The 72,089-nt window shown below is 41.2% G+C and overlaps 1 protein-coding gene across 1 annotated transcript; it reads left to right on the top strand.

Annotated features, from left to right (window-relative positions):
• Positions 1-26,175: 26,175 nt before the first annotated feature.
• On the top strand, positions 26,176-67,825 carry NPTX2 (neuronal pentraxin 2). The gene is made up of 5 exons (XM_077449045.1): positions 26,176-26,873; positions 31,009-31,225; positions 42,231-42,475; positions 57,018-57,197; positions 59,331-67,825. The coding sequence occupies exons 1-5, from the start codon at positions 26,427-26,429 to the stop codon at positions 59,556-59,558; spliced, it is 1,317 nt and encodes a 438-aa protein (XP_077305171.1). The 5' UTR covers positions 26,176-26,426; the 3' UTR covers positions 59,559-67,825.
• The last annotated feature ends 4,264 nt before the right edge of the window (positions 67,826-72,089 follow it).

Genomic DNA, 72,089 nt, shown 5'->3' with positions numbered 1-72,089 from the left:
GCCCTTCTGCTGCAGTCTGCTAATCATTCACAACTCACTTGTTCCACAAAGCTCTTTATCAGGACTGGTAACTTGGTCTGTCTAGGGTGCTACGGTACATAGGCTTGGGTGCGGTACAGTCTGCTGTTCTGTAAGGACCGCTATCGGTCCACAATAGATAGGGTTGCCGTGCACTACTGCTGACCGCTGCCCTATACTGCAGCAGTCCTTCAGCGGTATAGGGACTGACGCACAGTCTGCTAAACACTAATACACAACCTGCTTGGTCCACAAAAGTTCTTATAAGGACTGGTAACTTGGTATAGGGTGCTACGGTACATAGGCCTGAGTGCGTTACAGTCTGCTGTTCTGTAAGGACCGCTATCGGTCCACAATACATAGGGTTGACGTGCACTACTGCTGACCGCTGCCCTATACTGCAGCAGTCCTTCAGCGGTATAGGGACTGACGCACAGTCTGCTAAACACTAACACACAACCTGCTTGGTCCACAAAAGTTCTTATAAGGACTGGTAACTTGGTATAGGGTGCTACGGTACATAGGCCTGAGTGCAGTACAGTCTGCTGTTCTGTAAGGACTGCTATCGGTCCACAATACATAGGGTTGCCGTGCACTACTGCTGACCGCTGCCCTATACTGCAGCAGTCCTTCAGCGGTATAGGGACTGATGCACAGTCTGCTAAACACTAATACACAACCTGCTTGGTCCACAAAAGTTCTTATAAGGACTGGTAACTTGGTATAGGGTGCTACGGTACATAGGCCTGAGTGCGTTACAGTCTGCTGTTCTGTAAGGACCGCTATCGGTCCACAATACATAGGGTTGCCGTGCACTACTGCTGACCGCTGCCCTATACTGCAGCAGTCCTTCATTGGTATAGGGACTGACGTACAGTCTGCTAATCACTAACACACAACCTGCTTGGTCCACAAAAGTTCTTATAAGGACTGGTAACTTGGTATAGGGTGCTACGGTACATAGGCCTGAGTGCGTTACAGTCTGCTGTTCTGTAAGGACCGCTATCGGTCCACAATACATAGGGTTGCCGTGCACTACTGCTGACCGCTGCCCTATACTGCAGCAGTCCTTCATTGGTATAGGGACTGACGTACAGTCTGCTAATCACTAACACACAACCTGCTTGGTCCACAAAAGTTCTTATAAGGACTGGTAACTTGGTATAGGGTGCTACGGTACATAGGCCTGAGTGCGTTACAGTCTGCTGTTCTGTAAGGACCGCTATCGGTCCACAATACATAGGGTTGCCGTGCACTACTGCTGACCGCTGCCCTATACTGCAGCAGTCCTTCAGCGGTATAGGGACTGACGCACAGTCTGCTAAACACTAACACACAACCTGCTTGGTCCACAAAAGTTCTTATAAGGACTGGTAACTTGGTATAGGGTGCTACGGTACATAGGCCTGAGTGCAGTACAGTCTGCTGTTCTGTAAGGACCGCTATCGGTCCACAATACATAGGGTTGCCGTGCACTACTGCTGACCGCTGCCCTATACTGCAGCAGTCCTTCATTGGTATAGGGACTGACGTACAGTCTGCTAATCACTAACACACAACCTGCTTGGTCCACAAAAGTTCTTATAAGGACTGGTAACTTGGTATAGGGTGCTACGGTACATAGGCCTGAGTGCGTTACAGTCTGCTGTTCTGTAAGGACCGCTATCGGTCCACAATACATAGGGTTGCCGTGCACTACTGCTGACCGCTGCCCTATACTGCAGCAGTCCTTCATTGGTATAGGGACTGACGTACAGTCTGCTAATCACTAACACACAACCTGCTTGGTCCACAAAAGTTCTTATAAGGACTGGTAACTTGGTATAGGGTGCTACGGTACATAGGCCTGAGTGCGTTACAGTCTGCTGTTCTGTAAGGACCGCTATCGGTCCACAATACATAGGGTTGCCGTGCACTACTGCTGACCGCTGCCCTATACTGCAGCAGTCCTTCAGCGGTATAGGGACTGACGCACAGTCTGCTAAACACTAACACACAACCTGCTTGGTCCACAAAAGTTCTTATAAGGACTGGTAACTTGGTATAGGGTGCTACGGTACATAGGCCTGAGTGCAGTACAGTCTGCTGTTCTGTAAGGACCGCTATCGGTCCACAATACATAGGGTTGCCGTGCACTACTGCTGACCGCTGCCCTATACTGCAGCAGTCCTTCATTGGTATAGGGACTGACGTACAGTCTGCTAATCACTAACACACAACCTGCTTGGTCCACAAAAGTTCTTATAAGGACTGGTAACTTGGTATAGGGTGCTACGGTACATAGGCCTGAGTGCGTTACAGTCTGCTGTTCTGTAAGGACCGCTATCGGTCCACAATACATAGGGTTGCCGTGCACTACTGCTGACCGCTGCCCTATACTGCAGCAGTCCTTCATTGGTATAGGGACTGACGTACAGTCTGCTAATCACTAACACACAACCTGCTTGGTCCACAAAAGTTCTTATAAGGACTGGTAACTTGGTATAGGGTGCTACGGTACATAGGCCTGAGTGCGTTACAGTCTGCTGTTCTGTAAGGACCGCTATCGGTCCACAATACATAGGGTTGCCGTGCACTACTGCTGACCGCTGCCCTATACTGCAGCAGTCCTTCATTGGTATAGGGACTGACGTACAGTCTGCTAATCACTAACACACAACCTGCTTGGTCCACAAAAGTTCTTATAAGGACTGGTAACTTGGTATAGGGTGCTACGGTACATAGGCCTGAGTGCGTTACAGTCTGCTGTTCTGTAAGGACCGCTATCGGTCCACAATACATAGGGTTGCCGTGCACTACTGCTGACCGCTGCCCTATACTGCAGCAGTCCTTCATTGGTATAGGGACTGACGTACAGTCTGCTAATCACTAACACACAACCTGCTTGGTCCACAAAAGTTTTTATAAGGACTGGTAACTTGGTATAGGGTGCTACGGTACATAGGCCTGAGTGCAGTACAGTCTGCTGTTCTGTAAGGACCGCTATCGGTCCACAATACATAGGGTTGACGTGCACTACTGCTGACCGCTGCCCTATACTGCAGCAGTCCTTCAGCGGTATAGGGACTAAGAGTTTTGTCACAGGGTGATTTAAAAAATGACAGGCAGAGGAAGAGGCAGGCCCTTCCGCAGGGGTGGTAGGGGTAGGGCAGGAGCAACAGCCTTGAGCCAAAGTGGGAAGTTGCAGAAGGTGCGTTCAATTACTTTAAAGGACGCACCAGACTTGGTTGAGTGGCTCACTCAGCCTTATTCTTCTGCACCCTCCTCATCCTCTCGATCTGCACCCTCTTCTTCACTCTCTGCTATGTGCACCCCCAAAGACACTACCACCAACAACACCACCACCACCACATACCTTCCGCTTGAGTGCAAATGGGGGCCTTCATGCTCCAGTGTTTTAATAGGGACCCCCGTATAAAAAGCATGAGGGTCAAGGACCAGTACTGGGTGGCAACGTACTTAGATCCCCGGTACAAACACAAAATGGCGGAAATGTTACCGCCGTCGCAGAGGGCTGTCAGAATGCAGCACTTCCAGGCCTTGCTTCGAGAAATGCTGCATTCTGCTTTTGCGTGCGCTGGCAGAGGAGCAATTCCCACTCCCAGAGAAGGATTTGCGGGTACCAATCCAACAGCGCCTGCAAGAAGAGGCCGGTTTGAAGATGTGTTGGTGACTTCGGATATGAGGTCATTCTTTCAGCCGACCCATCGACAGGTGTCATCCGGATCCAGCATCAGGGAACGCCTAGACCGTCAGGTGTCCGACTACATTGGGTTAACGGCCGATGTGGACGCTCTGAGGAGTGATGAACCCCTAGACTACTGGGTGGGCAGGCTTGACCTCTGGCCAGAGCTTGCCCAATTTGCAATCGAACTGTTGGCTTGCCCCTCATCCAGTGTCCTGTCCGAAAGGACGTTCAGCGCAGCAGGGGGGATTGTGACCGATAAGCGTACTCGCCTAGCTCACGACAGTGTTAACTACCTCACATTTCTAAAAATGAATGAGGCATGGATCTCGGAGGAATTCAACACATGTGATCAGTAGACCATGTATATGTCTATAAACAATTTTTGGAATCAAGCACACAGACCTTCTTAATTCATTTGGCTCACTTCCCTGACCCAAAAAAGCACACCGTACTATATGCCCCTACCCTCCTCTTTGAAGAGGTTGAGCGGTGTCATATTTCTACTGGGGCTGCTTATTATGAGGGGTTCCCACCATCCCTGTGCTGTGCTGACTTCCTCCTGGGTGTTCTTATTATGAGGGGCTCCCACCATCCCTGTGCTGTGCTGACTTCCTCCTGGGGGTTCTTATTATGAGGGGCTCCCACCATCCCTGTGCTGTGCTGACTTCCTCCTGGGGGTTCTTATTATGAGGGGATCACACCATCCCTGTGCTGTGCTGACTTCCTCCTGGGGCTGCTTACGGTGCTGCTGTCAGCGCTGTATGTCACGGAGCTGCTGTCAGCGCTGTATGTCACGGAGCTGCTGTCAGCGCTGTATGTCACGGAGCTGCTGTCAGCGCTGTATGTCACGGAGCTGCTGTCAGCGCTGTATGTCACGGAGCTGCTGTCAGCGCTGTATGTCACGGAGCTGCTGTCAGCGCTGTATGTCACGGAGCTGCTGTCAGCGCTGTATGTCACGGAGCTGCTGTCAGCGCTGTATGTCACGGTGCTGCTGTCAGCGCTGTATGTCACGGAGCTGCTGTCAGCGCTGTATGTCACGGAGCTGCTGTCAGTGCTGTATGTCACGGAGCTGCTGTCAGCGCTGTATGTCACGGAGCTGCTGTCAGCGCTGTATGTCACGGAGCTGCTGTCAGCGCTGTATGTCACGGTGCTGCTGTCAGCGCTGTATGTCACGGAGCTGCTGTCAGCGCTGTATGTCACGGAGCTGCTGTCAGTGCTGTATGTCACGGAGCTGCTGTCAGCGCTGTATGTCACGGAGCTGCTGTCAGCGCTGTATGTCACGGAGCTGCTGTCAGCGCTGTATGTCACGGTGCTGCTGTCAGCGCTGTATGTCACGGAGCTGCTGTCAGCGCTGTATGTCACGGAGCTGCTGTCAGCGCTGTATGTCACGGAGCTGCTGTCAGCGCTGTATGTCACGGAGCTGCTGTCAGCGCTGTATGTCACGGAGCTGCTGTCAGCGCTGTATGTCACGGTGCTGATGTCAGTGCTCTGTATTACGGTGCTGCTGTCAGTGCTCTGTATCTCCTGCACCCTCTTGTTTGCCTACCCTGGTCCCTGACCTTCCCTCTCCTCCATTGCCTTCATTAGCTCCATAGTCCTGAATTGTCAGAACAATTTCCCAAATAAAAAAAAAATGCTTGTAGTTATCGATCCCAAATTCACCTCATACATGTATTATGCTATTGTCCAGGTGGTGGGACTACGTGCTACCCCCTAATAATTACCCCGTGGCCGCAAATTCGACCTAAAGGTTTGCGAAATTCGCCTCCCATTGAAGTCAATGGAGCCCGCGGCGAACGGTCGTTTTCGCGAACGTTTGTGTCCGTTCGCGTTTCGCGTTCGCGAAACGTCCCGTCGGAAGTTCGTCCATCACTAATTAGCACACAGAGGGCAGAAATAGGAATATGAAACATTGCTTGGAAGTGTTGTACAATTGTGTTTTTGGGCCGAGTTACAAGGTGAGAACATTATTGGGGACACTTTGTTAAGCTGGAATACTTCCCTGCAGAACGATGCTTCATACGAAAGAACGAAACCATGACCTTGAAAGTGGCCATTTTAAAATGCACAACATGAAATCAAAGCACATGGAGCATGTATGCAAGCAAGAACAATCATATGAACACACGACAACTACTTACTTTTTTTAAGAACACGCTTGATCCTTAGGTACTGTTGTGCTCCCTCAGTTTCAGGTCTGACCAGCGTTTTCTCAGTTGATCCTTGGATCGGCGTACCCCAAATTTCTTCAGAAGACTCTTCACAACTTTATTCATGATCTTGGCCTTTCTGATATTTGGGTTTGGGTAAGGTCCATACTTCCCATCATAGTCGGTCCTGTTCAATATGTCGACCATCTCCAACATCTCTCCAAAAGACATATTTGAGGCCTTAAATCTTGTCTTTCTGGATCGGGACGTTTCAGGCTCCGGGCTTTCCTCACCCTCCTCCTCGTTAGTGGAACTATTAATGCGCACTTTCGTTCTCTCCGCCATGTGCTCTCCCCACTGCGCGGGAAGCGAAGGGGCGGGGAATAGTTTGGAAAGAACGCCAGGGGTGGGCGGAGTTTCACGCATGTGCACTATATATAAAACGCAACACGTGTGTATCGTCCGTACGATCTGGGAGGAGAGTGTGAGGCACGGACGCAACGAACGTGGAAACGAAGGTAACATTTTTAACTTGGTGCTTCACTAGACTAGACTGCTTCTATCTAGGCCGATGTTGGGACAAGATTAGGAGGGATTTTAATTGCATTATTAGTATTTGAGGGTTTGTCTTGTGTTGTGTCTTGCAGACAATATGAATCCATTCACCAATGCCAACTTTATGGGGCTATTCATAGAACTGTACATGGAGATACCCTGCATGACATATATCAGGGAGAGAAAGAAGCACCTGCAGTCCTTGAGAGCAGGAGATACAGATGCTGTTTATTACCCCAGGATGGTGCACTTTGACAGGCTGCATTTTCTGGTAGACCAAGGGGTACCCAGGCCACCACTCAGGCCACCACTCTCCAGGCTTCCTCCAAGGCATCCTTCACCCCCAGCTGAGGCTTCTGATGTCCAACCTGGGCCTTCTAGGCAGCACCATGTGGTGAGGCCCAGCTTGAGACAGGTATTGCATTGTTGAACATATTTATTGTGTTACATTTAATGATGTTAAATGTGTCGAAGCAGAACAAAACTCTGGATAGCCGGTCAGTGGTTTGACCTGGAGCGGTGAAATTTCTGTTCATTTAATGATGTTAACTAGATGTTCTTATTGATCAGTAAGTTGAGATTTCTCCAAGTGGTTTACATCTCAAGAGACAGTAGTGACCAAAAATGTTTGGGACGGGAAAGAAAAATGCTGGTGTCAGAATGATAGTCTGTTCTATTTGGTAACATTCAATTAGCAAAAGCCAGGAGCACAAAATGGTGTGATTGACGATCAAAAAACTAAAACTATGTCCCCTTTTCATACACAGGATGACCTCAGTTGGGGGGAGGCTGTGTCAAGTGGCAGCCAGGAGGTTGACCAACGCCCTCCTTCTCCTGCCCCAGCTACAGGAGCCCAGCCACAGCCTGGAAGGATGCCTGGTGGGAAGTCTCAAAGGAAGACCAGAGAGTGATGGCCTGGGTTGAGTCTGGTGTGCCAAAAGATGCAGCCTCTTGAAGATCACCATCCTGTGGACAGAAATGGCATCTGAATTTCCTGCTCTCTAGGACTTCGGGACCAGACTTCTCTCCCTGAGATATCTACTCCTCAGGCCACCAATTTTTTAATATCTCATTTAGTCATGTCTGCCCTGGGGGCCAAAGGCTGCACCAAAGTTAAGAAGTTTCTCCAGTGCTGCGTTCCTATTTTTAGTTTCTAGCGAACAAAATACATTTTTTTTTTGTTTGATGAAATACTTGTGTAATGTGTTTTCCTTCAAAAAATACAGTTTATTTGTGAGCAGGCAGGTACATTTCAAAAATACAAAGTGAACTAAATAACAAGGGGTAACAACACTAAACAACCTCCTGTAGATTAAAAAAGAAAATATAAAAAATAGAATAATGTTGTTGTTGTAAGTTTACACACAAAAAATAAATAAATAAATAAGGAGAAATTAGCAAAGTGTCTTTAAAGGAGATTTTTAGGGAATCCCCCCCCCCCCCCAAAAAACATCCAAAAAATAAAAAACCAAATCAAAAATTGTGTAGATGTGACGCAAACTAAAATTGTATTGCTGAAATGGTTAAAAAAGAGTAATGAAATCCGTTCGGGAGAAGTGTGTGTGACTATGAGCATCAAAAGAAGTTCGTTCTTGCAGCATTGTAAAGAACAAGAGAATGCGCTTGATGAAAGAATTTTTAACATTGCAGCGTGACGAATGTGCTATATCGCTTACGAGCAGTAGTTTTACCTGAACGAGCACTTCCGTGTCGGAATTTGAATGTGAGCATGCGTAGCACTTGGTCCGATCAAAATGCTCTACACATGATCGGATTAGGTCCGACCGGCCCAGTTGGTCGGGAAATATTTCCAACATGTTGGAAAACTGGGTCCGATGGAAATTCGGACAGAATCAGTCCGATGCATACCACACACAGTCGGATTATCCGACGACACGGTCCGATAGGACACATTCCGACGGATTCTCCGACCGTGTGTACAAGGCTTTATTTGGTTCAGATGGTGTCAAGTGTGTGTGGCAGCAACCAGGTGAGGAATACAAAGACAAGTGTGTCTTGCCTACAGTCAAACATGATGGTGGGAGTGTCATGGTCTGGGGCTGCATGAGTGCTGCCGGCACTGGGGAGCTACAGTTCATTGAGGGAACCATGAATGCCAACATGCACTGTGACATACTGAAGCAGAGCATAATCCCCTCCCTTCAGGAGACTGAGCCGCAGGGCAATATTCCAACATTATAACCGCCTAAAAACACACCTCTAAGACGACCACTGTTTTGCTAAAGAAGCTGAGGGTTAAGGCGAGGGACTGGCCAACCATGTCTCCAGACCTATATCCTATTGAGCATCTGTGGGACATCCTCAAATGGAGGGTGTTGGAGCACAAGGTCTCCGCCAGTCCTGTGATGTCGTCGTGGAGGAGTGGAAGAGGACTCCAGTGGCAACCTATGAAGCTCTGGTGAACTCCATGCCCAAGAGGGTTAAGGCAGTGCTGGAAAATAATGGTGGTCGCACAAAATATTGACACTTTGGGCCCAATTTGGACTTTTTCACTTAGGGGTGTACTTGCTTTTGTTGCCAGTGGTTTAGATATTAATGGCTGTGTGTTGAGTTATTTTGAGGGGGCAGCAAATTCACACTGATATACAAGCTGTACACTCAGTACTTTACATTGTAGCAAACTGTAATTTCTTCAGTATTGTCACATGAAAAGATATAATAAAATATTTGCAAAAATGAAAGGGGTGTACTCACTTTTGTGACATACTGTAACTTTCAAAAACAGCATTGTAATTTTTATTTTGTTGTAAACATGAGTCTTATTAACCACTTCAATAGAGGGCACTTTTACTCTCTTCCTGCCCAGGCCAATTTTCAGCTTTCAGCACTGTCGCATTTTGAATGACAATTACTCAGTCATTCAACACTGTACCCAAACAAAACTTTTATCATTTTGTTCACGCTAATAGTGCTTTATTTTGGTGGTATGTAATCAACACTGGGGTTTTTTTTTGCTAAATAAATGAGAACATTTTAAAGAAAAACATGTTTTTATGTTACAAAATTTTGCAAATAAATAATCTTTCTTCATGAGTTGATAGCAAAATGTATTCTGCTACACTTCTTTGGTGAAAATAACCCAAATCAGTGTATATTATTTAGTCTGTAGGAAAGTTATGCAGTCCACAAACTATGGAATATATCTAAAAATTGATCAATCCTGATGTACTGACGGCCTATCTCATTTCTTGTGGCCGAAAAATGTCAGGACAGTACAAATACCCCAAATGACCCCTTTTTTGGAATGTAGGCAAACAAGGTTTTTTGAAGTTGTCATTTTTTTGTCATACTTTTTTTGGAAAATTAAGAATTTTTTACACTGTCACCAGTGCAGTACAAGTGGTGATCAGGGACACTGACTGGTGAAAGTTATTTTTTTTAATTATATTTTTTTCACGGTTGTTTTTAACACACTTTCACCAGAGCAATATAATGCTACCATAGTAACATTGTACTACTCTGGGGAAGTGATCAGTATTTTTTATTTTTACACAGTATGTTTGCATATAGCAATGAATTTCATTGCTATATGAAAGCATTTTACCAAATGAAGTTGATTCATCCAGTTTGTTTTGTTGTCATTAGCTGTGATTGGCCACAGCTGATCACATGGCACAGCTTTGATTGGCCCTGTCTGTAGCATGTGATCACTGTGACCAATCACAGCTAGCAACACAATTGTATACAATAGATGGCTTGAAAGGAAGCCGTCCATTGTTTACAACTATCATGTGACCTGCTGTGATGGGTTACAGTGGTCACATGATATCAGCAGTGGGGCGGTACAATGATTAGTCATTGGCTGCATCTGGTGGATGCAGCCGCTGACAGATTGTGCCACTGCGCACGGGGCGTGATCTGGGAGAACGTCATATGATGTCCACTCGGATTGCTGAGAGGTTTGTGCAGGTGTCATTCGCCCATAGGTCAGGCGGGAACAGGTTAAAAAAAGAGAATAATGAAATTACCTCACCTATAGCAACCAATCAGAATTTATTGATCAATTACTTGGCCTTGGTATACAAAAATCTAATAGGTGGCAAAGAGTTGGTAACTATTTCTGGATAGAGTAGAGATCCTGTAGAACTGTAGATGAAACAGAGTGCACTGGCATAGCATAAGATCCTCAAAAAATCTTTTAATTGGTTAAAATATATTGTATTTACAAAAGTAGCATAAAGACATGCTTCTCGCATAATTTCCATAAAAAACATCTCATCCATCCATTAGCGCTTAATTTGAAGATGGACCTCTAATATGCTGGCTAATGTGTATTGAGGAAGCACCTCTTCATCTTTAACCTCTAAGGTGGCTGGAACTACCCGAAATGTGTTAGCCAGTATATTAAAGATGGGTCTCGAATGAAACGAATGGATAGATGAGGTGTTCCTTTTGGAAATTATATGAAAAGTGTGTCTTTATACCACTTTTGTGAATGTAAAGACACACTTCAAGATATTTATTTTAACTAATTAAAATAATTTTTTTGTGGCTCTAAGCCCTTGTACACATGGTCAGACACTCCGACAACCAAATCCGATGGATTTTGTCCGAAACTGTTGCATACACACAGTCGGACAAAGTTGTCAGAAAATCCAATCGTACTTAACGTGATGACGTTATTTCATTAAGACGGGACTACGTTCAGGCTAGTAGCCAATAGCTTTGGTCTAGGAATTTGATCTGAGCATGCGTGGCACATTGTCAGATCGGAATTCTCTACCCATGATCGGACAAAGTCCGATCGGATCATGTTGTCGGAAAATTTGATAGCCCAGCTGGAAAACTTGGCCCAACGGATACTCCGACGGAAACAGCCCGATGGAGCCCACACACTGTCGGATTATCCGACAACGCGGTCCTATCGGACATTGTCCATCGGAATGTCCGACCGTGTGTACAAGGGCTTACACTTTGCCAGTTCTGTGTGTGACCGCGTATATGCAAGGCAAACTTGAGCGGAATCCCGTGGGAAAAGCCGTCATATCTTTTTCCGACGAGAAATCCGATGGTGTGTACGCGGCATAACATTAAGGCAGTTCCCTTCTTAGAGATGAGCCGTAACACTGCGTACAGGAGTAAAAGTACAGATTTATAGTGAAAGTGCTGTCCCCTGTCACTACACCATGACTTTATGTGTGTTGCATTAGGAGAGACTCTGCTGAGCACGCCCCCTCTCCACCAGTCCAGCGTACCTCTGTTGCCCCACTTCCAGTAATAGAACGGGGTCCCGCCATGTACAAAGTGAGGACCACATGTGTGCACTTGTTAACACTTTCCTTCCCCTACCAAGTAACCGGGTCATAGATCTCCGAAACGCTGGTTCGGTTGCCACTGTAAATTGAGCACTGAGCACGCATTCCATGGTTAGCCTTTGTCACGGGCAGGACATTTTCAGGTCCGGTTGTGGGGCAGGCGTCGTAGGGAGACATTGTTTTTTTTATTGTTTTTTTAATAAAGGAATTGCCAAAAACTGCCTCCCACCACATAGGGAGGGGGCCAGGATCTGGGGGTCCTCTTGTTAAAGGGGGGTTCCAGATTCTGATAAGACCCCTGCTCACAGACCACCACAACCACCACCCAGGGTTGTCGGGAAAAGGACCTTGTCCCCATCAACATTGGTACAAGGTGCTTTGGGATGGGCAAGTTGAGGGCATGTGGCCTAGTATGTGGCCCAACATTTCCTGTCCTGCCAGGCTGCATGCTCTGGTAAGGGTCTGGTATGGATTTTAGGGGGCCCCCACACATTTATTTATTTATTTTTTTGGCATGGGGTTCTCCTTAAAATCCATACCAGACCTTAAGGATATGGTATGGATAGGAGGGGACCCCCACACTGTTTTTTTTTCTACTTTTTCTATTGCCTGTAATGTTTTTTTTTTCAATTTAGTGGTCAGCGTGGAAGTCCGTTGACAGCTAATGACTCATCTCTTGTTAAGGATGCAGAGGTCAGCTTCCCGGCCCTCTCATTAACAACCAGCTATTCATTGTGCCCTGATTGTACAAAGCTTTTCCAAATTAGGGCTTAAAATGCACTGTGCAGCCCTGTAAATGCTCGTCGAATGGGTGAACAGGCGATGTTCGGGCCAAAATTTTGCTCGGCTTGAACTGTTTGCCCAACTCTATTGATAATGTCAAATACAGCTGCAGATAGGATTTCTGTAAAAAGTGCAGGCATAAAATTGTTTTCTTAACTGGGGTACCTAAAAAGATAAGAAAAAAAAAGAGACAGAGGCTGTGGGAGAGTTCCTTATGGTCTAGTACAGTGATGGCGAACCTTGGCACCCCAGATGTTTTGGAACTACATTTCCCATGATGCTCATGCACTCTGCAGTGTAGTTGAGCATCATGGGAAATGTAGTTCCAAAACATCTGGGGTGCCAAGGTTCGCCATCACTGGTCTAGTAGATTAGCAGATAATTGGATAAAATATATGAATAAAAGGTAAATTGCAATGGTGTACTCAATCTGTGAGGTTTCTGAGCTCCCTAATGGGGAATCATAAAACCTGGAGTAAATGCCTGCATTGAATATGACTGTCCCTGAGCAAAGTAAGGTCACTCTCAATGCTTGGTGGGGTGATCCATGCAATCCTACACTCTGCAATCTCAGGATTCTGGGGTATTTACAGTAAGCGGTCTATGAGCCCCAAAAGATAGGAAAGTGGTGTCAGCAGAGGAGCTCAAATGTAAAGAAGATTTGATATTTATTGCTCACAGAATAGTATAAAATACCGTCAATGCGTTTCGTGGTACTACACTGGCCACTTACTCAGGATGGTGCATAAAACACTTTAAACAGCTGTGATCTGCCTCTGGTGCTGTTTGTGAGTGTGCTGGAAGGTGCACTCTGTCTGTGTGGTGTTTAAATAAACAGACGGTGTGCGTGTCAGCGAAGGAGAGAACTTACAGTGATTTGCCTTCTAGCTAACAGGGCACGCCTGAAGAAGCTTTTTTTTTTTTTTTCGAAATCACAGCTGTTTACAGTCTTTTATGCACCATCCTGAGAAAGTGGCCAGTGTAGTGCCACAAAACACATTGACAGTGTTTTATGCTATTCTGTGAGCAATAAATATGGAATCAATGAAGAATCCATTTCTCAGCTTCGTCTTTACAGCACACCCGTTGACACCGCTTTCCCATCTTTTGTAACTTATATAGTAGACCTCTTACTGAAAATTGTGTTCTATTACAAATTACCTTTTGACTCTCTGCCTGAAATTCCATTTGGCTTTGTGAAAAGCAATGTGCAGCTCTCCTGACCTATCAAACTATATGCAAAAAAAGGCCAAATATCTTAGGCTCAAATTACAAGCTGTTCACAGCGTAGTAGTAAATACATTTAGCAGAAAGGTTTAAGTACCACCTTTAGTGCACCACCTACTGGTTGCAATTCTAAAATACTATAACTAAAACTATAGATTTGCAATATTTTAGCTTTACCAAATATTTTCCAAATAACATTTCTTAGCAATTATTTTTCTCAGTCAGACACACAATCTCCCACATAAACTGTCAAGTCAAATTAAGAATATTTTTTCCAAATAACATTAACTTACTGTTGATGCTGACTAATACTGACCTTGTTGTGTGATCTTTCCCAAAGGCTTCAGAATTGTAGACATCTCAACACCCCTTGCTGATTTTCTACAGATTACGGCAAACCAGTTTGTAAACATTAGAAATGTGTTCTAGATTTCAGAAATAACTGAAGTGTGAAGTGCTTTTAGATGATAAGACACAGAATATCTCCAAACTACTATATGCATTAAGTAAATGTGGCGAAAAGTAAATACCATATCCCTGTTCATTAAACCTTGTTTATTACAGTAGCTAATGACACTTCATACTTTAACCCCATTTAGGCTTACCACTTCCCTAGAAGTCCATTAATACAGTTTCCTAATTAATAATGCATTTCCCCCTTGAACAGTGAATTTGCCTTTTTTATCTTGTTTTCTCAATGGTAAATCCCCACTCAAAGAAAAAAATTATGTAGTCTGTCTGTAGTGCCTGTAGAAAATAATACATTGCATCCTCATGCAGAGAGATAGGTTTTAGGAGGATTGATCTTTTCATGCACAACCTGTTTTAAAGTGGCCAAACATATTACAATCTAATTTAACAGTCTCCAATAAATTTACCAATACTGTACAGAGAGAGACCCTGACTAAGCAAACAAATCAAATTGTATCCAATTCAACAGGCCCTAGCACTACATAGTTGTAGATTTAAAGGAGGGTGCACACAATGCTACCTAACTCTACCTAAACTGGCTACTGGTAGCATAGGTTGGCTTTGAAATTCATTGGCTTGATCATTTTTGCTACATTCAATAGAACGACTACATATTCACCTCCATTATGCTTCTAATTGGATATTGGGCACTCCATTAACCTACCCCTAGAATTATATGTGGAAATGGCTTTGAGGCAATACCCAGAGGTAACAGCCGAAGCCCCTCAAACAGGCTCACTGTCACCCTTCGGAAGTGAACTCTTCCAATCCGCCCCCCACCATTACCCACTCACAGACCCTCAACTGAATGAGTCAGTCCAGTGCAATCTTAAACCTTTAAGAGCATACTTCTGTATGGGAAGACAGTTATTCAGCTGCAGGAAATGTAAATGGGCTACAAGGATGCTGATGAGCATGCTCTTAGTCCATTGATAATTACAAGACCATCTTCCACAGTAACGGATGGGACTTGTAGTTTATTCATTCACAGATTGCTGTGAATGAATGATGCAGCTGTCCAGAGCCCGACAATTTTAAATGTCTCAGCAGCTGTGGGGATAAAAAAACCCCACCTCCAGTTACAGGGGAAAGGGCTCTGGGGGTGAGGAATCTGGTGATTACAAACATGTTACATACTACGCTGTAAATACGTGTGTAACATGTTACATGTTGGTAAGGGTGAACCTATCCTCTAAAAAAAGAAATCTCACCAGAAAGTAATAAGGAGAAAGCAGAAAAACATAACAGCACTTTTAGTCCTTCCCAGTACTATAGAAAACTAGAATTGTTTTTTTATAAGATACTTTAAAAAATACAGAGCTGCGGTAAGTTGTGGCTTTTATATTGGCCTGGATTTCAGCTTTAAATGTTTGTCACATTCCACATGTAAAATATACATATTTGCATATTTAAAATGACTTATAGGACTTGTGACAGATCAAGATTTAACTCCTCATTCTGATTTGTGCACTTGGGAATTACCAGTGCATCTCTTATCTGCAAGCTTAATATAACTTTAAAAAATAAAATGCGAGTTTTTATTCTGTTGAAAACACAAGACTTATTCATTAACCACTTCAGCTCCGGACCAATAAATACCTTAAGGACCAGAGGTCTTTTTGCAATTTCGCACTGCGCTGCTTTAACTGGTAATTGCGCGGTCATGCAATATTGCACCCAAACGAAATTTGCGTCCTTTTCTTCCCACAAATAGAGCTTTCTTTTGATGGTATTTGATTGCCTCTGCGATTTTTTTTTTTTTGCGATATAAATGGAAAAAGAGCGAAAATTTTGAAAAAAAAAGATATTTTCTTCTTTTTGTTATAAGAAAAATCGAATAAACTAAATTTTAGTCATACATTGAGGGCAAAATTTATTCAGCCACATGTCTTTAGTAAAAAAAATGTCAATAAGCGTATATTTTTTGGTTTGCGCAAAAGTTATAGCGTCTACAAACTAGAGTACATTTTCTGGAATTTACACAGCTTTTAATTTATGACTGCCGATCTCATTTCTTGAGGTGCTAAAATGGCAGGGCAGTACAAATCCCCCCCAAATGACCCCATTTTGGAAAGTAGACACCCCAAGGAAATTGCTGATGGGTATGTTGAGCCCATTGAATATTTTTTTTTTTGTCCTAAGGGATTGAATAATGACAAAAAAAAAAAAAAAATTTTTTTTTACAAAAAGTTTTTACTAAATGATATATTGCTCACACATGCCATGGTTATATGTGGAATTGCACCCCAAAATATATTCCGCTACTTCTCCCGAGTATGGGGATACCACATGTGTGGGACTTTTTGGGAGTCTAGTCGCGCACGGCACCCCGAAAACCAATCACCACCTTCAGGATTTCTAAGGGTGCAAATTTTTGATTTAACTCCTCACTACCTATCACAGTTTCGAAGGCCATAAAATGCCAAAATAGCACAAAACCCCCCAAAATGACCCCATTTTGGAAAGTAGACACCCCAAGCTATTTACTGAGAGGCATATTGAGTCCATGGAATATTTTATATTTTGCCACAAGTTGCGGAATATTACAAACTTTTTTTTTTTTGCACCAAGTTGTCACTAAATGATATATTGCTCACACATGCTATGGGCATATGTGAAATGACACCCCAAAATACATTCTGCTGCTTCTCCTGAGTACGGGGATACCACATGTGTGGGACTTTTTGGGAGTCTAGTCGCGCACGGCACCCCGAAAACCAATCACCACCTTCAGGATTTCTAAGGGTGCAAATTTTTGATTTAACTCCTCACTACCTATCACAGTTTCGAAGTCCATAAAATGCCAAAATAGCACAAAACCCCCCCAAATGACCCCATTTTGGAAAGTAGACACCCCAAGCTATTTACTGAGAGGCATGTTGAGTCCATGGAATATTTTATATTTTGCCAAAAGTTGCGGGAATATTACAAACTTTTTTTTTTTTTGCACAAAGTTGTCACTAAATGATATATTGCTCACACATGCTATGGGCAGAAGTCAAATTACACCCCAAAATAAATTCTGCTGCTTCTCCCGAGTACGGGGATACCACATGTGGGGGACTTTTTGGGAGCCTAGCCACGTACGGGACCCCGAAAACCAAGCACTGCCTTCCGGATTTGAATATAAAATGCTACCAAAAAACCTGTTAGCGATGGCAGGGATCAGGCCTGACTCTGCGATCGCTGCAGTTATGTGTTTAGTGTTTTGTAAGTGACAGTGATCGATCGATACTGCACTTGGGTGGGCTGGGCAGAGGGGCAAAACGCAGGTGCCAGCAGGTATTTGGGCTGATCCCGCTAACAATGCGTTTTTTTGGAACCCTAAACTGCTGGGGACGCTAGTATAGATCTGATCATATCAGATATTGATCTGTTCAGATTCTATACCACTACGGGAGGTGTATGCTTTGTGTGTGGGTGTTAGCGGTACTGGCACTAACCTAGCGCTGCCTGGGGCGACGCAGACCCTGACCCTAAAATCGAATTGATATCACCCACCGGGTGATCAGGGGGTTAAACCTTTATTGGGTAATAAATGGTGGGTGCCCTGATGCTATAAAAAACAAACTAACCAGAGTCACCCGTAACACTTATACGGTGATCAGTGGTGAAAGGGTTAACTAGGAGCAATCAGGGGGTTCAAATTTTTATTAGGTAGTATATGGGGGTCCCTGGCGCTATATAAAAACCTGACGGGGAACCTAAATAACTAACTGGCTAACCAGCGTCACCAGTGACACTTATACTGTGATCACTGGTGAAAGGGGGTGAAAGGGTTAACTAGCAGCAATCAGGGGGTTAAAACCATTATTGGGTAGTATATCGGGGTACCTAGCGCTATAAAAACCTGGCGGTGAACCTAAAAAAATAACTAGCTACCTAGCGACACTAGCGACACTGATGCAGCGTTCAGAAAAATTATCGCTTAGTGACACTGGCAAAAGGGGGTGAAAGGGTTAACTAGCGGAAATCAGGGGGTTAAAACCATTATTGGGTAGTATATCGGGGTACCTAGCGCTATAAAAACCTGGCGGTGAACCTAAAAAAATAACTAGCTACCTAGCGACTGTAGCGACACTAATGCAGCGATCAGAAAAACGATCGCTTAGTGACACTGGCAAAAGGGGGTGAAAGGGTTAACTAGCGGCAATCAGGGGGTTAAAACCATTATTGGGTAGTATATCGGGGTACCTAGTGATATAAAAACCTGGCGGTGAACCTAAAAAAATAACTAGCTACCTAGCGACACATGCAGCGATCAGAAAAATGATCGCTTAGTGACACTGGCAAAAGGGGGTGAAAGGGTTAACTCTAGGGGCAATCAGGGGGTTAAATCTTTATTGGGGGGTGATAGGGGGCTACCCTGGACCTAACACTAACTGTCCTGACAGTTTTTACTGTCACAACTGACACTGAATGCATTGATCAGTAAAGAAATGATCAATGCAATCAGTGACACTGTGACTGGGGGGGGAGGGGGGGCGGGGGGGGATCGGGGGGCGATCGGGGGGGGGATCGGGGGGGGTTTGTGTGCCTGTGTGTACCTACATGTCAGTGTAGTGTTGGTGCACACTTACTTTCTGTCTTCTCCTCGTAGTCCGGTCAAAAAGACCGCCCCGAGGAGAATGACATCACTTCCTCCTTCCTGTGTAAACAATACACAGGGGAGGAAGCTTCTCATTGGCCAGGAGCGATCCAGAGGGGGTGGCCGAAAACCAAAGGCCATCCCCTCATCACGGAGCGCTCCTGGACCGAATCGGACCGCCGTAACCAGCGGGAGGGGGTACGATCGGACCCCCCACCCGCTGGAAGGCAATCACGTAGATGTACGTGATTGTGCCTGCCTGTGCCATTGTGCTGACGTACATTGGCAATACGGCGGTCCTGAAGTGGTTAAAGTGAATTATGGAATTGCTTTACCTATAGAATCAGAATTCATTGTTCTACAATCTGACCTTAGCAAACAGAAATCCGATTGGCTGTTAATGAAGGCTACTAAGTACCACTAATGCCGCGTACACACAACTGGACTTTGCGGCATATTAAGTCCGCTGGAATCAGTCTGTCAGACAATCCGATCGTATGTGGGCTAATCCGATTGTTTTTCACATAAAAAATCTGATAGACCTAGAAATAGAACATGTTTCAAATCTGTCCGACTGACTAAATTCACATCTGGAAATCTGTTCAGCTGTATGCTGGTCCGACGGACCAAATACGACGCAAGGGAAGCTATTGGCTACTGAACTTCCTTTTTTAGTCCCGTCTTACGTCATCACGTTCAAAATGAATGGAATTTCGAATGGACTTAGTCCGTTCGTGTGTGGACAAGTCCGTTCGTTCGGAAGGTCAGTCGGACCTAGTCTGCCGGAAAGTCCGGTCGTGTGTACACGGCATTACAGTACTTTGTCAGATTTTTATTGCACTATCCCAACTTTTTTTTTAAATGTGCTGCTGCCATCAATTTCCTTTTTTTTCTTAAAATGGCACATTTTCTTAGTTTAACCACTTCAATACCGGGCACTTATACACCTTCCTGCGCAGACCAATTTTAAGCTTTCAGCGCTGTCGCACTTTGAATGACAATTGCGCGGTCATGCTACACTGTACCCAAATTAAATTTTTATCATTTTTTTCCCACAAATAGAGTTTTCTTTTGGTGGTATTTGATCACCTCTGCGGTTTTTATTTTTTGCTAAACAAATAAAAAAATACCGAAATTAAAAAAAAAAAAAAAAATGTTTTTTTTTGTTTCAGTTTCAAAACTTTGTAAATAAGTACATTTTCTTCTTCACTGATGGGCACTGATAGGGATACACTGATGGGCAATGATAAGGCGGCACTGATGGGCACCAATGAGGTGGCACCAATGAAGTGGCACTGATGAGGTGGCATTGATGGACACTGATATGTGGCACTGATAGGCGGCACTGATGGGCACTGATAGGCGGCACTGATGGGTGGCACTGATGGGCGACACGGATGGGCACTGATAGGTGGCACAAATTGGCACTGATAGCTGGCATGGATGGGCCTGGATGGGCGGCATGGATGGGCATGGATAGGCAGCACAGGTGGGCATGGGTAGTCAGCACAGGTGGGCATGGGTAGGTGGCACAGGTGGGCATGGGTAGGCACTGATAGGCGGCATGGATGGGAACTGATAGGCGGCATTGTATTATAATATACTGTACTAATGGATGCCAATCAGTGCCAAACAATAATGCATGCCAATCAGTGATGCCCATTGTGGGCACTGATTGGCATCCATTATGGGCACTGATTGGCATCCATTGTGGCACTGACTGGAATCCCTGGTGGTCTAGGGTGGCATACCTTATCCTGGGCATCCCTGGTGGTCTGGTGGCGTCCCTGGTGGTCCAGTGTGGGCATCCTCGGGGGGGCTGTGCTGATAATCGATCAGCACAGGCCCCCCTTGTCAGAGGAGCAGCCGATCGGCTCTCCTCTACTCGCGTCTGACAGACGCGAGTGAGGAAAAGCCGATCACCGGCTCTTCCTATTTACACTGTGATCATCCGTGATTGGACACGGCTTATCACGTGGTAAAGAGTCTCCGTCGGAGACTCTTTACCGAGATCGTAGTTGCAGGGTGTCAGACTGACACCCCGCAACAACGATCGCCGCGATGCACTCCCCCGGGGGCGCGCAGCGGCTCATAATCCTGAGGACGTCATATGATGGCCGATCAGGATTATGAAACCACTTTGCCGCTGTCAATTTGTAATAGGGCGGGCGGCAAGTGGTTAAACATTAGATATGTTTTTGATTTTTTTTTTAATCGGGAATAAAATATGAGTTTATGAGATTTGCAAATCATTGCATTCTGTTTTAATGTAGATTTTACACAACACCCCAACTTCTTTGGAATTGGGGTTGTAAAAGTGTATTTAATTCCTGTAGCATGCCCAGAACAACAGGGACTTCTAAAAGGCAGAACCACAGGTCACCTCTACTCTAAACTGATCAAATATTTGATCAAACACTTAAATTCTCATCCCTGAGACCCCTACTACAAGGATGGATAACTTATTGGCAGCCTCCAAAGTTTATGAGGAAAGTACAAAGTCTGATACTGGTCATAATGTTGTTAATAAATGGCAGAGTCCATAGTAGTAACTTCAAATGCAGTATCTACACAGAATATTGGCGTGAACTAGACAAAGTACTTTTTGCAGCTTGTTCCCCTACCCTGCGATTCTTTAGTTTTGGAGGTGAACCTTTTTGAAGGTTTTGGGAACTTCCCATTTAATAACCGTCACCTCAGCTTGATGATGACCAGGACTCCTTCAGTACTTTGTAGTCTCCTCTAGCATTGCCCATTGCCACAGATTTCATAGACCTTTGGGCAGCTCTCATTCTAAAGCCTCTTGGAGGATGGTGATGAATTTCTCCACTTGGTCACCTAGAGCTATTTTTTTTGCTGGCCAGACTGAACTCTGGAAATAAATAGCAAATACAACCTGATCAGGAGTAGGCATGTTTGCATAACTGGGGCCATCTTTCATTTCTAAGCAGTTCCATAATTCTTGCATGGGCTTTTTTCTCAGAAAATAGGTGTAGGAATTCATACCCACCTTGCCAACCCTCCCCAGTACAGCTCTCACTCTTCAATACCCTCCTCCAAGTACAGTGCTCTCCACCCAACCTTCAAGTACAGAGCTGTCCCCCATACCATTAATGAACTCTCCCCCCAGTACAGAGCTCTTTCCCCAATACCTCCCAAGTACAGACACTCCATCCAACTCCCAGCACAGAGGTCTCCCGCCAGTACCCCCTTAGTACAGAGCTTAACTCCTCAGTTCGAAGTTCGAACCCCATTACAGAGCACACCCCCAATCCTTCTCAGTTCTTCCCCAAGTACAGAGGTCTCCCTCCAAAATCCTCTAAGTACAGAGCTCTCCCTCCAACCCCACAGTATAGAGCTCCCCTCCCACTAACTCCCCAGTTTAGAGCTCTTCGCCCAACCCCGCAGTACAGATCGCTTCCCCTAATAATCCACCAGTACACAGCACTCCTCCAACCCACCCAGTACCTAACTCTCTACCCACCCCCCTCCACATAGAGATCTCCTCCCCCAAGTACAGACCTTTCTTCCTGCGATCCTACCTGTAGGCCTGGGACCTGTATGGCAAGTGTTGCCAGGTAGAGGAAATTGAGACCAGTAAATGCCCATTTACTGATCTTCCCTAGCTTGTAAAAACCCAGAAGTGACAAGGTTTTCATCACTTCCACTTTCTGCTGTCACAATCTGCACTCCATTAGCTTCAACGTAGTGCAGCTGAGATATTAAAGAGAACCTCTCCCAGTAGATCTACTATTGTAAATTTGTGCTGGAGGGGCCTTAAATGTGTTACGTACAGGTACTGAAGCCTGTTGCCAGTTCACAGACAGGTGCTCCCCAAAATGGCCACTAGGAGCCCAAAACAGAGGACAAATCAGTCCCGTAAAGGTTCTCCGAGCATTAGAGGTAAGCAGCAATCTTATGATCGATGTGTTTACTCCTGGATCTAATCAGGAAATGATTTGTAATCTGTTAATCATCCCCTCTCTTTTCATACTGTCACCTGAGAAATATTACCTTGCTTTGGGTGCAGCAGCGGCATCTCTTACAAGCTCTTAAATCTAAAGTTTACATATAAATTTTATTGTATAGTTACATTGGTTCAGCTTGGATCAACGTAACCATGCATAACTCATACCTATTTAATTGCAGGGGAAGCTCATAATCGCCATTACTACAGCGATAACAGCAGTCATTTGGGTTCAGTGCTGAGCAGCTGTCCACCGGCATTGTAACCACAGGGGGCCACTCACTTGGTACTGTTCCAATTCACGGGATTCCATTCTATGATTGGAAGAGGTGGAAAAGTGGAGTAGTGATGTCATGATCTTCACCTTGTCCAACCAGAAAATGCCTTGTATTCATTGACAAAAACACAAGGCGTCCTATGAATGATGGCAGTGCAGAGAGAGCAACCCCCTGTGGTCACTATGCAGAAAGGCAGTCACTCAGAACTGGGCCTAGAAAACTGCCACTATCACTGTGGTATTTGTGACTACTATAGGGATTTTCAAAAAGATGAGATATGAATATATTCATTGGCCCAAGCCAGACCTATGTAACTATGCAATAAAGTCTAAACCTAATCTTCAGCTTTAGGGGCTGTGGTGGAAATTATAAGCTTCGCCTATAAGCAAATAATTTTGTTGTGCTTAAAAGCACAATCATAGCTCTCTTGTATAATGCCGGGAAAGTGTGCTTTTATATCTCCAAGTAACGCAGACACTGGTATCACATTGAGCTTAGCAAAATCCTGCTTGTGATGTTCTACTGCTTTTATTTATACTGTAAACATGAATAACAATGGAAGGTGTTGGCTTCAGAATCAGCCAATCAGACACCTGTATTCTTTCAAAAGAACCAATCACACACATGTATATATTCAAATAGAATTCCAGTAGTGACGTGTGCAGACACTCATGTGCAGAGCCATGCGGCCAGCCCCTTTTGAGCACTAACTACAAGGCTCTGACCACAATCATGTGCACATTCCCACCGCTACCAATGACACGAGCCATACTCTAACAGCTCAGTAGGCCATCATTTTTGCATGGTTATGCTATGGTTCCCATGTACGCAGATCTGTTTTCTAGGAGCGTTACTGCAATCGCCATGAGGTGGTCAGTCTCTTGGTGAGGCATAAACAAACATCCCTAAAAGAGCAAACAGATCTGCCGTGTCCATGGGAAGGTTTCCGCAGCCAGTGGTCTTCCACCACCGTCTGTATGTGCGAATAGGCTCACATGAGCGTATTATAGCAAAACTGACACTTGGGAACATCTGACAACATACATTAATAAAAACAGGGCTCATTTACACTCTAATTTTCCCCTCTGAAAATCGATCTGTGGTGGATTGCTTTTAAGTGAGTGGTTGACAGTATCTTGAAGATGGCACATCACCTCATAATCTGTTTTAACCCTGAAATACCTGCACCACCTCAAATCAACCACATGTATAGCATGCAATTGCAGAACGATTGCAGCACAGCCCTATTCACTTGAATGGGTACTGCATGCTGAATGTGGCAGACGGTATAACTTTTGCTTCAGCTAAAAAGCAGAGCATTGTGGCTGCTGCATGTATACAAACCTGTTTGATATCTGGGTTGGGTTTAGGGGAGTAATTACAATTTTTCCCATATAGTAAGGTAATATAAGGTAGTATAATAGGTAAAATAATAGCCCACAGTCAACCAGAATGAATCTTTCACTATTTCAAATACACTGACCCAAAACCATATCAGTGATTCTCAACCACTGAGCCATGCCCTTCTGCCAGATTGCGCCATCCCTCCTCTCAGGTCTCTATCTAGCTGTACATTCCCAAACCTATCATATTGCTTTCAAACTCCCATAATTGCCCCCAGTACCACTCAGCTCCCACAGTGCCACCCAGCTTGCCACAGTGACCCAGAGCTTGCTGTAGTGCCCTCAGCCCCCATAGCACCCCCAACCTCCAACAGTGTCACACAGTGCCCTCCAACCTCCTACGGTGCCTCTTAGCCCCCACAGTGCCTTCCTGTCTCACACAGTGCCCCTGCAAAGCCCCCAGCCTTCTGGAGAGACCCCAGACATCTCCTGAAACCCCAGTCCCACCAGGACCACCAAGTCTGTTGCAGAGTCCTCTATCTCCCTCCAGAACCGCCATCCCTCTTGGCATGCTGACGCCTTCAAGAGTTCCCTTCACTGGAACTAAGGGGCCAAGCCAAACCCCTGAAAGACAACCCCACATCATAATCCCCCCTCCACAAAATGATTTGGACCAGTGCACAAAGCAAGGTCCATAAAGACATGGATAAGCAAGTCTGGGGTAGAGGAACTTGACTGGCCTGTACAGAGTCCTGACCTCAACCTGATAGAACACCTTTGGGATAAATTAGAGTGGAGACTGCAAGCCAAGCCTTCTCGTCCAACATCAGTATCTGACCTCACAAATGTGCTTCTGGAAGAATGGCCAAACATTCCCATAGACACACCCCTAAACCTTGTGGACAGCCTTTCCAGAAGAGTTGAAACTGTTATAGCTGCAAAGGGTGTACCAACTCAATATTGAACCCAACAGACTAAGACTGGGATACCATTAAAGTTCATGTGCATGTAAAGGCAGGTGTCCCAATCAGTGGTGGTGGGTCCATAAGTGGTGCTGCCCCCCCCCCCCCCTAGATTGCATGCGCGTGGCGCCAGACTAATGCTTTTCTAATAGGTCATTTTTTTTTTCAAGCACATGATTAGAGCTTGAGGCTTCAAAATGGTTGGGCTTGGGGTGCCCCAATCCCTCCCACTTTTGATACCAGTGAATCAATATTCGCTATTATTTTCCGACTTCTCCTCACGGCCAATCAGGACAGAAGGTGGATCTAAAGAAGATTGGGTTGGCTGGAAGGAGAAGCTGGGGAAGCCATGGCGCCATGACCGCTAGAGAGGTAAGTGCGAACCTTGGGGGGTTTGTTTTCTCTCCCGCCCAACATTTTTTAGCACATTGGTGGGCAATATCAATAATATTACTTTTGGTAATATAATGTATTTTGCATACTCATACTTTTATTGTGTGAGTATAAACATTTTGCTATACTCTTAGTGCATGGAGGAAGAATTTTACTACTTTGCGTATCCCATCATTCCTCGCTTTCCCTAATAAAACTCACATACTCTATTGTGTTGTATTCATTTTACAATCACTTTGCATTTTCAACCGGAAGCTCATGATGAATATGTATTGTTGTAGTAAATGCAGTGGGCAGCATGACAGATGGAGGGGGCATTTAGTAACCTAACAGAAGAATGTAGTGAAGTGATTCCTGTCCAGCCAATAGCCGGGCTTTCTGCTCTCACACATCATTTTTCACCTTGAACATGCTGTACATTCACATGGGATGAGATGACGTCTGCATGGGGGGAGAAGCTGTCCATCAGTCCCGCCTGCTGGCGCTGTCCCTTTAAGACGAGGCAGTGAACTCGCTCGGGCACAGCTCCGCTGGAGAGAATCTCATAGAGAGCGGACAGAGGAGGCTCCGCACACAGCGCTCCGCACACACCGCACACCGCTACCTACCTGACGCTTCTTGGCTCAACGTCAACGCGGCACCGCTAGTCACATCGCGTCCCCTCTCCTTCACTATACCCCCCCGGACTCGCAGCCTCCTGTGTGGACTAGGAGTAGTAGTAGCAGGCATGCTTGCGGTAATAAGTGCGGGGATCTGCCTGCTAGCCCTGGCCGGGGGCAACACCATCAACAAGCAGCAACAGCTGCGGGACAGCGCTGGGGAGCGCTTTGTGTGTACGGCTCTGCCCCCCGATGCCACCCCAGGCTGCCCGATGCAAGGCTTCAGTGCCACTCCCGAGGAAGAGCTGCGATCTACAGTCATCCAGCTCCGGGAGACCATTCTGCAGCAGAAGGAGACCATCGGCAACCAGAAGGACACCATCCGGGAACTTACCGCCAAGCTGAACCGATGTGAGAGCCTCTCCGAGGATGGCAAGCATGGGTCCTGGAAGAAGGTGGCCGGAAAATCGGGGGGCAAGGACACCATGGGCGATCTACCCAGAGATCCCAGCCAGATCATCGACCAGCTCAGCCGCACCATGCAAACCCTGAAAGACAGGCTGGAGAATCTGGAGGTAAGTCGGAGCGTTTATCACTTACCGCTACCATTGAAAACTTTATAGCATGCACACACCTTACAATCTGATTGTACAATCTCATTTACATGTCAGATTGGATATATACTGATTGAATAGATTAGAATGGTCCTTACATTACATAGTTATGATCAATCTAAATTTCATCTCACATACAATCTGCTTGTACAATCTCCTTTACATCTACCCACTAATATGGCAGATTGCATATATATTGATTGGATTGGATAGATTAGGAAGATCCCTAAATCTAAAATTCATCACACATATTACAATCTGATTGTACAATCTCCTTTACATCTACCCACCAATATGGCAGATTGAATATATACCGATTGGATAGATTAGAAAGGTCCCCTACATTATAGATATGATAAATCTAAAATTCTTCACACATATTACAATCCGATTGTACAATCTCCTTTACATCTACCCACTAATATGTCAGATTGGATATATACTGATGGGATAGATTAAGAAAGTCCTTACCTTACATAGTTACAGTAAATCTACATTTCATCACACATAATACAATCTGATTGTACAATCTCCTTTAGTTCTACCAACAACTTACCTAATGAACTCTCTGATTGGATACAAATTGATTGGAAAAGATGAGGTAGGTCCTCATATTACATAGTATTGGTACAGCGAAAGTGAATTGCATAGTCACATTGTAAGGTTACCCTTAGGGCGGTCATACACATTTAAAAAAAAAATCTGATCATTGTGTGATTTGATCAAAACAATTGAATCCACAAACAATTGGACAGCCATAATTTCCCTTCCAATCAATTTCGAACAAACAGATGATTGGCCAGGGTTGAATATTATTGATTGGTTTGTATCAATTAACAGCACTGAGATAATTTGTTTATAAATTTGATGATATTTTGATCAATCTGATTATGAGATAAAATTATAGAAACAGATATATGATTATGATTGTAAATTACGATCTTATCTTAACTATCGATCAGAATCTACTTCCCTGTGTGTGTCATATGACTCAAATAGGGTGTTGACTATAGATCAATTATTTATATTAGAGGAGATCAATCTAAAAATAAATCAATAATTTATGGATGTGTGTGACCACCAGCAGTCTTCATTCCTTACGTCTAATATGGTGAGGTCTGTGCTTCTTCAATGGTCTGCATGCATAGGAGAGTAATCCCATTCATTCACATTTACTGGACACGCTGTGGGCTTCTTTCCATTCATACTTATGGCACGGAGATGCTGACAGAGAGAGGTTTTACAGCATGCTTGGCTCTCTACAGAGCTATGAAACAGAAAGAAACAAGAAAAATTCTAATTCAGCACCTGGGACAGCTCAGGCTCTGATCTTCTATTGAGAAGCTTCACAGACCACCCTGGAGCTATCAAGATTAGCACACAGGAGCTGTCCGAAGTCCTGAATTAGCACTCAGGCGCTGTACGAAGTCCTGAATTACCACCCAGGAACTGTCCGAAGTTCTGAATTACCACTCAGGAGGTGTCCGAAGTGCTGAATTACCACCCAGGAACTGTCCGAAGTGCTGAATTACCAGCGTCATTCACACATTGCCTGTGTGTGTAGTCCAATGTTTCTCAACTCCAATCCTCATGGTGCCCCAACAGGTCATGTTTTCAGGATTTCCCTCAGATGCAATGACTGTGGTAATTACTAAGGCAGTGAAACTGATCACATCACCTGTGTAAATTAATGGAAAGCCTGAAAACATGACCTGTTGGGGTGCCTTGAGGACTGGAGTAGAGAAACAGTGGTGTAGTCAATGCGTTCAATACCCTATAATAAAACCACATACAGACTAGGAACCTTGCCATTTTAAATAGTTGTATAAACTGATGGCATTATCATTTCTCATACTGTAGAGGTCATTAGTGCTTAGCAAATAAAGTCTTCACAAACTGCTGATATTACGTTTAGCGCTTTAGTACATCAAGTATAATAGATAGTGTGTTGATTTAACTATGAAATTATACAGTGGTTCTACAGAGAATGTATTTAGTGGGCAGGTAAGAATGCTATAGTTTGTAGATAGATAGATAGATAGATAGATAGATAGATAGATAGATAGATAGATAGATAAATATTTCCAAGGGTAACCACCTCATTTTAAGTATGAGCAAATATAGATAGTTAGATAGATTAATATATAGATAGAATGATAGACAAATAGATAGATAGATATTTCCAAGGGTAACCACAACATTTTAAGTATGAGCAAATACAGATAGATAGATAGATAGATAGATAGATTAATAGATAGAAGGATAGATATATAGATAGATCGAAGGATAGATCAATAGATAGATAGATAGATAGATAGATAGATAGATAGATAGATAGATAGATAAATAGATATAAGGATGGATAGATACAGTAGATAGATAGATTGATAGTAGATAGATAGATACAGTAGATAGATAGATAGATAGATAGATAGATAGATAGATAGGTAACCACCACATTCTAAGTATGAGCAAATATAGACAAATAGATTAATAGATATATAGAAGAATAGATCAATAGATAGATAGATAGACAGATAGATATTTCCATGGGTAACCACCACATTCTAAGTGTGAGCAAATATAGATAAATAGATTAATAGATAGATAGATACAGTAGATAGATAGATTGATAGATAGATAGATAGATAGATAGATAGATAGATAGATAGATAGATAGATAGATATTTATAAGGGTAACCACCACATTCTAAGTATGAGCAAATATAGACAAATAGATTAATAGATATATAGAAGGATAGATCAATAGATAGATAGATATTTATAAGGGTAACCACCACATTCTAAGTGTGAGCAAATATAGATAAATAGATTAATAGATAGATAGAAGGATAGATCAATGGATAGATAGATAGATAGATAGATATTTCCAAGGGTAACCACCGCATTGTAAGTATGAGCAAAGTACCCACCCCACAGAGATAGATAGATAGATAGATAGATAGATAGATAAATTAATAAATAGATATAAGGATAGAGAGATAGAGAGATAGATAGATAGATAGATAGATAGATAGATAGATAGATAGATAGATAGATAGATAGATAGGATGTATACACAGTACTGAGAATGCCCAATGGTCAAGATGCAGGAATTAGCAAAATTTAAAGGACTACTTATTGTTAACATCTTTTACATTTGTTAGCATCTGTTGACACATTTACTAGCTATGTATTAAGATGCTTCGAGATATTATAGATGTTCTAATGTACAGTAATGATATATATTTTTTTCTGGTAATATTTCTAGAAAGGGAGATGTACAAATATTGAGATGTTTGCCACTGATTGTGTAAAATGTGTTGCACTGTAAGGTTTGTAACTGTTAAGTATTCAGGTTAACGTTTGCTGATGTTTACAGTTGCTGCATGATTTTAGTCATTGATAAAATCTAAAATAATCTGTGTGTGTAAATGTGTGTGTTCATATATTTATACACACACACACACATACAGATTTGACACTGTTGTTATACTGATCTGTTGTGTTGGGATATACTGCAATATTTTAATTTCCTAGAGCCATGTGTTTAGAGCAGGTCTATGGCAAAATGGCTACATATAATGCTTGATGCAGTTACTTAAATAGGGCAACCTAGGATAATGTCTTGCTGTGTTGTGTACTCATTATTTTCATAAACCATGTAGCTCTCCTGGGTTTGCGTTAATTCCCTGTGAGTGGCATAGTTATTTCAAATGCCTGCTAAAATTGTAAGTACATCATAATCCTTGGCATAATCACACATGTAGGAATGCGAGCCAATATGGGCACAAGCCCATGGATAGCACACTTTTATTCATTGATATTCCTCATAAATCATTCATAACTATATTGCAGTATTGGCAACTGTGCACAAACTAGACTACCATAGGAGGCAAATCATCAGTCAGATACTGAAAATGTATTGAAGGTGATTTTTCCATTGCTGCACATGACTTGTTCCCTGGTGCCTGAAGCGGTTAATTCATTTGATGAGCAGTATACTAAGAACGCATTGCAGGAAGTATTATGAATTTGAATATCTAACCTCCATATCAGATGCTTAATTGATTTGACTTTTCTTTTTTTTTTGAAGCATCAACTGAGATCCAATGTGTCCTATTCAGCTCTGCCTAATGATCTTCGAGAGATGCTCCAGAGGAGGCTGGGGGACCTGGAGCACCAGCTTTTAAACAAAGTGGCTGAACTAGAAGATGAGAAATCCATTCTTCATAACGAGAGTGCAGCACATAGGCACAAAACAGAGTCTGCCCTCACTGCGCTCCTAGAAAGAGTTAATGAGCTTGAGAAAGGTAATTTGGCGGAAGAATGATCAATAACAGCACATTCAGCTGTATTTAACATCATAGAGACTTCATTAGTAATACAAAGAGCAGAAATGATGTACAAAGGGTAGTAACCCATGGAGAACAACCCATTTTATCATTCACTAGATCTGACCAAAGTAAGCTGAAGTCTGTTCAGTTGCAATGATTTATTCCCCTTTGCTCATGGTCAATGTTCTTTGAACTGTCTTAATGAATATACATAAAAGAGCAACACTGAGCTTTAATCTAATGCAACTAGTAAGATATAAACTGGCACTGTGGTCGGGATGAAATTTGGCTTCTGATTGGCTGCCAAGGCTGCTTACCCATAGCTTCATTTTTATTGTGGATTTGAACTGAAAGTATTATCCTTCTTTAGGCTGAGTTCATATCTAAGTGATGTGCCAGCACATGTACGTTGCTGCAAGGGCTGCCCACCACATCTAAGTCCACCATAGAAGCGCATGACCTTTTTTACTTCTCAAATCAAACTGTACCACAAAGCATGGAAATATGTTACAATGCATTGTGATGCAATGCAACATGTATGATGGTTAGGAACATTGGGGTGCCATTGAGGCTCTATTCATACCCTGCAGGTGCAACATAGCATGCACTCTTTTTTTGCACATTTCCATGCATTTTTTCACGTTAAGTCTAGAGCAGCCCGTACATTTTTTAATGGGCTGTTCTACACGTGGGAAACATGCAATAAAAGTGCCTTACCCAATTTTAAAACACAAAAAAAAACATGGTACTGCATACATTCCCACAACACAGAAGTGTGGACAAGCCCTAAGAAATAACGGCGGGCAACTTTAGATAATCCTTACAAAGACTTTATTAAAACATGATAGTGAGTAAAATAGATAATGAGTAATCACAGTGGTGATGTGATCAAGGCGTCAAGTGAAATGTGTGAGCCTTTGTGTATTTTATTTACTATCATGTTATAATAATAGTCTTCGTAAGGATTATCTGGAGTTGCCGGCTATACTTTACGTTCCATTATTTGTCTTTTGATGTTTGGGGGGACATCTGAGCTTGAGCACCCATCAGCGGATTCCATTACAAGCCTGCATTGGGGGTCCATTGCTTGCTTTGATCGCTTCACTTGTTTTCTCTTAAGAAACAATGGCATTGCAGTTCCTATTACAGTGTAACACATGTTCTTGGGCAATACAGTCCATAAATAAAAAGTCCACTGCACTCCATACAGCAATGAAACCCAGTCATAGGAGGACAATGTGATGAAATAGTGGATGGAGCCACCAAGAATAAGTCCAACCCAAGATATTAGCACACCATGATTAGAAAAACAGACAAGACATGCCAGTGTCACCAACAGAAAGCAGCAGGGTTTCTGGCCACTAAAGAGGCCACTAGGGTCCACTTTCTCAGGCAGCAGCCTAATGGCCTTGAACATTGCTGCTTTCTGTTGGTGATATTAACCACTTCCCACCCGCCAATATATATAAATGGCCGGGTGGGCGCTCTCTCCTTTTGAATGGACGTTCAGGAACGTCCCTCAGAAGGAGGGGGATTGAGCATGTGCATGCCCACACAGCGGCACGCCCAATGCGTTGTGTCCCCCTGGACACGGCGCATCTCCGATCACACAACGGCTCGGCAGGAGGGCTCTGTGATTGGCCCACCTGATCATATGACGGCCGTGTCCAATCACAGCTGTCATGTGATGTAAACACAGAGCCAGTTACTAAGTAATTGGCTCTCCTCTCCTCACACGGAAGTTGTAGGTGAGGAGAAGAGAGCAGATTGCTGCAGCCGGCTGGTGATCAGTGAGTATGAGCTGTTTTTTACATCTTTTTATTCACTGATCACCAACCTGGTGTAAACACACATGTAAACACACGTCACCACACAGTGTAAACACACATGTCCCCACACAATGTCCCCAAAACACATGTCCCCAAATAATAAAAACACGTCCCCCACATATGTCCCACTAAAATCACATGTCCCAATGATTATCTGCACACATATGTCTGTGATTACCTGTGCACATCTGTACATGATCATTTGCGTACATTCATCCGTGAGCACACAAACCAGTTATTATACACTTAATGGAATTTTTTTTTACCAAAAATATGTAGCAGAATACATTTTGGCTTAAATTTATGACAAAATTCTATGTTATTGGATTTCTTTTAACATAGAAAGAAGAAAATATTGTTTTATTTTTTTCCAAATTTTCGCTTATATCGCAAAAAAATTAAAAATGGAGTCGTGAATAAGTGCCACCAAAAGAAAGCTCTACTTGTGCGAACAAAATGATAAAACCACGCAATTGTCATTGAAAGTGCAAGAGTGCTGAAAGCTGAAAAATGGTCTGGGAAGGAAGGAGGCGAAGGTGCCCAGTATTGAAGTGATTCCCTGCAAAGGTAAAACATAATGGACTACTATGCATCGCATAGTAATCCATTATGTGTCACTTACCTGACACAGGAGCCAGCAAAGTCACCACTGTCCCCTTGTGTACGAAGCCTCCATCTTCTTGGTGAGTCTCGCTGCTCCGGCGCTGCCATTCGACGGAGCTGCGATGACGTCACTCCCACGCATGCGCATGGGAGCCGCCACTCGCGGCATATCACCGTTAACAGCAGCATGCTCAGTGCGCCTGCGCGCCGCTGTTTACGGTGCATGCACCGTAGACAGCGGTGCCTGTCTTTTGCCAAATATTTCCTAAACCGTGTAGGTTTAGGAGATATTTCTTGGATCTACAGGTAAGCCTTAATCTAGGCTTACCTGTGGGTCAAAGTGGTTTGTAAGGGTTTACAACCACTTTAAAGTGCCCTGTCTGTCTTTGACCATTGTATGCTGCTGATATCTTGAATTGGATTTGTGTGATGCAGGAACATGCTTGGGAACACCCAGAAATCTGAAGAGAGCATTATAGAAAAACGTAATAATATATTCAAATATATAAGCTGTCATTGCTGGCCTCCTACTGAAAGTGCTAGTTGCCTGATTGTATTTTGTACTTTCTGGATCATTGAGTTTGACCAAGAAAACAGCCATTAAAATCACAGGTCAAAGTTCCCACTTGCACAATTTTGGGGAGATTTCCTAAAACTGGAGCACACAGAATATGGTATAGCTGTACATGGTAGCAAATCAACTTCTAACTGCAGCTTGTTCAATTAGGCTTTGACAACAAAACCTAGAGGCTGATTGGTTGCTATGTAGAGCTACACCAGATTTTGCACTCTGCAGCTTTATTAATTCAATCCCATTTTTGTGGAGCAGTGCTCCAAAAAGCTGGTGTATCAGCATAACAGCATGACATCCATTTTTAGCAAACATCCTTCAAAACAGTCTCATAGCCAGTATCTTTCAGTAAGCCTGCATTCACATAATCGTTCCATGGACATGTGCAAAATCGCATCATGCATATGTGTGTTGTTTGTGCATTTTTGCACCACGTGCATAGAGCAGCTCCATGCGCCACATGGTTTGGGTGCCATTAACAATGAATAGCAATGTCAGATCAATGCGCGTTTTTTGCACATTTCATAAATGTGCACAAACACTAAGTTCAAATGCAGAATGACTGTAAAGTACGAGCTTGTCTTTGCAACCCAGCACAATACTCTAAGGCTGTTACATATTTAGTGCTTTAGTACCAACAAACAATATGCTTTTAGAGTTTATACTCTGCCCTTCAAGTATTATTTGTCATCAGCATTTCAGTCTGTTCTAAGAAAGGGGGATGTTTTACTAAGCAGCCTGGGGATTACTGAACAAAGGTAGGTCACATAGCCTTTAGCATTTTAGGAATAGAGCCCCAGGTCCTGAATTCAAATGTTTGTTTAGCATACCTAATTCTCAACTGTGAGTACATCAAATATTGTCCATGACTGTTTGGTTAAAGAATAATCAATAAGAAGAAGCTGTGCATGAAAATGGTGCTTTTGTTGAATATGAGCATGTATTTATTGTTCCTTCAACCCAATATTGTAGTAGGATGTAGAAATATGTATGCATATACTGTATATTATGGTATTATGGCATAGACATTTTAAAGTACTTGTTTGCTTTGTAGTAAAGCCTTAAATATGGTATTTTGTGCAAATCTCACCTCAAAAAAAAAAAAAAAGTTGCTAACAACAAACTTTAACATTAAAGCAGTATTAAACCCATAGACAAACATTTATTATATCGCAGCTTACCAATTCTTGCCGCGTACACACGATCAGAATTTCGGGCAACAAAAGACCGATGAGAGCTTTTCATTGGAAAATGCGACCATGTGTATGCTCCATCGGAATTTAGCTTGCCAAGTTCCCGCCAGCAAAAATTTCATAGCATGTTCTCAATTTTCCTGATGGAAAAACTTTCTCGGAAATTCCAATCGTGTGTATGCAATTCCGACGGGCAAAAACTCACACATGCTCAGATTCTACTATGAGGTGGAAGCTATTGGCTACTAGGTATTAAACTTCCTTTTTCTAGTCCCTTCGTGTTGTACGTCACCGCGTTCTTGGTCTTCGGAATTTGGTGTGACCATGTGTAGGCAAGACAGTTTGAGCGGAATTCCGTTGGAATTCCAACGGGAAAACCATCAGAGCTTTTTCTGACGAGAATTCCGAGTGTGTGTATGCAGCATTAGATGTTATGCCTGTGTAAGGTTTTATCTTTAATGCTGTGTACACACGACCGGACTTTCCAGCAGACTAGGTCCGACAGTCTTCCCAGTTGACCATTCTGACGGACTTTCCAAATGAACGGACTTGGCCACACGCTATCACACCAAAGTCTGACGGATTTCGAACATGATGACGTACGACCGGACTAGAATAAGGAAGTTCATAGCCAGTAGCCAATAGCTGCTGTAGCGTCGGTTTTTGTCCGTCGGACTAGCATACAGACGAAATGATTTTTCGCCCGGACTCAAGTCCGTCGGAAAGATTTGAAACATGTTTTAAATCTAAAGTCCATCTGATTTTTAGACAGCAAAAGTCCGATGAAGCCCACACACGATCGAATTGTCCGGCGGTTCGTTCCGTCGGACCTTTGCTGTCGAAAAGTCCAGTTGTGTGTACACGGCATTAGGCTTTATTTTATTTTCACCTGGTGCTTTGGCCAGTAAGTTTGTTGTTTTCCAAAAGAACAAGCTCCCTTGCTGATGTAGCAGTTAAAGAGATGAGACAAGCCATTTACCACTGCCTACAATGGTCAGCTTTTATTAATTTATATAAAAACCTTTATCCCAAAAGAAAAACAAATTATTGCTGTAACTGCTTATAAAGTGTGAGCTGGAGTTTGACTTCTGTATCTAAATCTTCGAGTACATCTAAAACTCCCCTGCTCCCAGAATAACAATGCTGCTGCCCAAAGGTGCCCCCATGCTCCTTCATCCAGAGTGGGGGCACTATAATACAGGAGGTGTGTTACTGTTCAAATCACTTGGTGAAAACAGAGGGGAAAACGTATAACAAAAGAGATCTAATGCAGCCATCTAATGACTGGTAATTTGCAATATAGTACAATTTTGACTATGGGTTTAATATTGCTTTGATCTAAAACATTGAAAAATAGCGTAGCACCTGTTTTTGAATATATTAAAGCATGTCCATCTATCTCATAATCCAGTATTCTCATTGGGAAAATCTGTATCTAAATCTAAACTCTGAAAAAACACATTTTTAAATACATTTTTTTCCAAATCACATTTATTCATACTATAATTGGTACAAATATACATATTGGAGAACTGTGATTTATTTTCTGATTCATTTGTATGTAAGCATGATGATTCTCATTTCTCATCCCTATTTGTCACTATACGACTCACTGTGTTGGGAAGCCCACTTAGTTTATGTTTTATATATTTTCCCTATCATCACTCACAGAAAATTTAAGGTGGTTGTAAACCCAGTCATGAAATGTGAACAAAGCACATATATCTGTAGTGTTTACTTGTCTCTCTCGCACGCTATAAGTGTAGCTTCTCTCTGGTGCTTCATTCCTCTGTTATCAGCATGAGTCACTTTTGAGAAGTTTTCTTGAAATTTGTGATGGGGAGGGAGATAAGCACACAGCTTTTCTATTCAGAATACAGTTCTGCACGTTCCTTTGTTCCTCTGCCGATGTGTGTGTGTGTGGGGGGGGGGGGGGTCCCTTTCCTCCAATCAGCCCTCACACAGTTGTCACCAGAATAGGAATGGAGGGGAAATCTACCAAAAGTACCACCATTTCTTGTGAAAATGGATTCCCTCATTTTGGAGGGGTTTCCTCAAACTTGAAGGGAAATCATCCCAAATGGAACATAGATGGAAACAAAAACCTGACCCACTCTATCCAACATGAAAAGAAGTTGATTGTTTTTGTGTGCTGTTGTATGCTGTTTAAACTCAATTCATAAAATGTTTCGGAAGATTGTAGTGGCAAGTGAAATTTAAATTCAGTGTGATAAGTGCTGTAAATAATTAGAATGGGGTAATTGTGGGGTGTACATAGCCAAACGACATGTTTATTTGTTGATTCATGCAATGCCTATGTTTACAAAGGAATTTAGAAGAGTGTGTGTGTAATTCTCTTTAGCTTTCAGAATTGCAATGTAAGGAACAGGAATTTTCAGAAAACTGGTAAATGCAAAATTTTTGCAGAGAATGTTGACCTGGTACTTACAACAAAAAAATAAGTGATAAAATACACAAAAAGATTATGTAAGCTTTTTAGTTTGTCTGGAGTATCTACTTAATATTGCTGTTTATTTCTGGCTAAGAGGCTGACAAAGAATGACTTGCTAGGTTTATTTAAAGAATTCCTACATAGAAGTTTTTCTATGGACACAGAGATCTGTAATTAGAGATGTCACGTTTAGCGCTACCTGCTGGTGAAATTCTGTATTACCATGCTACAATAAAATACAATGGTGTTCTTTGGGGACCTCGCTGCCAAGTAAAGAAGCAACAGTAAGGCAAGGATCAAGCTGATATTTTTTTAGGGGCTGTGCACATAGGTGCTGCTTCAGGAAGGATTACAATTCCCGAGAAATCCTATTAAAAAAATGTGTTATGCACAAAAAAGGTACAGCATAATAGGCAAGCCATCTTCCATATTAAATAGTGGTGGAGTATAGTTTTGCATGTTGTAGATAGGAGTTGTCACTGACAGATCTCCATCATTCATACAGAGATGAAAAGCATTACCAGTGTTACCAGGTGCAAAGAGCTTTTGATCAGCCATTACAGTCTATTATGTTAGTGGAAAGTAGAACAGATTGTGTTTTCCTTTTTAAAGTGACTTTCACTGTGCGAGATGAGGATTTTAATTGCTGGAATTAAAAATAAATGGCTAGCAGAAACATAAGGATGGCTGGCTATATTCGATATTTGATTTTATATAGTAAAGCCTTTTGAAATATTCAGTAAGTAATAACTCAGCAGTGATTGAATGCCCATACAGCATGCAAAGCCGTATTCACATAAGCAGTAACCCTTTCCATCCAACGTTCTAAGAGCCCACCAGACCAACAAGCAAATATTGAACTCTGTGTATATCTATGGTCATCATTCTCAACCCCTCAACCAAAAATAGTTTTTAATGATACATTGACAGAATTTTCTATTTTGCTATCAGCAAGCCGTAGTGAAGAATGCAAAAAGATAATGTTTGAGGGTGTCCCACTCTGAGCTGCATTTTTGTTGTACTGCATTGGAATGAAAAAGGGGATAAGAAATTAAAGTGTGCTACCAAAAGTTTAGTTTTTTTTAGTTTTGGATACAGTGGGGGAAAGTTTTAATGCTATCCAGGGCACCATTACAGAGAGTTCTCTCATTTGTGTCATAGTGATAGTGGTTTCACTTGTTGAGTGAAGGCAGAGGCAGACGGGGCACCTACCTTGGGTTACATCTGGGGCAACAGCCTATGCTGTCACCCAACGTCCAGGGCAAAGATGCCAAACTGTGCCCCCCTTCCCTTAAGGTTAGGGTCAGGGCACCCCTATTCCTGCAATAAACCATTTCCCCAGGGCAGCCTCCCCTCCTACCCACCCCTTGTCCCGGCTCTGCTGCCACTACATCATCTGGCTGGAGGGTGCAGGACCAAGCCCCAACTCTTCTGCTATGCCCTGGTACCACCACCTCATCCTGGCTCATCAACATAGTTCTGTCATCACTTTGTCCCCACTCTGACTCAGCTCTTCTGACCCCTTTGCACTCTCATACTAACTCCTTTCTGCTCAGTATTAGTAGAAACCTTGACCGCCCTCAACCATTAAGGTGATAAGGAACAGAGCTGTCACTGAGAGCCGTCGAGAGATGTGGGGAAGGCTTAGGAGAGCTCCGTGGAATGCACACTTCAACAGTTAGGGAAGGCTTGTGTGCCAGTACATCCTGTGTTAACAAGCCTTTCCTGCGAAACATCGCTCACACGTGCTGCTCTCATAATGTTTCCCTATACTCTAACAACTGCCCTTGCTTCTACCTTCCTATTGCCCTCTAAACACACACACACACCTTGCACCGCTTCTCTTCTATCATCCTGTATCACTTTCATTCTGTCACCTTTATCACCCTCTTGTCATTCTGCCCCACTCCTGTCACCCTCCTCCATTATCAATTCCCCCTCCCCCCCATGAGAGAGTCAGTGATTAATTCACGGGCACCTGGCCCACGGACATTTTCGCTGATGTCCTCTTCATTGGACAGCAGTGAACGGCCGATATCACAGGGCCGGATGTGGGCAGGAACCACTGGAGTTAACTTTTTACATTAAACAGCAGATGATTGGTTGCTGGGCGATCCTAGCGACCAACTACCAGCCTGTTAATGTGAAAAGTTTACTTCAGCAGTTCCCGCCCCCATCCAGCCTGCGATGCTGCTTTCTGCTGTGCTGTACACCTGTGTAAGATAGGAGAGTTCTACCTACACAGTGGGAATTTGTGGGGTGGGGTGCAGGGGGGCAGAAGACACTATGTGGACAGAGGATTGTTGGAGGAGCAGGGGACAGTGAATTGTTGGTGGAGCAGGGGACAGTGGATTGTTGGTGGAGCAGGGGACAGTGAATTGTTGGTGGAGCAGGGGACAGTGTATTGTTGGTGGAGCAGGGGACATAGGATTGTTGGTGCAGCAAGGGACAGTGGATTGTTGGTGGAGCAGGGGACAGTGGATTGTTGGTGCAGCAGGGGACAGTAGATTGTTGGTGGAGCAGGGGACAGAGGTTTTTTTGGTGTAGCATGGGACAGGGGATTGTTGGTGGAGCAAGCAGGGGGCAGTGGATTGTTGGTGAAGCAGGGTACAGTGGATTGTTGGTGGAGCAGGGGATGGTGGATTGTTGGTGGAGCAGGGGACAGTGGATTGTTGGTGGAGCAGGGGACAGTGAATTGTTGGTGGAGCAGGGTACAGTGGATTGTTGGTGGAGCAGGGGACAGAGGATTGTTGGTGGAGCAGGGGACAATGAATTGTTGGTGGAACAGGGTATAGTGGATTGTTGGTGGAGCAGGGGACAGTGAATTGTTGGTGGAGCAGGGGATGGTGGATTGTTGGTGGAGCAGGGGACAGTGGACTGTTGGTGGAGCAGAGGGCACAGGATTGCTGATACGGCAGAGGACAGTGGATTGTTGGTGGAGCAGGGGACAGAGGATTGTTGGTGGTGCAGGGGACAGAGGATTGTTGGTGGAGCAGGGGATGGTGGATTGTTGGTGTATCAGGGGAAATATGATTGTTGGTGTAGCAGGGGACAGTGAATTGATGGTGGAGCAGGGTATAGTGGATTGTTGGTGGAGCAGGGGACAGTGGATTGTTGGTGCCGCAGGGGACAGTGGATTGTTGGTGGAGCAGGGGACAGTGGATTGTTTGTGGAGCAGGGGACAGTAGATTGTTGGTACAGCAGGGAGCAGTGGATTGTTTGTGGAGCAGGGTACAGTGGATTGTTGGTGGAGCAGGGGATTGTGAATTGTTGGGGGAGCAGGGGAGAGTGGACTGTTGGTGGAGCAGAGGGCACAGGATTGTTGATGCGGCAGAGGACAGTGGATTTTTGGTGGAGCAGGGGACAGTAGATTGTTGGTGGAGCAGGGTACAGTGGATTGTTGGTGGAGCGGGGTACAGTGGATTTTTGGTGGAGCAGGGTACAGTGGATTTTTGATATAGCAGGGGAGAGAAGATTGTTGGCGGAGGAGATGACAGTGGATTGTTGGTGGAGCAGGGGACAATGGATTGTTGATGGAGCAGGGTACAGGAATCCCATCTCTCCTGGGGACAGGGAACCCTTCTCCACTAAGAGCAGGGACCCCATTTTCTCTAGGGACAGGAACCCCATCTCCAGACCATGCTGGCTGGCAGTGCTGGCGTCAGAGACACCCTTAGATTAGGATGGGTGAGGGGGCAGTAAAATACGAATCCCCAGCCACATGCTACCTCCAGGTGAACTAGCTTTGTATTAGTGAAGCACCTTAAAGTGAGGTAAACCTGTACTGTTATTATTACTATGTTAGGATTATCTTCATTCATTAGCAGGTGAATGATGCCCTCCATGCATTAGCATACTTTGAATCCGACCCTTAAGTGGAAAAGGTTGCTGACCCCTGGACTAGGGGCTATGAACTTTGGAATTTGTCGTGTACATAGAGCAATGCACATGAACCCAACTTGCTTGCTCCAAGCAAACAGAAGTGAGGGTGAAAAGGAAAAGTTCAGGAGCTCAGGGAGGATGTTGGTAGAAGGCAGAAAAACACACAAACCAATTCCATGAAAAATAGATTACAGGGCCTTTAAGTAGTGCACGTGTATGGATTATTTTTGGAGAATACATTTTTTTTTTGTGTCACTTTGATTGTATTTATCCCTTTTAAGATCTCTGTGTTTTAATGATTTAACTGTGCAGTGCAGGCTTATGTAATCTTTTTTTAACATTGTGATTTTGACAAAATAACACATACTATAATTTCATTTTTTAATCAATAATGTAGAAGTGGAAGACCTGCAATGTCATATTTTGTTCTTCTTTTTCTGTGTTCTAACAGGGAGCAGCGCATTCAAATCACCAGATGACTTCAAGGTTTCCCTCCCACTTCGTACCAATTATTTGTACGGCAGGATTAAAAAGACTCTGCCTGAGCTGTTTGCTTTCACAATCTGTATGTGGCTGAAGTCCAGCGCCTCGCCTGGGATTGGAACCCCGTTCTCCTACGCTGTGCAGGGCCAGGCTAATGAGATTGTGCTGATCGAATGGGGGAATCACCCGATTGAACTTTTAATTAATGACAAGGTAGGCATATTTTTTAAATAATTACTTGCATCCTGGTAAACATATTAAGTGAAGAAAATTGGAGGAAGCAAAAAAACACTGAAGCATAAATAATTTCATATAATTTGATGTTGATAATGCTTAAAAAAAATCCTGAAAGGCTGTTATTAAGTGGAAAATATTGTTTGTTTCAAATACATTATAAGTTTATGACTGCAATATGCCTTTTACTTCCTCACACACAATGCTGCGTGCCATGAAAAAAATGAAACAAAACTCCAGCCAAAAATAAGAAGATAAAAATATATATATATATAACAAGGTTTCAGCGGACAGTTTTTCGGAAATTCCGAAAAACCTTGTTCGTCAAACTGTCCGCTGAAACTGTCCGCTGAAAGCCCACACACGAGCGGACTGTCCGCCCAAACACTGTTCAGCGGACAAAGTTGGGCGAACAGTCCGCCCGTGTGTACGCGGCCTAAGGCTGGATTCACACCTATGCATTTTTTTGCATTTTGCAGATCTGTACTACAGATTGTGTTCCATAGGAAACCATGATAAATGGACTCTAGTGCAAATCTACAAAATACAAAAAGCACAAAAACTGCATAGGTGTGAATCCAGGGTAAACCAGGGGTCTTCAAACTACGGCCCTCCAGTTGTTCAGAAACTACAATTCCCATCATGCCTAGTCATGTCTGTGAATGTCAGAGTTTTACAATGCCTCATGGGATGCATTGTTTCCACAACAGCTGAAGGGCCATAGTTTGAGGATCCCTGGTCTAAACCAGGGATGATGACCACTGCTATAAGTGCTCCATTGATAAATATATGATAAAGAAAATAATATTACAATACTTAAAATTACAATTACTTAAATTACAATACTTAAAATGTTGCAAATTGTTTCATTTTGTAACATTTTAGGACACTTTGTAATATTGTTTTCACTATCACATTTATCACTTGTTATAGGGTTGGTTTACACCAGATGCAGTCCAATGCGTTTTTATCCACTTGACCTCCAGAAGGTTTTACCCCCTTCATAACCATACTATTTTTTGCTATTCAGCACTTCGCTACTTTAACTGGCAATTGATTGGTCATACAATACTGTACCCAAATTAAATCTATAGAATGTTCATGCAAATATAGTTTTCCCCAAATGCCCAGTGGTATTTGATCACCACTGGGTTTTTTATTATATAAATGGAAAAATACCCCAAAAAATTGAAAAAAAAATTGTATTTTATACTTTCTGTTATTGAAAGTATCCAATAAAGTTACATTTCTTCATAAGTTTAGGCCAGAATGTATTTTGCTACATGTCTATGGTAAAAAGCAAACTGCGATTTTAGTATAGTTCTTCTCCTGATCAAGATACTGATCCGTACAGACACTATACTAGCAAAGGTGGTTTCCCCGCATCCAATTCGCATGTCAGGAGATTATGACTGGCTCTCAATGGAACCAGTTCACACATCTCCAGAGTGGCTCCAGAGCAAATTGCACAGGGGTCCTGTGCATCTTCTGATCCATTTCAGGCTTTTTTTGGCTGAATTTGAATCGAAATCGGACCCAAAATGGTGAACGGGGATGCACCGGACCCATGCTGTGAGCCGCTCTCTACTGCGGTGTGAACCCAGCCTGAAGTATTGCCTGCAGTTGTATTTTATTGAAAAATCATGGATTATATGTTTGTTTGTTTTTTGTAGAATTTGATGCAGGAAAAATACTTAGTTAGGGATTAGGAATGTTTTGGAATTTTGTGTAACATTTTGGTCTTCAGTAGACTTACATATCCTTTTCAAGACGTTAAAAACATGAAAGAGAATAATGTCTTTTAAATCAGACATCTCTTGTCTTTTTTAGAGCTGTGGGGTCTTGGATATAAGCTGTTTCAGAACATCAGCTATCCAGGCTATAATACTAACAAGATTACATCTTGGCATTTTTGCCTGAGCCCATGGCAAATTTTCTTTCGCCTCATCCTTAGAACTGCAGCAGAGACCTACTATAAACCACAGTTTTGCTAAAGGATTATTTTTGATAGATTTGCAAAACTATGTTCGCATCAAACACCTCTTTGCAGGCTTATGCTCCATAAACCATGATAACAAATACAGAATTACTAATTAAAATGTGATGATTCATTTAGACAGATGGAAAGAATCCATAATATTTGGCAGGAATACATTGATATGAAAATGTCATCAATTTCCCTTCTACAGGCTAGGTTTTAACCAAGGGCACCTTACGCAATTTCCTCCTTTGTAAAAGGAATGTATAGTACATATTGTTACATTACTTACCAAAAGCTAGTCATTAGTTGAATCTATAAAACCTGCTTATCTCAATAGCTCAAGCTTAAATTTAGATACACAAATTACTAAAAGATGTGACTCCTCCCCTTCCAGGCTTTCTTTAGTCAGATAGGGCCAGTGGGCTTGGACTGTGTCCTCCCTTTGGAAAACCAATATTTTGAATATCGTGCCATGGGTGCACCCAAAATGAAATGCTTTTTCAAAAACAAAGATTGTATATACAAAAAAACATAGAACAATTTAATGAAAAAGCATAAATAATAAATAATATAATAAATTATTAAATTAAATTATTAATTATTAAATAAAATACTATAACCTCAGATTGTTATAGTTTATATAAGGAAAATTGTTGAGGAAATAATAGTGGTAGAAACATTCTTGTCTGCAAAAATACATAACAGATAGCCCATCACACTGTTGCAGTTTAAAAACATTTTTTGTTAAATAAGACACATAGCTAGTCTGGATAGCACTTTTAAGCTGCTTATAAGTTCTTTACAGCTCAGTATTTGGTTTTTAATGTATTTTGTATGGTATGTTTTGAATATAAAATATGTTTTATTTAGATAATTATGTGAGTCTGTAGAATGCCTAAAAAGGCCCATCCAGACTAGCTATGCGTTTAGATTTACTTATGGCTGTTGGCATACAAATGATGGGTGGAAACACTTCTAAGTACATAACAGTGAAGACACTGAAAGACTGTTTGCTGTCCTCTAAAATTCATCTCCCTTCCTAGGGAAAACAAGAAACCCTAAAAGCAACTACCCTGTATATTGCAAAATTACTGCAAACCTCTGCAGACCGAAATCAGATATAGCACTGAAGTGGAAGGACTACATACTCTGCTCAGTTCATAATTAAAATCATATATATAATTATGCTACAGATAAAAAGTCATTAGCATACTGTTCACTGCGAACATTCCTGAGTGATACAACAGACCATAGCAGTTTCAGAGGTGGCAGAGAGGTGGGCAAGTACATTAATAAAAAAGGCTTATAGGTAATCTAATTAAAACATACAAGAAGTTTGGAGTGTAAATCATATTACTGGTGAAATTCTCCTCCTGCCGCTCCCTTTCCACCCTGCCACCTTGAAATATCTTGTGTACATACAGATGTGCTGCAGGTCTCTGCCAGGTATTTGGGACCTGATGGAGACCTGAGGTAAGTCTATGTGTATATGCAGGATATTCTAGCACATGCACACCAATGGCACCAGCTGCACAATTAATCGTCAAGAATCCTTATAGCGATCTTGACTAAAGTGTTTCACAATTCTTTCTATGCAAATAATTCTCTCTGCTCTTCTGAAGCCACAGCCCTTAAACGAAAGGAAGAGAAAAACTGGGCAGTCTGCCAAGAATCAAAACATTCTTTATCAGTGGAACTTAAGTACAAACATTGTAACAATTTGTCAGTGGAATAGACTGTGTGCAAATGAGGAAAGATTAACCACTTAAACACTAAACCTTTTTCTGACATTTGTTGGTTTCAAGTTAAAATCATTTTTTTTTTTTGCTAGAAAAATACTTACAACCCCCAAACATTATTTCTATTTTTTTAGTAGACACCCAATAGAATAAAATGGTGGTTGTTGCAATATTTTATGTCACATTGTATTTGTGCAGTGGTCTTTCAAATGCAAAAAAAAAAAAACACTAACCAGTAAAGTTAGCCCATTTTTGTTTTGCATAATGGGAAAGATTTTACGTTACGAGAATCGTGATCTTTTTATTCTAAGCAAAAAAATTGTGATTCTCATTTTGGCCAGAATCATGCAGCTCTGCCACCAGTTTTATGTATCCGTGACCTTGTAGAAACTTGTATAATTTGTGTGCATGTACAGAAATGCCCAGTGCATGTGCAATTATGCTCCAGGTATCTGCCAATCCCCAAACACCTGGCATAAACCAATGCTAGCAGATGTAGATGAATTTCATGGGCCTTGAGCATCTCTTTGTAAAACACTGCCTCTTAGGATATGTGATGTAGGCATCCCTGAAGGCAACGTGGGTCCCTATGTCATTCTCAGCAAGTGAGGAATCAGGAAGTGTTAGGCTGCAGAACAAAAAAGGTACAAATTGTTGAAAATGAGGAAATGATCTGTTGTTGTGTAAGCTAGAGGGGAAGGAAACAGGAGAGAGAAAGTTCTTGTAATGGGTGAAGGTCCACTTAAGGGTATGAAAGATGCAAGCTTTCAGGATGCTTTAGATCCCTTCTTCAAATTTTTACAACTCTGAAAATGGTTCTTAAACCCACATATTTATACATACAGTGCACTGATAATGTATCATAAACATGACAATGATCCTATGAACACAGCCAAGACAGCACAGGAGTGGCTCAGGGACAGCTCTCTGAATGTCCTAGAGTGGCTCAGCCAGAGCCCTGGCTTGAACCTTATTGAACCTTTCTAAGAAGACATGAAAATGGCTGTTAAGCGATGGCCCCCATCCAACCTGACTTGAGAGGATTTGCAAAGAAGAATAACAGGAAATCCCCCAATCCAGGTGTGCAAAGCTTGTTCTAAAAAGACTTGAAGCTGCCAAAGGGGCTTCAACAGTAAGGGATCTGAATAATTAACGTGATATTTAAGTTTAAAAAAATAAATAAAATACGCAGACATTTCTAAATGTCTAAATTATATTTCAGACATTTTCCCTTTGTCATAAATGGGTACTGAGTGTAGATTAATGAGAAAAAAATGTATTTAAATATCTGTAGTATCAGGCTGCAACATAACAAAATTGAAAACAGTGAAGGGGGCCTGAATACACTATAGGGTAAGAAGGAGAAGCAATAAAACATGACTATTTAAAATGTTACAACATGTTTTTTTCTTGACACGCAAAGGCATTGACTATTGAGATAGAAATAAGAGTATTGAGGGTTATTGGCATAACTGACTCAGGGATAAGACGTTTGGACGCAATCCTCCCCTCAAATGAGAGTCCCTTTAAAATGTCCATATGCCAAAGAAGCAATGAAATACAACCATTCATAAAATACAACTATTTTTCTTAGCAATCTTTTTTACATTAATATTCCTTTGATCAAATCTTCAGAAGAAATAGGCTTTATTGCCAGAGATCAGAAATTATAGTGTTGCAGAAAATCCAGTTCCCTATTTGGGCCACTGTCTAAAGTTTTAAATTTTTATATGAATTTACTTTACCATTCCAGCCTTTTTTGTGTGATTTGAAGGTCCCCAACAGTACCATAATATTCAGATCATTATGTTGTGGCCTCTGATGTAGAAATGGGCCGCTATATCTGTTTTGTTGTTAAATGTGAATCTATGAAGGGCTTGTAGGGTATTTTGAACACAGTTTCAGCTATACCACGTTTAAAGTTCTCTAGCTAAAAATGCCATGTAGCCTGTACTTCTACTTTGATCCTGGTACTGTTACAGGTTTCACATCTCTTCTACCTGGAAGTACAGTATATGTATATATATATATATATATATATATAATTTTATACTAGGCTGTTTAGGGAACTTCTCACAATAAGCTGTCTTAGCTCTTGTACACACGGTCAGAGATTCCGACAACCAAATCCGTCAGAGTAATTCCAACGGATTAATTCCGGAAGAGGTCCGGAAGTGATGTTGCATACACACGGTCGGACTAAATTGTCGGAAAATCCGATTGAACATAACGTGATGACGTTATTTCATTACGACAGGACTACGTTCAGGCTAGTAGCCAATAGCTTTGGTCTAGGAATTTGATCTGAGCATGCGTGGCACTTTGTCCATCAGAGTAGGCTACACATGATCGGAGTATGTCCGATAGGAGCATTTTGTCTGAAAATTTTACAAGCAAGTTGGAAAACTTGGTCCATCGGATATTCCGACGGAAACAGTCGGATGCAGACCACACACAGTCGGAATATCCGACAAAACGGTCCGATAGGACATATTCCGTCTGAATCTCCGACCGTGTGTGTACAAGGGCTTAGATTGGGTGGTTGTTGAATATACTAGAAAGGTGGTTTCTGGAATATTTTTAAAAGTCTTTTGTCTTTGTGAAGAAAAGGCTGGAGCTCTTTTGTAATCTTTATTTGAGCTTCCAGTGGTGGGCAGTAGGTGACCACCGGTTATCCTTTTCTATAACTTCTGTATGATTGATAATATTAATAATCATCTGTTTAATAATGTTAAACTGGTTCAAGGGATGTTAATTGCTTTCCTGATTTGTATGCTGGTTGTCAGTGGATTGTATCCTCAATTTATGACATTCCACCTGAGGTGTTCCTGTTGAGCATTTCTATCTGTGGTCTCTGAACAGATCCAATTGTATCTTATGGCTTGAGTATAAATTACATATCATTTTATGTGCCTGGGATGGAAGCTGTCCATCTTGATTGCAGATTAACATGTAGAACTGATGTAGGATTTGTTTTATCTCGGTGTATCACCTGAGGCCAGTCACTTCAATGGTTATATGTGAGGGTTTTCAAACACTTTAAGTTTTATTGTGGGATAGAAGTTGTTGAAGTTTAGGTGAAATTAGGAAAGATCCACCTCACTTGTAGTCCAGTGGATAAATATGTGTCTTTCAGAAGCACCCCTTGAAAGCATAAATGTATTTTATTGTGACTATATGTGATAGACCAACATAAAGTGGCACATAATTGTGAAGAGGAAGGAAAGCGAGAAATGGTTTTGCAATTTTTTTTTACAAATAAATATCTGAAAAGTGTGACGGGCATTTGTATTCATGCCCCTTTACTTTGATACCCCTAACTAAAATCTAGTGGAACCAATCGCCCTCAGAAGTTACCTAATTAGTAAATAGAAATAAATGTGTTTAATTTAATCTTAATATAAATACAGCTGTTCTGTTAAGCCCTCGGAGGTTTGTTAGAGAACCTTAGTGAACAAACAGCTCCATGAAGGCCAAGGAACACACCAGACAGGTCAGGGATAAAGTTGTGGAGAAGTTTCAAGCAGGGCTAGGTTATAAAATATATCCCAAGCTTTTAACATCTCACAGAGCACCGTTCAATCCATCATCCGAAAATAAAAATTGTATGGTGCAACCCTACCAAGACATGGCTGTCCATCTAAACTGACAGCTTGGGCAAGGAGAGCATTAATCAGAGAAGCAGCCAGGAGGCCCATGGTAACTCTGGAGGATCTGCAGAGATCTACAGCTCAGGTGCGAGAATCTGTCCGCACTTCACAAATCTGACCTTTATGGAAGAGTGGCAAGGAGAAAGCCATTGTTGAAAGAAAGCCATAAGAAGTCCTGTTTGCAGTTTGCGAGAAGCCATGTGGAGGACACAGAAAACATTTGGAAGAAGGTGCTCTGGTCAGATGAGACCAAAAGTGTACTTTTTGGCCTAAAAGCAAAATGCTAGGTGTGGAGAAAAACTAACAATGCACATCACCCTGAGCTCACCATCCCCACTGAGAAACATGGTGGTGGCAGCATCATGTTGTGGGGATGCTTTTATTCAGCAGGGACAATAAAGCTAGTCAGAGTTGATGGGAAGATGAATGTAGCCGAATACAGGGCAATCTTAGAAGAAAACTTGTTAGAGTCTGCAAAAGACTTCAGACTGCGGTGGAGGTTCACCTTCCAGCAGGACAATAACCCTAAACATACAGCCAGAGCTACAATGGAATGGTTTAGATCAAAGCATATTTATGCATTAGAATGGCCCAGTCAAAATTCAGACCCAAATCCAATTGAGAATCTGTGGCAAGACTTGCCTTGCCAAAAATTGCTGTTCACAGATGCTCTCCATCCAATCTTACAGAGCTCGAGCTATTTTGCAAAGAACAATGGGCAAAAATGTAATGCCCCGTACACACGAGCGGACTTTTCAACATCCAAAGTCCGAAGGACCGAGTCCGTCAGACTATCCGATCGTGTGTGGGCTGCAACGGACTTTTGATTCGCCAAAGTCTGACGGACTTTAGAAATGAAGCATGCTTCAAATTTTCCCGAAGGAACTCCGCCGGACCCGGTCCCCTTCGAAAACTCCGCTCGTGTGTATGCTACTCCGACGGACTAAAACCGACGCTAGGGCAGCTATTGGCTACTGGCTATGAACTTCCTTATTCGAGTCGGGTCGTACGTCATCACGTTCGAATCCGTCGGAGTTTAGTGTGATCGTGTGTGGCCAAGTCCGTTCGGCCGAAAAGTCTGTCAGAACTCCGTCGGAACTCCGGCGGAACTCCGGCGGAACTCCTTTGGAAGTCTGTCGGACATAAGTCCTCTCGTGTCTACGGGGCATAACTCTCTAGATGTGCAAAGCTGGTAGAGATATACCCAAAAAGATTTGCTGCTGTAATTTCAGCGAAAGGTGGTTCTATAAAGTAAACGGAAATCCCATAGTAACTCTATGGGTGATTTCACAACCGTTGTCAGCTGTCTCCTACACAGAGCTACCGCCACTGGAGACCGGACCAGAGCAGCTTCAAAAAAGGTATATATAGCGATTTCTTCTTTACAGGGCTAGATAGCTTAGTCTTAGATTGTGGATGCAAGTAGATTTACAGATTTTAGTTTTAGGGTGAACTTCTACTTTAACCTCCCTGGCGGTATGATTATGTCTGATTTTTGCGTCTCAAAGTGGTACATTATTTCGCATGGAAATTTGGCGTTTTATATTGTAGGCCTGTAATTCTTAGGAATAACTCACTTAAATCTGTCCAAACAGGAGTCTAGTAGACATCCTGGGTATGGTAAAGTTTAAAACACAAAATCATAAATTATAATACAATAAATAACTATAAATAATTATAACAAATATTAATATAATAATAATAAAATGTATTCAATAATGTAATCAAATCAAAAATACTGAAATTTGCTCAGTTGCAAAATTGTCGCTGTCATTACTTTCAGTGTTTGATGACGAATTTCCCCACAAATCATTATCGCTCAATTCTGCAAGTGATTCTAATTTACTATCACTGTTTTCTAGCTGGTCTAAAACCACTTTTGACTTAAAGGGACGCTTTTTGGTTGCCATGGACATTCTTACATTTCCAGGCAGAAAGAACAGTATATATAATATAAAACTGCATGCAGGGCACTGGACAAAGCATTAGGGACAAAAGGGATGTGAAATGATATGATACAGTAATGTAATCTGTAAGTTTACAGTGTACTCTATGTGTTTTGTTTTTTGCACTTTCTGAATTTGGCGCCGGGCTCCGTCCCCGTGCGTTGCGATGCTCGCAGGGAACGGAGCTCGGCACAGTGATGAATCGGGCAGAGTACACAGCCTGCAGATGCAGCTTTTGGAAATGAAAATTCACCCCGAGCCACACTTGGGATTACCGCCAGGGAGGTTAACAAGCTAGGGTTTACTACTACTTAACACTACTTGATGGTTCAGTGAAAATGTTTGATCCTTGGGGAAAAAATTCTGAAATTCTCCTTCAGGCAATTGGAGGTAATTCAGACCAGCTCTAAGTTAGCATACAGATACAGAAAGATTTATCAGAGTAATGCAGGCCATACATGGTCGAATTTCAAAAAAATTTTTTTTTCAAAATCAGAAAGTTCATTTTTTTTATGATCTGATGATGCCACCATTGATTTTTGAAATTCGGCTGACCAAGCCTTCAATTTCACCTCATGTTGCTGCAGAAACTGATTTTCGTGTCCGGGAATCTTCTTTTCTCTCCATAAATTTTCTTTTCTTATTACATTTCTCGCACGATTCTCCCATCATTGTTTAGAAAATAATTTGTTTTTCAACAAATTTCCAACGTGTCCGATTCCTCAAATTTGATTTCCCCACGAAAATCGGCTGTTGCTGCAGCCCACTAATGGTGCAAAATTCGTATACGAAAATCCTTAGATACGATTTTCGAAAGAAAATTCCTTCGAAATTCGAACCATGTATGGCCGGCATTAGTCAGAGATTATAATAATAATACACTTTGATAATATTTTAATATGTAAATTTTTCTAACAGGTACATGAATCTGTGGCAAAATAATTTATAACACTCTTTAAGTGTACCTGTCAGGCCTCATGCACAGGGCTGTACAGGAGTCATTGAGCAAGCAGAGACTGCGCAATCACTTTTCCGATACCCGTGTACAGACGTATGTTCTGAATGCACACAATTTGCTTTTGGAGCATATGTTAATGCGCATGTGGTTGCTTTATGCAACTCCCGACACATAATCACATATAGCTGCATCTTCTAGTTCATCTTGATGGGTGGCTGCACACAACAGGTGCAGATCCTTGGAAAGTGATTACTCGGGCTCTACACTTTGTATCGACCTATACTACCCTGTGCATGAGGCGTAAGACGTTTTCTGTACTGTAGAAGCAAATAGTTTAAACGACTGCGATAAATATGTTGACACTACATGTGATACTGTGTGTAAAGAAATATTATGTTAGAAGTATTTATTTGCACAGCACACATGATGATCTGTTTAATTGACTTGCTATGTGGTGTTTTCCTGATTGCTTATTAAACCTGTAAACATATAGTCCCATGGTGTGTAGTAGTAATGTTGCTAGGAGACCTGCTGTACCATTCAGATGGTCTGTGTTTTCACAGCTTGCCAGAAAATCATACAGATCTCACAAGCTGCTGTAAATTCAGGCTTTTCTGATGTATTCCCACAGCTGGCTGCTCTTGTAAACCATTCTGAACTTTAAAAATCCACAGCTCAATAAAGGGGTAGAGTGTTAGAATTCTCTATAGAAGTCAGGAGACTGAAATCTTTCCTTTCATGTCAAACTTGTTTATTGAATTTTAACAATTAGTATACATAATTACATATGGTGGCAACAAAAGAAAAGATCACATATATGGTAATAATATTGAGTTGTAGTCCCAACATAAACTAAAAGTTGTTTAACTAAAAAAAAAAAAAAAATAGCAAGGATCTAACTCAAAAGATTGCGTCATACATTGTATAAGAGGGGATAAAACCAACTTAGACCAGGTTAATATAAGGTGACTTTCCTTTCTAATAAATGATTATAGGTTTGACTTGTGGCAGAAGTTGGGCTATAGGGGCTGCAAATGTTACAACTCAAGTAATCTGTTCTTCAAGGTTAGGAGTCCTGACTCATGGGGGTTATTTACTAAAGGAAAATCCACTTTGCACTGCCGCCCATAGTGTCGGTGGTAAAACGCGCTATTTTAAGCGGCTTTTTACCATTGCGTTTGCGGCGCATTTCATCCACTAGATGGGCGCTTTTAACCCCCGCTAGCGGCCGAGAAAGGGTTATAGCCGCACTATAGCCACACTGCCCCATTGATTTCAATGGGGAGCAGCAGTGGAGGAGCGGTAAACACACCGCAGAAGCTGCTGGCAGGACTTTTCCTGATGTCCTGCCAGTGCATGGTGCAGCTGTTTGAGGGCGGATTGCAAGCGCTATTTTTTTACGCTATAGCGTCTGCAAAACGCCCTTGGTGTGAAAGGGGTCAAAAGTGCACTGAAAGGGAGGGACATGCAAGGAAAATAAAAAACAGTATTTTAGCTTGCACATGATTGGATGATAAAATCAGCAGAGCTTCCACTTATTTCAGATCTACCCCCCAGATTTACAGTGACTGCACTTCCAAGTGCACTTTCAAGTGCACTTGCAGTGTAAAGTGGATTTGCCTTTCGTAAATAACCCCTTATATAACTACTTGTGATCCACCGACCCCTATTGTAATGCCTATGTGAGGGTCAATTGTGTAGACCCTGTTCCATTGAATCACCTCCAGCCAACCTTTTTTTGTGCCCCCACCCATCTTTATATCATTGCTGGGAGGAAGCGACGTTACATTGTGACATGATTTTTTTGTTTAAATAACAGTGTAAAAATAAAAAATAAAAGGTAAAATCGATAAGAAAAAAAAATGTAAACGCACCCTGTCCTGACGAGTTCGCATGCAGAAGTGCACCCATACGTGAGTAGCACCCGCATATGAAAAAGGTGTTCAAACCACACATGTGAGGTATTGCCATGATCGCTAGAGCGAGAGCAATAATTCTACCCCTATACCTCCTTTGTAACTCAAAACATGCAACCTGTAGCCTATGGAGATTTTTAAGGGTAGAATTCCACGAGCAGGCGCAATTTTGAAACATGACATGTTGGGTATCAATTTACTTGGCGTAACATAATCTTTAACAATATAAAAAAAAAATTGGGCTAAATTCACTGGTGTCTTATTTTTTAATTCAAAAAAGTGTATTTTTTAAAAAAAAAAGTGCGCTTGTAAGACCACTGCGCAAATACGATGTGACAGAAAGTATTGCAACAACCGCCATTTTATTCTCTAGGGTGTAAAATAAACTAAAATAAAATGTATAATGTTTGGAAGTTCTAAGTAATTTTCTAGTTTTTAACTTGTAAACAACAAATCTCAGAAAGAGGCTCAGTCCTTAAGTGGTTAAATAAATCCAACTCACAATGCTTAGAGATGGAAAGATGAAACATTTAAAAAGACCACAGAAACAGCAGTATAGGAGAAAATGTGCCAGCTCATTAACTGACGCTGAAAGTAGAAAGTTTGGCTTCTATGTATAATTCCACTTCAGTCAGTATAATTGCTCTCTATACAGAGCAGAATATACAAATTGTAATTGGCTAAGCTGTAACAAAGGTGCTATTTGATATAATGCTTGTATTTATAGCTGTATGACTTTTTGCAAGCACTTATTGCTGAAAATAATGGCAGTTTTGTAAAAAAAATGTCCATTTAGCTTAGTGAATTGAACCTGTTAGTATTTTCTATAATGCAGCATGCCACTGGGAGCTTAGGTTTAGCGTACTGAACTGATTTAAAGTGGGTCGCCCAGGATTGTAGTAGGCTGGCTTGTTATTTTTATAAAGATTTCTGTACATACAAGGATGCCATTTCATGCACTTTGGAGCAACAATTTCTGCTATACCATTAATCTTTACAGTATGTAAAAATTCAATTTATTATGAAATGTATAACCATGATATATTTAATAGTGTGTGTAAAAGTGCATCTTCATCATGTATGACTGAAAGACAGGTTAGGTAATACAGTGCAAACCATGGGGATTCCATTTAACTAAAACTAATGTACTGAGTTTGTATATTTGCTAGTGTTTTGAATTACCTACTGGCTTTTTTTTTTAATCTGCCAGGACCTAGAACATGTACATTTTTTATTAAGTTTGCTCTTCTTGGAAGTGATGCATTAAGAAAATGAATGCAGTTTTAAAGCCTCCATTACCTTTATAAATGACATCACCTAGCGTTGTACCAGAAACATATATTGAATGCCTTTATAAAAGGGCCAAATGTTTATGTTGACAGTTTGATTATTGGGGGAAGGGTGGCATCGTGGACAAGATCTACCATCTCTCTGAACTGTTGGCGAGTATGGTCCAAATCATCATGTAGTTGTCAGATGAATACAACTAACTTTTTAGATTTTAGGATTACACCTTGTTCAAGGAATAAACATGCTTTTGCTAATATATGACAAAGGATTACTAAAGCACTATGGGTTAACTTGCATAAGAGACAAAGGATGCATTAAGGCTCTCTTTGTCTGATTAAAAGCTTGGACAAAGCCGTCTGATAAATGTGGGTCACTTTTCAGCTAAACCAGATTTTGTTGGCAGAGCTGAGGGTGAACCTGTTTTACATATGAAATGGAAACTAGAGCTTTGCCTGCTGACTGGATAAAAGACAACATATTAACCTAACATTTTTTATATTTACCTGAACAAAAAACAAAAGATGGAAAAAATGTAATCAGAATAAGTGGAGCCAGAGTGAGACAATAATATGAATACCTAAAATGGAATGTACCCGTGGGACCTCTTTTGAGCTTATTCAGTGATGCGTTGATAAAGACAAAAACAATGTTAATTTTCAGTATGTAGTAATGCTATGAATTATTGCAATTTTCACAGTATTATTGCTGATTGCAGTACCTTATCAAGTAAGATCATATGTTTTAAATTCGGCTATGACATGACATTTACAATATATGAAAAACACAAATATAATAAGAGGAGTAAAAGTAAACTGGAAGTATAGTCCATAGTAATGATTTATATCCAAGAATCCCTGTGCTAGAAACTGAACACAAACAGCAGATTGGTTGCTCTTTATAATATCTAATTTTCCCTCTACACCAATTTTCACTTGAAATTACTCCTCCCAGGAGTAAGTAAAGGAAATTGGTTGCTACGAATGGAAAAAGGTAATCTACGTAAAAGGCTTCAATGATTTTTCTTTCTCTTTTTGTGCGCAGGTGGCCCAGCTACCATTCTCTATTGGGGATGGAAAATGGCATCATATTTGCATCACATGGACTACCAGAGATGGAATGTGGGAAGCATATCTGGATGGAGTCAAGCTTGGCTCAGGGGAAAACTTAGCCCCATGGCACCCAATTAAACCAAATGGAATTCTTATTCTGGGCCAGGAGCAGGTGGGTACAAAATATAATTACCCTCTACATTAAAACTCTCCTAATGGAGCATATTGTAAATAAGCAAATGTCAAAAAACAGTCACACCACTTTTAATATGGTGTTCTAATGTCTTTTATTTTAAATTATTTTGTAAAAGCTTCACTTTGATTTACAGAAAATGTGAACTTACATGCATCAAGTAGAAGAACTACAGCAACAGTGGCTAATGTGGTCCTTATGAGGTCTAAAGTTCCATGGGACATTGTTTAGAATCCCCAGACTAAGAACATTTGATATGTATCTAACGTACAGTATAATGTACAGGTCGACAGCAGTCAGAACCATTTAATACTGGACCATGAGCATTTTCATTTTAGTATACTAACATCGCTTTCCCTAAAAGGGGCCTAAAATGGCTCAAGAGCCCACAGATGGCTTGTCCTACTAAAAAGCCTATAAATTGCTTGGTATTTAGGAAAATATGTTTTGTTATGGCTTTCATTCCTGATAGCAGCACAAATTAATATTATCATTTTTATTGTTCGTCTACTCTCTCAAAATTGCCTACAGAAAATGCATTTGATAAACATCCATTTAAATATTTAATAAAGAATCTCAGAACATTATTTATATGGTGATGAGGTAAGAACATAATTCATACTAGTCTGCTTATTCCTTTTAAAGTAGAACTCAACTCAGTTCGCACGACTGCAATGCAATTTAGATCTGATTTGCAGAAACTTTGGTTGTATTTTGGATGGGATTTGCATATTCTATGGGGCCAAATCGCACTGTAAATATCACCAAAGTAGCACAAGACCCTTTCCTAATTTGCCTTTGCATTGATGTAAACAAGAATCATTGGAAGCAATGTTGTTTCTGTTGTCATGCAATTTAGTGTGACCCAAGTTTCATCTAAAAAAAAAAAGACTGTGAACCATAGACACACAGAGTAGCAGAAGCCAATGATTGCACCACTGTCTCTGAGCCAATAATGAGGGGAAGAGCCTCTGCTCTCGTGCACATCGCTGGATTGAGATCGGTCTCTGTTAAGTATATGGGGTGGCCGGAGGGTGAAACTGCATGCAAAAGATGTTTTTAGCTTAATTCTTAGAAGGCATTAAGGAACAAAAACCTTCTGCTCCATTAAAGAATCACTTTAATGGCACATATATTCCCCTGACAGACTACACAGAAGGGAGTTCTGTATGGGGGGATATTGGAGGGGAGAGCTCTGCCTGCATTCCACTCTTAATGTGAGTGCATTGTTGAGAAACTATTCTGAGCAACTAGTTGCTTGAAAATGAAAATACTAAATGGTTTTATGTAATATTTCACATTAACCTAACTAAAAACTATAAATAAAAAATGTGTTTATTTAGTCCTGACCATGAAAACATATGCAAACCTTGGTACATTCTTGGTACATTCTCTTGCAAGCAGTAGCCCTTAGGCCACTTTCACACGGAGGTGTTTTATAAGTGTCATAGCACTAGAAATAGCGCCTGCAATGCACCTCTCCTGTCACTCAAGTGTGAAAGCCCAAGAACGGTGCACTTGCAGGACATTAAAAGAAAGTCCTGTAAGTAGCATCTTTCGGGCAGTTTAGGAGTGGTGTATACACTGCTCCTCCGCCGCTCTTGTCCATTGGAATGCATGGGCAGCGCTGCTGAAACACCTGCAAAGTGCTTCGGCAGCGGCGCTACATGGGCGCTATTAACCCCTTTTTTGGCCGGTAGCTAAAACAACGGTAGAGCGTCGCCAAAACTAGTAGCGCTTTATCGCCGATGCCCTCACTGCCACAGTGTGAAAGTAGCCTTAAAGTGACCTTGAAGTGCTCTGTAAAATAATATTAGTAATGCTTCTGGGTGTGACAAATACCTGCATTCCCCTTTTTCAGTATCATAATATTAATGTTTGTAATATATTTTATAATAATAGATATTATAAATGATATAGTATAATACAATTTTACATACTATTCTTAATAAAATGTACTCATAGTTAAAGGTATTGATGATCAATATTATTAAAATCTATTTCTAATGTATTATTATTATTATTATATAATATAGTCTTCAAAGTACTGTACTTTATTGTTCAAATATGTACCAATGAAAATACAAATGTTATTTTATTTTTTCTCTGAAGGATACGGTTGGAGGAAGATTTGATGCCACACAAGCCTTTGTTGGAGAGTTAAGCCAGTTTAATATCTGGGACCGTGTTCTAAAAACAGAAGACATAGTCAACATATCCAACTGCTCAACCAACATGCCTGGCAACATCATCCCATGGGCCGATAACAATGTCGATGTTTTTGGAGGAGCAACAAAATTACCATTGGAGCCATGTGAAGAGCGTTTGATAGATTTATAGCCAAAACACATTACACTTAAGTGCCCACCTTTTTGGAGACCATCTCTAAGGAGGTTACCTATCCTACAATGCACTTATTTGCTCAGATGATTTTTTTTTAAACCCATGAAAAACAGTTAGTTGCAGCTAAAGTGGATCTTATTGCTAAAATAAAAAGCCACACGAGGTTGTGCTATCAGTGCTTACCTCCAGAGGGTAACTGGAGCCTTGCCATTTTAAAATCACATGTGTCCTTCAAAAGCCATTAAAATCCTAGCAGAGATATAAATATTTACAGATTACTCCATTTATCTATCTACAAATTGTTAAGGGATCATTAAACAAATATGCTTATTGTATTACATAATTATATGATTTTCATAAACTGCTTTATATAATAGATATCTTATTATCATTTGTGGATAAATATATCAAAATTTTAAGAGATTATCCAAAATTTTAAGTGAAAGTGCATTATTAGGGAGCAATATTGTCGAACACATACTGACTTCCCATGTGACACCTCCAGTTACACTGGCCACAAGGATTGAATACACAAAAAAGTATTGGTTAAACCCACAAGGGCTTTTTGTACTTCTACTTTTCCTTTATACTAAAAGAGACACAACTAAGGCGCAGTGAGGGACAGATGAATTCGGCTCCAAAGAGGGACATTACCTCCAAATATGGAACTTTGAGAAAGCTAACTTTCTCTATAAAGCCCCGTACACACGAGCGGACTTTTCAACATCCAAAGTCTGACGGAATGATTCCGGCAGACTATTCGATCGTGTGTGGGCTGCAACGAACTTTTGATTCACAAAAGTCTGACAGACTTTAGAAATGGAACATGCTTCAAATTTTTCCGCCAGAACTCTGCCGGACCCAGTTCCTACCGAAAAATTAGCTCGTGTGTATGCTATTCCGACGGACTAAAACCGACGCTAGGGCAGCTATTGGCTACTGGCTATGAACTTCCTTATTCGAGTCCAGTCGTACGTCATCACGTTCGAATCCGTCGGAGTTTGGTGTGATTGTGTGTGGCCAAGTCCGCTCATTCGGAAAGTCCGTCAGAACTCCGGCAGAACTCCTTCGAAAGTCTGTCGGACATAAGTCTGGTCGTGTGTACGCGGCATAAGTGTGCTTTTTTTATACATATAGGAGTCAATGAAATTATTGGCTTTTTTAAATAATGTTCTCTTTTTTAATTATACATATAATAGGGGTCTTTTAAGTTCAGATTTCATATTATAAGTGGCTGCATTTTGACAAGTAAGGATATATGTACCCTGGTTGCGTGCAAAAGTATCAGAAGAGATGTAGTCACAATATTACAAAATTCAGTCTCACTTAATATCATTTTTATAACTGTTATAGAGCTCTAATATCTATAGATAGCTGAGTATATTTATAAAAAAAACATAACTTCTAATATGACAGGTCATTCAGTAGTTACCGGTTACATTTGGTAACTCCATTAACCAGTAAAGATGTTTTAGCCTTAAAGAGGTTGCAAACCTCTGAAAAAAAGTTCTGCATACGAGGTCATTATTAAATACTTACCTTAGAACGATGCCCTGCAGTGCCGCTGGAGTTACTTCCAGGTGTGCTGTGACTGGCCAGAGCCGCGATGACGTCACTTCCGCACATGTGCTGGTCATGGCACAGGTCCTGAAGAAACGGCACAAGCGGCCCGTTCCTTCAGTGTGCATGCATCAATGACATTGATGCCAGTTTATATAGTAAGTATCACAACCGTGCAGGTTTAGGAGATATTTACGGTACCTACAGGTAAGCCTTACGATAGGCTTACCTGTAGGTACAATTAACCACTTCCCACCCGACCAATGCACATATACGGCCGGGTGGGAGCCGTCTACTTCTGATAGGACGTTCAGGAACGTCCATCAGAAGGAGAGGGATCGCGCGCGCGCATGCCCGCGCAGCGGCGCGATCCCGATGCGCCCGTGTCACCCGGACACGGTGCATCTCAGATCGGCAGGAGGGCTCTCTGATTGGCCCTCCTGATCACATGACGGCCGTGTCCAATCACGGCCGTCATGTGATGTAAACAAACAGCCGGTTGCTAGGCAATCGGCTCCTCCTCTCCTCACACAGAAGTCATCGCTGAGGAGAGGAGAGCAGATCGCTGCAGCCGGCTGATGATCAGTGAGTATGAGCTGTTTTTTACAGCTTTTTACTCACTGATCACCAGTCTAGTGTAATACACAACACACCACACAGTATAAACACAGTCCCCACATATGTCCCCAAAACATACATGTCCCCAAATAATAAAAACACATGTCCCTAATAATAAAAACATGTCCCCCACATATGTCCCACTAAAATCACATGTTCCAATGATTATCTGCACACGTATATACGTGATCACCTGCACACATATGTACATGATCATTTGCGTACATATGTCCGTGATCACACAAACCAATTATTATACACTTAACGGAATTTTTTTTACCAAAAACATGTAGCAGAATACATTTTGGCTTAAATTTATGACAAAATTTGATTTTATTGGATTTCTTTTAAAATAGAAAAAAGAAAATATAGTTTTTTTCCCAAATTTCCGCTTTTTTGCGCTTATATCGCAAAAAATACTGAGTCGTGAATAAATACCACCAAAATAAAGCTCTATTTGTGCGAACAAAATGATAAAAATTTCATTTGGGTACAGTGTAGCATGACCGCGCAATTGTCACTGAAAGCGCTAGAGCGATGAAAGCTGAAAATTGGGCTGGGAAGGAAGGGGGCAAAAGTGCCCTGTATTGAAGTGGATAAAGAGGAAGACTTTACTTCCTCTTTAAGGTAACACAGTATTTATTGTAGATAGCCCTAAACGTTTTCTGATCCTAATAGCTTTCTGACTGATAATATTAATTTAAGATAGTGTGCAAAAACACCATTTTGTTCAAATGGATCTGATACTTTGACCCCATGAAACAGCTAATGAGTGTATAGTCTAGTTTCTTACAAGGAAATTGGGAAAGAGACTGTTATGTATAACAGTCAACAAAGTATGACAAGTATAGCAAAATAAAAAAGAAAAGAAATAGGTAAGCTATACAAAACTTGTCATACTATTGGTGTAGATTCACTTTAATTAAGTGGGTGTTCCGAAAACATATTTAAAAAAACAAAAACTGCTCAAAAAAAGAAGAACAGTTTGGTTCCTACCCCTTTTCTGGGCATTTGTTTCAGAAATAAACAGTACCTTTGGTATAACATAGAGGAGCTGATGAGCAAACTTTGTAAAGTACAGATGTGTGAAAAAGCTTAAATATCAGCAACAACATTAAATGGATATACAGTATTTGGTGATCAGGTGTGGACTGTGCATATTGACTTGAGGCTAAGAAATACTCACTAACTACAAACTGCCTAAAAATACTAATAATATCAGATACAGCAGTACTGCTGGCCAGTGCCAGAACTGCAAGACTGCCAGTCCATATCTGCTCGCCTTAATTATGTCCCTAAAACTAAGCAGTATAGCGGTTGTGGAATTAATTCTATTCCATTCAACAGTGATATCTTTGTTTTAAAAAAAAAAAAAAAAAATTTACTAAAGATATCCTCCAATGCCCTTATAGGTGATAAATAATGTGGTTTTAACAGTCTCCTCCTTGACAGACATCCCAACCACCTGGCTCACCTCTGGATATATTCACTGTAGCATATTTTTACCTGTTTAGGATCTGTAGTACAAATCAATGCAAATCATTTTGTTAATTACATTTTAAAGAAAAGATATATATATATATATATTTATGAACATTTAAATGCTCCAAATTGTGTAAATAAATTATTTGCAAATGAAGGGTAAAGAAATTTCTAAAGATTTTTATTAAAACTCTATCTGTCAGTGCTGCTATTTAATATTATATATGAAATAATTAATAATTCTAAAAATATTGTTTAATATAACATGGTTAAGGCCTTTAAAGGAATTCGCCATTGGGCTAATGGTTTCTTACCTATCTGAGTTGTCTCTTGAAAACGTCCAAGTTTTCACAGGACCTTCTTTGTGGTGTAAGCTGCACTCTTCTGCATCATGCTGTTTTTTTTGTAGGCCGTTGCCTATCAGCAGGGATAGACAATCAAGAAACAGCTGTAGAAGACCTGCAATAGCAGTGTGCTTTTCACAAGATGACTTTTACTTGTTTCAAGAGTTATTTTTGCTGAAAGAACTGCTCAGTGGGCATCCCTGTATTAGTTTATATTGATCAATATAAGTCACATATTGATAAAAGCTAATAAATAGCCAATTGCTGATATAAAATAGTTGTGAATGATAATTATAGTAGAGTTACTAATAAATGAACATTTGCAAAAACTATAGAACCCAGTTAGATAATAACTTAGGTCAGGTCTCCCAAAATGTGTCTAATGCACTTCCACACTGCAAGTGTTTCACTGCAAACTGCATAATTATTTTGTTTAACAGACTTGGTCAATGGGCTCATTCTATGGTTACTACCAGTCAAAGGTCTTAGAGGGAGCAGATGATTCACCTTTCAGACTGGATGAAGTCTGTTGGGTTACCTGGTTTATTTTGAAGATGGCAGGTGGAAAGTACACATATACTATAGTAACATTTACCAATATATATGTTACTCAGGTGGCACTGGAGAGGTTGAAATGGTGGTGGACAACTGGGCAAAGCTTGCAAAACAGTGGCCAGATCCTGCTATATATTATCCTGGTCATATCTAATGCATGTATTATGACAAATAGTCATGGGAAATGCACTTGTTCACTTGCCCTTTTTCCAATCTATATTGAGTTTAAGGTGATATAACCATAAGAAGAGTGGGCCCTAGAAACATCAACTCTTCTTCCCCAGTTCAGCCTCAGTAGCTTTAGAGCAGTAACTTTTTATAAACTCTTACTACAGTAATGTAGCCTCAATCCAGCAACACTAAATGAAAACACTGATGAGTTCTTATGAACTGTACAGCTAAAATAATTTGTATTGTTTTGTAATATCCATGGCTTGATGTATTCAGCCCTGCTTTGTACTGTCAGAGCTGTGTGTAAGAATGTGCACCCAATGCAATGTTTCCGATTGGATTTAAGGAACTGTTACTACATTGGCCTACCAGGATAAAAAAATACATAAAAAATAATGTCAACTATCCCGTGTAAACTATCTTCTCTGCTAAATAATCGTTTTGATTTATGTGTGGAGCACTCACAAGATTTGTGTTTAAACTGTGTACAAATTCTTAAGGCTGGGTGGATGATACTGGTAGGGTCATGATATCTTTGAGAGGAACATTTCTAGTGCTGACTACCACCAACTCACTATAAAAATCCACCAATGCAAACTGACTTACCCATCTTCTGAGAATTTTCATATGCAGTTCTGTTCAAACTTGATAAGATAATCAAATAGATATTTAATATGACAATTCAAAAAGTAATGATAATGTGCAGTATACTGTAACCCATAAACCAGAGCCACCAATCAGAAATATCCCCAATATATGAAGCCTTTGTTGCATTTAGAGTTGTACTTACCTGGTGTTGCTTTTCATTTATTCCTCTACACAAATCTGTCTAAAAGCACTGGAAATACATGGTAAAAGCATATCAAAACTATCTTAAACATATCACAAATGCATCTTAAAGGGCATTTTATCTGAAAGCTTGCTAGCAATTACCTACATTTTGGCCTGACACCTACTCTACGTATTCTAAGCCTGAACCTATGATTGGTCTCATATATGAAACAATTATTGTGTTGCTCTTAGCAATTGATTTGATTCCTTATCACATCATCATGGGTTGTATCAGAAATATGAATGGTAAATGTTTGGTTGCCATGGGCAATAAAAAGGTATATTGTTTTAGACAATATATGGCCCATTTGCTACCTTAAAAACTGCAAAAACAAATGATTTTACAACATTTTTCATACAAGAGACCCAACAAGTCTTTGTGAAAACTGGAAGTTCCATTGTTTTATAGAGCTGTGCAGTGCTTCATACATAACAATGTCTAGAAGTGTCTACATTGGGTATAATAACCAACCAGGTTTTGCTTTTTTAGTGCAGATGCACAAATGGGAACAAATATTATGAGCAACATATACAATTCTTTCAGACCCATTTTGCGCAAAGCCTGCACTCTAAATTCTTAAGACTTCATTGCTAGAAAGACCAACTGAACATTTCATGTTATTATGCTATGTGCTATCTTTCTGTTATTGTTGTATTGTCTACCTTTGCTAAAACAAAAAAACAAGATGCAGAGTGTAGCAAGTTAAATTTGATTTGGACTTTGGTTTAAGAATGAAAAGTGTCTGAAAAAGGAGTGTATTTGTTATATTTATTTTTCATGCCGCACTAGCAAAATGACAGTTCAAAACAGGCTGGCTTGTCAATTGTCTAGAGCTGTGCCTCTTTCAATTCACATTTAGCTTAATGCTTCTTGCAACTCGTTTTACCTTTCTACAATCTGAACTGTATTTATGTGGTTTATGAATTGATATTTTTGCTGTAAAAGGTCCATGATGAGCCAGTGCCAAAGTCACATGATGCTTTCTGCCCTTTAAATATGTACATGCTATAATTTCCATAAATAATAGCAGCATGGTTAATCATTCTGGGGCCACTTTGTAACTGGTTGGTATTTTGGTGTACTAGACCAGGCCTGGGCACATCAGCTGTTGAATTACAGTATTGATTCCAGCAGGAAGGACTGTAACTCAGTATCTGAAGTCTCATCGATTATTCTTGTCCATTATTGTGGACTTTAGAAATATGGTGGACAATATGGTGCAAGTAGTATAAAGACACTACAAACATTAACAGCCAAGCATCTGTTAGCTTTGAGCAGTAAAGAATGCATGACAGGCAATGTCTGATTCAGTTTTTTGTGTTTACCTCTGGGGCCATGGCGGCTTTTGCTTATGGGTTCTCCACCATATCTCCTCCATTTTACTCCTCCAACAATCATCTGTGAATATTTATCAGGTGTCAGATCGTTGTTGTGTAAATAGTTCATGACTTGGGATTCTGCTATATTTATTAGGGCACCAGCCATATGTGGAAATATGCAGATCATGTAGACATGCATCTGCATGCAAAAAGAAAACAGGGTCCCATCAACTTTGATAGCCATGCCATTGTTTGCTGGAACAATAGATACTGTATTTTGCACCATGCCATTAAAAAAGCCATTGATTTATAATATTAGGTGTTACAGCTATGTGTTTTTATTTTTCTCTTTACAAAATGGACAGCTTATGCTGAAGAGTGAATGTATTAAAATTGTAGAAGGCAACTTAGCTGTCAGCATTTATTACAACACCATATCTGCTTATATTCCACCGCAATGCATCTAAACTTCCAATGAAGTATGAGAGTTTTTTTAAAGATAATCCGATTTTTGGGCTTTGGCCAAAAAAGTAGCTAACAACAAAGGGCTAGTCACCAGATTTGCTTGTTGTCTCTGTCCAGCAAATACTTTCCCAACTACTAACTAAACATGCCTTGTTCTACACTGTGTAATAGGGGCCATCAAGTAGAGGAAGTTGCTTTCTCGTGTGAGAGTTGCCCACCTGTTGACTGGGGATGTAATAAGACTAGCAGTCACAGTACAGTGTCCCTTACACAGCAGATATACAGGTATGAGGTTGCAGAACAGAAGTGACTAGGCACACTCCTATATCAGGCAGTATACTGCTATTTATTCAGAGGGATTAAGGGTGGCTACATTTTCAGAGTATTGCTTAACATTTCTAGATATTCCCGATAATATGGCGAAAAAAATCACTTTTTGAGTTCAGGTCTACTTCAGTTCATTTATGTTGGACTGCTGAAAGTTGCCTTCTGTAATATGAATACACAAGAATGGAATACAGAAAGATATCATCCAAGATGAGCAAGTCAGAATGGGGTTTGTCACAAATTTGGCATTGGACCAATCTGATATCCCAAAAAATTGAAGTTTGCTGATTCTCATGATTATGCACATGCTGGGATTTGCATGATCTTTGGCAGACTGTGTGTTATGCAGAGTCAGTAAAATATTTTCCAAGATCGGCATTGGTCCATCAAGTTAATGGCAAATCACTAACAGATTATTTGATCTTTAGTAGCAGGCACAAAGGAAATATGTAATATGTTATATATATTTTTATTATATGTAATGGACACTGATCTACAAAAGAGGTAATCTGTGTTTGTAAATTTAGGTCCGATTTTATAACTGTAATGAAGCCTATCTTCATATGTTTTAATTAAAAATGCACTGTGTAAGCATTGTGTTTTAATTGTGTGCTGCTAACTGTACTGCAATATTTGCTCTTTCATGATGTCTTAGTACATAATACTACATTTGAAAAGTGATAAGTAGTACTAATTCATAAATTTTATTATTTTTCTGTTAACTCTCTGCAGCTCCTTATTCTACTGAGAGTTTAATGCGATTTATATATTCTCATGACTGACCTGCATGCACATCCCATTAAATATTAATGCTCATGCATATGTAAACCTCCACTCATCCTCATACTTGGGGATATTTGCTAGCTGTCTCAGTTCAGAAAGCAGCAGGAAAGATTCACCTGCTTTGGATGAGTTCTTGAGTTCTTCTACATTGTACACGGCTCTCATCGGCCTGATTTACCATAACTTTACATACCTTAGACAGAACAAAAAATGAATAAAAAGGTTCAATAACCCAACACATATTCTTTTGCTTTAAAATATACTATATACCATGCCTTCATCAGCCAACGTGTCATTTTTCTGCCATCAAGGTACATGTGTAGATATTAGAATCTTAGTTCAGGTTTATGGCTATTGCTCTTCAGAACATTACATTGTGTTAACCAGGAACAATCTCACCATCCATAACACAATAGGAGCCTTACTTTATAATCTGTTCCAGAATAAGCTGTTCTGTGCAGTCCATATGATATAGCAGATTGGGTGGCACAGGCATTACTTCTGATATTTAAAGTAATCCTATTATGAATCCAAACAATTCAAACTGAGTATATAATGAAAAAAAATGTATAAGCAGTATTACAGCCTCCCTGTCACTGACAAAATAAAAAAGAGCTATGCCAGAATCTTCACATCCAACACCCTTGTGGAAATATATATGTTAAATGCTCAAGCCCTGCTATTTGTGGTGATGCTTGTATTCCATGGAAGTGTTGGATGCTTGTGTTCCATGCCATACTATGTGGTTCCCCACAACCAGCCCCTCTGTCAGTGGTACACAGGACACAATAGTTATTCCCAGGCCAGCTTGAGCAACCAGAAAGCATATTGCTGGCGACAGGGTCTCTTTAACCCTTAATTAACCACATGCCAAAATGACCAGTAGATCCGAAGATAAATACAGTCAAAGTTATATAAAATGTGTCCCGTAATAGCTTGTTCCAGCCCCCTCTTGGCCTGGTATACTGTTTAATTGAAAAGATATAGAACAATAACATGGAGTAAAAAATGTTCATAAAGATGACTAAACAATAGAGGTACATTTTAAAACTACACAGTTGGTGAGAGACGTACAAGCATGTTATGGCTTTGCATAGTGGCCTATTACACTGTATTATTTAGGTTATAACAGCTTGTACAATGACTAAATGCAAGGTGCATGAACTGAAACCAACCTATCAAGTAAGTAATTTTAATAGGTTGTCCAGTTTCAATGATTACAACAATTGAATTCAATATAGTTATTAATGTGTTAGAGTCACAAAAACTATAAAGCAGAATTAAAGCTGCACTTTATGCAACCCTCTTACTCAGAACAACGCTATCCAGTAAGGAAGAAGACATGGCTATTCTCTGCTGTAATTAAAGCTTGACTAAACCTTCCTAACTTTACAGTCACGGAAGCTGCTATGTTAACCTTTGTTTGATGTGCGGTTGGCATCAAGCTGCACATGTGCTCAGTTGTTACATCAGCCATTTAATGAATTGACAGTTTTGATCAAAACAGAAGCAACTGTGACAGTCATCATTTATGACATGCAAAATATGTAACTATTTTGGGAAACAGATTGATGTGTTTTTTTCCACTTTAAAGTTTCACTAAAGGCAAAAGCTTTTTTTTTTGTGTTGGTTAGAGTGGAGTGGAATCGGAACGCCCATCAGGTCTTTATTGTTGTCTGTGCCCCCATTAGGGAGATTTGCGGTCTCTATTTGTCCTTTTTACTGTTATTATTAAAGGTAAAGTTTAATCCAAAAGTTTGGGTTGACATCAGAACACTAAGCCCCTGTACACACGGTCGGAGATTTCGACAACCAAATCCGTCGGATTTTGTCCGTCGGATCTTGTCCGTCGGATCTTGTCCGAAACTGTTGCATACACACGGTCGGACTAAGTTGTCGAAAAATCCGATCTTTCAGAACGTGATGACATAGTTTCGTTACGATGGGACTACATTCAGGCTAGTAGCCAATAGCTTTGATGTAGGAATTTGATCTGAGCATGCGTGGCACTTGGTCCGATCAAAATTCGCTACACATGATCGGAGTATGTCCGACCGGCCCAGTTGGTCGGGAAATATTTCCAACGTGTTGGAAAATTGGGTCCAACGGATATTCCGACTGAATCAGTCCGATGCATACCACACACAGTCGGATTATCCGACGACATGGTCCGATAGGACACATTCCGACGGATTCTCCGACCGTGTGTACAAGGGCTAATAGAGGGCTACTCTTCTAATGGTACCACTAGCTCTGGTTACATACCAGGATTACCTTACTTTAGAGAGATTCTCTTACTTCCTGTTTTGGATACAGAAAGTGATGGGAAATCTCCCCAATAGGACACTAGATGGCAAAATAAAAATCTGATTGGGGTTATAACCCTCCCTTACTCTATCCAAAATGAAAAAAATGTTTGCCTTTAGTTACACGTTAACCACTTGCCGACTGGCGCACACTGATGTACGTCGGCAGAATGGCATGGACAGGCAAGTGGGCGTACAGGTGCGTCCCTTTAAATTTGCTGCCATGCCATCGCGTGCACACCGCCAGTGGTGTGCACGCTGGTCGGGACCTCCGTGAGTCCGATCACCACTGCAGGATAACCCACGATCATCTCGCGGGGAGGAAGAACGGGGAGATGCTAATGTAAACAAGCATCTCCCGTTCTACCTAGTTACAGTGTCACTGATCTCTGCTCCCTGTCAATGGGGCAGAGATCAGTGATGTGTCATATGTGTCATACACAGCCACGCCCCTCCAGAGTTATAAACACTCCCCAGGGTTCACTTAACCCCATACACTGCCAGCTAGTGGTTAACCCCTTTATTGCCAGTGTCATTTACACAGGAATCAGTGCATTTGTATAGCACTGATTGCTGTATAAATGATAATGGTCCCAAAAATGTCAGATGAGCCCGCCATAATGTCACAGTCACGATAAAAAATGCTGATTGCCACCATTACTAGTAAAAAAAAAAATATTAATAAAAATGCCATAAAATGATCCCCTATTTTGTAAACACTATAATTTTTGTACAAACTAATCAATAAATTTTATTTTTTTAATCAAAAATAAAAGAATACATATGGGCCTAAACTGAGGAAATTTTTTTTATTTTTATATATTTTTGGGGGATATTTATTATAGCAAAATGTAAAAAATTATGTTTTTTTTTTCAAAATTGAAGCTCTTTTTTTGTTTATAGCACAAAAAATAAAAACTGCAGAGGTGATCAAATACCACCAAAAGAAATCTCTATTTGTGGGAAAAAAAGGACGTCAATTTTGTTTGGGAGTCATGTCACATGACAGAGCAATTGTCAGTTAAAGCGACACAGTGCCGAATTGCAAAAAACGCTCTGGTCTTTGGCCTGCAAAATGGTCTTAAGTGGTTAAGTGATGCTTATGGGTCTTGCCCCTTCCTTAGCCTGATACTGGAGAGTGCTCACAGGTACATGAGCTCATCTTTTTGTCTCTCTGCTTTATTATCGCATCAGCATGTCCCTTGTTAGCACTGCAGCACGCCTTATTAGCTCATTCTGTCTATTCTTCCTTTCGAAGTCTGAGCTCTGCCATAGAGGAGGCTGATACCAAGTCATATTCAATTACTTACACTACTTTCTATTACAATATACATTACATGGTGTGTTAATGATTACAGAGATGCATTAATTTGTGTTGTTTGTATCTTAAATATAGCTCATTTTTAAAATCTCATATTAACCCATCAGCAGAGTATTAAAAAAAAAGATTTTTTTTTCCATTGAGGGACACTGTTAAGTTCAAAAAATCTTACTTGACACCCACATTGGAGAAAATATCCCAAATCTATAGCTGCAACTAAATATATTGTGTTTACTACTACATATGTACAGTATATAACAGTGTGCATAGTGCATTTGACATAATTTTCTGTGTCTGGGAAGAGTCTATGAATCTGAAGGGACTGTTCATTGAAAATTAATTTACAAGTTTTATTTGTGGGTTAGTTTGTGGTTTAATTTTTGGTGACCCAAATCCATTATTAATCTTACTAAATGCCAACTGCTGTTTCTAAATTAAATACTCA

This window comes from Lithobates pipiens, unplaced genomic scaffold, assembly GCF_037356315.1.
Source record: "Lithobates pipiens isolate NorthernLeopardFrog02 unplaced genomic scaffold, aLitPip1_a1.2 Scaffold_22, whole genome shotgun sequence".
NCBI classification, from domain to species: domain Eukaryota; kingdom Metazoa; phylum Chordata; class Amphibia; order Anura; family Ranidae; genus Lithobates; species Lithobates pipiens.
This window is presented reverse-complemented; position numbering and strand designations above follow the sequence as displayed.

What these genes read in the sequence shown, in the direction of transcription:
- NPTX2 (XM_077449045.1), top strand. Translation starts at nt 26,427, where the DNA reads ATGCTTGCGGTAATAAGTGCGGGGATCTGCCTGCTAGCCCTGGCCGGG. An exon ending in ACAGGCTGGAGAATCTGGAG is followed by an intron (nt 26,874 to 31,008) that starts GTAAGTCGGAGC and finishes TTTTTTTTGAAG; the next exon opens with CATCAACTGAGATCCAATGT. An exon ending in AGTTAATGAGCTTGAGAAAG is followed by an intron (nt 31,226 to 42,230) that starts GTAATTTGGCGG and finishes GTGTTCTAACAG; the next exon opens with GGAGCAGCGCATTCAAATCA.